Source organism: Terrapene carolina, unplaced genomic scaffold (assembly GCF_002925995.2).
Source record: "Terrapene carolina triunguis isolate 2854851 unplaced genomic scaffold, T_m_triunguis-2.0 Scaffold33891, whole genome shotgun sequence".
Taxonomy (NCBI): domain Eukaryota; kingdom Metazoa; phylum Chordata; order Testudines; family Emydidae; genus Terrapene; species Terrapene triunguis.
Window position 1 is genome coordinate 10,884,031 of NW_020698242.1, and position 55,316 is coordinate 10,939,346.

A 55,316-nucleotide genomic window follows, 5' to 3' on the forward strand; every position below is an offset into this window, starting at 1 on the left:
CCCTGCCCCACCCCAGGAGCTCCCCCCGCCCTCATCTCAGCCCCACGGGCTCCCCCCATCGCAGCGCCGCAGGGTCTCCCTCCACCCCCATCTCAGCCCTACCCTGCCCTATCCCAGGAGCTCCTCCCATGCCCATCTCAGCACCCCACAGGTTGCCCCCGTTCCCATCTCAGCTAAGGTGACCAGACAGCAAGTGTGAAAAATCCGGATGGGGTGGGGGGGTAATAGGAGCCTATCTAAGAAAAAGCCCCAAATATCGGGACTGTCCCTATAAAATTGGGACATCTGGTCATCCTAATCTCAGCCCTGCCACACCCCAAGGCTCCCCACATACCCCCATCTCAGCCCTGCAGCACCCCAGGGACTCCCCCCCATCCCCATCTCAGCCCTGCAGCACCCCAGGGGCTCCCCTACTGCCCCGCCACTACAGGAGTTCCCTGCTTCTTCCCTCTCTCCCTGTCTGCCCCCACTTCAGACCCACACTGATTACAAATGCTGGTCTCCCCCCTCAGCTCTCTGCTGCAGCTTTATCCACACCCCCTTCCCCTGTCTCACTGGTTTGGGCCTGTGCTGCAATGTTACAGGCCTTACCCTGCTCAGTTACAGAGTTTAGCTTCACTGGTTTATTGAAAATCTGGATTTAGATGAAGTAAGATCAACATGCCAGCACTACCTCCTCTTTTCTGTAATTCAGTACACCTTGGTGTAGCTTTTAAAGTGAGATAAGAAAAGGCCATTGGCACTGGAGAACTAGGACCAGTTGTTCTGAGCTTTATTTAATTTATTAAGGATTCCTTTAGCTGATTCTGTTCAGAAAAGCGCTTCTTGCTTTTCCAAACACAACCAAGCCTTTCGAGTTGGTCCCAGTGCTTAGAGAGAGCATTCTGAGAGTTCAGCCTGACAGCTTGTTCATTAGCAGATCTCAGATGCAGTCCCTAGAATTATTTCTTCCCACTGCAGCAAACTTTTTTCTAAATGTGCACGATTGTAATTCAGGAATCGCTGGCTGATTAAAAAGCATAGAACTAAAGTTCCTTACCCATCATTAATAATACCTGAGATGATTAGATTTTTATTGAAACAATTTTTTGGGTAGATTGCAAAGTTGGCACTTTTTTTTGGTAAAGCAGGATGCCTGCCTATAGGGCACTATATAAATAAATATCTAATTTACCATTGATACTGGGGGTGGGGCAGTACTCTCTGTACGGCATTCATCTTGGACACTAAAAATAGATGTCAGTTTCAGCTCTTCTTTTTAGTCAGTTTCACCTTCTGGGTTTCATGCACTAATAACTCGGTGTAATGTTTGGGTTGCAAGCACACCTGGGGAATGTTTAAATCCAAACCACCAAAAAATATTTCATGGAAACATTTTTGGTAATTAGATTTTGCAAGAGCTCTTATGTCAGCTATATTTTAGAGCTAAATTACCTTCCAATGTCCATTTAAGTATTGAAAATAGCATGATATGTTTGTTAGTTCAATTTTACTCTGTGAAAGCTATTCGGGTTTAGTCAGCTTGCTCTCTCTATGCACCTGGATGCACTTGATTATCTAATTTCTCCTTGAAATTGGTAAAGTTTGCAAAAGATCTGTACAGCAGTGCTCAACCTGCCCCATTTTCTGAATCCTCTACATTGGCAGTTTGTAGAGAGAGCTAAAGGCAGATTTCTCACACCTCCTGTTTTGATTTACGAATGTGGGTTTTGACACTTATAAGCCAACAGAAATGGCGATGAAGCAATTCAGCATACAGCCCTAGGCACATTCGTCTCACTTAAGGTCTCTACTGCACAGTGTTCTCTGTATCTTAGGAGTGCAATAATAAATATATTGCATATGTAGGAAGGATTACATTAAGTCTTTGTCTATAATACTGTAATTCCATCCTGCTGCTCAGAGTCTGACACTCATTTTCTGGCCGTGAAATGGAAAGCTGTAAAATGGAATTGCCCAAGAATTGGTGACTACTACCCCACCCATGGCATTAAAAAAAAATATCCACCCCAGTAACTGGCCTGTGTACCAACCCAGGTGTGACACTTCTTGGAATACCCAGAAGTGTGAGTCACCTTATTACCACCTGCCTTCAACACGAGGGAGGCCAGCCTGTGCCAGCTGAGTGTTAGTTCCCTAATTCAACCAGCCCATCCACCTCTCCAAACACTGGCCTCTGGGCTATGCCATCCCTGCCTGGCAGGTTGACAATAGATGCACCCCAGCTCCCAAGTCCCTTCAAAAAGAATCCCCCTGTGGCATCCAACTCCTGATCACTGGATACCCACTGAAATCCCACATCCTCTTGTTCCCAAAGGAGCAGTGTCCCATAGTTTACCAGTTTTACCTTAGCCCTGCATCGCACACAGCGCCCAAGTTCAATGATAGTAAAACAAAACGAAATTTATTTAAGAGCAGAGATTCAAATCAGAACAAGTGTGAGTGACGGAAACAAATGGTTACATTCCATACAAAGTAATTAAATGCAAATTAGGGCCTACACTTAATAATAGTTACATTTCTGAGCTAATAAAGTAGAATTCAGTCTTTGCAGCACTTGGTAACCCCAAGGAGCCAGGACACCAGTCTTCCATGAAGCAACCCCCTCATCCAGGTACCTCCTCAGTGAATGGATGCAGAGTGTCTTTCTTCATGCTGTGATATACTGAATCAGTCTCGTGTCTTTATTCACGGACCTGGCGCTCCCCTCGATGTCCTATCTCTCCGTTCCACTTCTAAATGGTTTCAACATTTATAGTTTGTCTTTGCTGGTTTTTCATTGACTGTTCTGGATGGGTGCAAAGGTGGACAACTGAGCAAGACATTACATCATTGGCTAGCCAGGGAGGGGCTGGCACAGAGACATACAATGGGTCAGCATCCAGACATACAATTCCCCGATGACTCCAAGCCATAAGGCATAATTTTCAATTTAGTTACATTATTCCTTAAATATTACCCATACACACCTCACAATGATTATGAGTATTGATAAGTTACAAGCTTTCAGTAGTGACTTCGCATGCTACCCTTCATGGATGAATACCACAAAAACAGTGTATTCGTTGTAGTGAGTTTGTCAGGTCTGAGACAGGCATTGTTTGTAAAGAACCTCAAGCTCTTTGCCAGTTGACACCAATGGATTCTACAAATGTATACAGTAGAACTTCAATTTTACACGCAAACAGGTAAGTGAACCGTTTTTCCAGAGGGGGAGGAGAGATCACCTAACAAAAGTGATGTGCATGAAGAACAAGTCGACATCTCTTCACATTCCAATGCTTGCACTGCATTGGAACTCACTTTGCAGTGGGTTGAAGGAAGGACAAGAAGAAAGCGATGCAGTGCAACATATGCACCGCCACTACTGTCATTCTGAGATATTCAATGGTAATGGTATGAACGCCTCACTCTGCAATTAGCTCATAAAGTGAGGTTCTTATGGTATAAGAAACACTCCCTGCCCAGGGGCACTTATAATCTAACTAGAGGAGACAAAGGGTGAGGGGAAACTGAGGCACGGAGCTGAAGCACCTTTCTTGCTCATGGTTTTACAGCAGGTCATTGAGAGAACAGGAATAGGATGCACATCTCCAGAGCCCCAAGCCAGCTATCCATTGACTGCACTGCCTTTCTAAATTGTAAGTCAACCACCTTCCCTGAGTCTCTCTGCGTCTTATCTGCGTCTGTCTTTTACACCATAAGCTCTTCAGGGCAGGTGCTTGCTCTCTTTCATTTATTCTGTGCAGGACCAGTTCCTAACAAATAATGCATTGCACAAATCTTTTCCATCTACGTGGCACATACACATTGCAGCATTTTCCAGTGGGTGTGTGGGGGGGGGGGGGGGGGAACAGCATTATGGATTTAATGTTTACATTCAGCTGCCATGTGATGTGTGATAGGAAACAGGACCAACTTGGCACTTCTGCCCACGACTAAAACAATATGATCCAAGATACGATGCCTGTGGGGAACGAATGTGTTATCTGGGCTTGAGCCCTTGGAACTAGACTCTTAGGAGACTAGTCGCTTCTGTTCTTGCCCCCAAAGGAAACAACAGGGACCCTCAGAAATATATAGAAATAATGACAAAGATCTCTCCCTCCATAACCACAGGAAATTAAATCTCAGGCTACGTCCTCACTACGGGGGGGGGGGGGTGTCGATTTAAGATACGCAAATTCAGCTACGCGAATAGGGTAGCTGAATTCGACAAATCGGAGCCGACTTACCCCGCTGTGAGGACGACGGCAAATCGACCTCCGCGGCTCCCCCGTCGACGGCGCTTACTCCTACCTCCGCTGGTGGAGTACAAGCATCGATTCGGGGATCGAATGTCGCGTCCCGACGAGACGCGATAATTCGATCCCCGAGAGATCGATTTCTACCTGCCGATTCAGTCGGGTAGTGTAGACGTAGCCTCAGTGCCATTCGTTCAAGTGGTTTCCTGAGCCCTTAAATCAAGCCTCTCAACCATGCCGGCACTCTAGAGCTTCACTTGTCCTCAGTCCCCCACTAATTTGTTTTAAATTCGCACCAGCAGGAAGGGAGCTGAGCAGCACAGCTCTAAAGAACAGAGATTTGCTCCTACATCAAGGATTAAATGAGCCTAAGAGAGACAAAGATGAAGACATTGCAAAGTAGCCCTAATACCTTAGGAAGTGGGGTTGGGTAAATTACCTGAGGCAGGTAAACAGGCTGATGCAAGAGAAAGTTTTGTGCATAACTAGGGTATTAAGGGGAAAGGATCAGATTGAAAGGTCATGCTGAGTCACTAGGAAAGGGTGTGTTTGCATGCAGTGGGGAGAGGTGCAAACTTGCCCAACCGTGAGCGGTCAAGACTGTCTCCACTCCCTGGACTATGGGTGGTAGTGCAGGGAAGTGGTGCAGAACAGATGAGGAGGTGGGGGTGGGTGAAGGAGAGGCCAAGCAAGCCACAAAGAAAAATTATATGGAGAGGAGGAGGAGGAGGAAAAGGAAAAAGAGGGGAAGGCCAGAGGAAGAGAAAGAGTTCAGGAGGAGAGGAATTTAGAAAGAAAATCTAAACCAGATTGCCCTGCCTAGCTTGGGAGAAATAGGGAAGAACATTGGACCACAGGCTTAGTGTGATCTTGGTTACCTCCTGGGAGAAGCCCAGAGACTACGGTGACAGTGACAGGCACTGTTATAAAACCCTAGGACTCCTGTCCATCATCTTGCATTAAGGTCTCTGCAGCAGGATTTCCTCCCCTCAGAAGATGGCAACATTCATTAAAGGATTTCCCCAAACTGGCATGGATGGTTGGTTCCCCCATGATTGGATCCAGGTTAACAGGAACTCTCTGCACGGAGAAGACTAGGGCTGCCCACGGGGTGGGGGGGAAGGGGCAGTTTGCCCCACACAGCCCCCGTTTGAGAAGGCCCCCAAGCCTGAGTGGTGTTGCAACCCCACCAACCAGGTGACAATCTCTAGAGCTAGGCCCAGCCCCACGGGACAGAAGCCATCGCTGCGGAATGAGTGTGGGGTGGGCTTGCTCTCCAAACCCCACCCACCCCCAGGGCCTCGCCTCAGTGGTTTTCATCCTTGGTTGCATGCTATGTGTGAGCATTCTTAAACTCATCTCCATGGTAATATTTTTGGAACGGGGTGGGGGGGCTCAGTTCCAGATTTTGCTCCAAGCCTGCCAAAACCTCTGTGCAACCTTGGAGAAAACACACATGCAGAGTATTAAAAATGGTAAAACTGCAACACTAATAGCAGCAGATGTCTTTGTAGCTTGATTCATCATCAGTCAGGAGGCAGGTTGGTTGGGGAGAAGGCGCAGATTAAGCACCCAGCTCAGGCGGAGTCTGCTTAGGATCCTAGAAATATCTAGTTTACACGCCGCATGCTCAGCTGCTTATTGCAATCTAGTGTTTTGTAACACATTAGCTAATAAGCAACACGCTCAATTCATAGGCATTGGCAGAGTCCTTATTGCATTGTCTCATAAGCCTCATCACAAGTCGTGACCCAGTACAGCGCCTCACACTATTATTTATATCACAGTAGCACGCAGGAACCACAGTCAAGGATCAGGGCCTTGTCGTGCGTGGCGCTGTACAGAGACAATCACACGGGTCCTTCCCCGGATTGCTCACCATCCACATCAGGCAAGAGGCAACAAGCACTGATAGAACAAGCGGACAAAACAGTCAGGGAAGCACTGGGACAAAAACTGATCAGAGTGTAGCGGAGAAGCAGAAGTCACAGCTCCCCACTTGTCTAGCCAAAGCTAACTTGAAGCTTGAGGAGAAAGCCCATCAGCTCGATTTAGCACATGATTCAGAAGCTACTGTTTGGTAGAACCAGGCTCCAAATAGTCTCAGGAAAGTTAATCTTCAAAAATACAGTCTCTTTGCAAGATCAGCGTTGATCGGCATGAAGCATAAGATGCAATAAATGTCAGCCAAATAGCTCCCTAGGTGTGTCAATACCAGTCGCTAGCAATCACCACCCTTGATTTCTGGTGTGTAGAAAGTATTGTCCCTACTCTCCTTCAGTAACAGGTTCAAGGCACCTGCGTGGTGCCTCCGACAGGGACCGTAATGTGGGCTCTCTCGTAGGTGGAAAGCTCTAGGTCCCTGTGGCACGGCTTCCTGCACAAGACCAGCATGCTATGCTCCCAGAAGCATGAATTCATGCTGAGAGTCTCAGTCTTGGAGCGCCTGTTGATGCAGCCGGAGCACAGGCAGTCTGGAAAAGCCAATTTTTGAGGATATCTGTCTTTGTCAGGGTTGATTCTGGAACGACGTTCAGCAAGGCAGGTCTGAAATCAGGGCTTTGAGACAGACTGGAGTAGCCTGGGGAACAGCACAGCTGCCACGTGGGTCAACTTGGGCTCAGAAGCCAACTCAAGATCCCTGCCTACCCTACCAAGAACCTGAAGATTATTGCTGTGAGAAGGGAGCTGGCTGTCCTGATCTCAGAGCGCCCCCTGCTGGTTTATCTGCACAATTATTGCAACAGCTGCCTCTGGAAGTGTTCCCAGGCCAAATTCTTACTCTGTTACACCAGATTAAATTTGAACTAACTGCATTAACATCAATGAAGTCACTCTGGATTTACACCAGTGTAACAAAAAGGCAGTTGTTCCTCACACCCTAGTAGAGCCATTGGCAGGCCAGCGAACAAGGGCTTTTTATATTATAATTTAGATTTATGTTTTTCAACTGGCTTTTTAATGCCAGGGCGTAGTCAATAGGTGGCCCGAGGGCCAAATCCAGCCCACCCAGATGCTTTTGAATGGACCCCAAAATCTTATTTACTTCTCATTTTTGTTTTTTTATAATTATTTTCTCTGAAGTCTGGACCTTAACTTTACCTTGACAAATAAATTTGGGGCTTGACAAAAAAAACAATTGACTACCCCTGCCTAAAAGAGAGTTAATTATTGGGTTGAAATGCCATGAGATCTGATTTGCTCATTGTACTTTAGTCCCTGCATGGTGGAAATACCCTGGGAAGATCATATTTCATATTATTTTTTCCCTAAGACAAAACAAAAAGCCCATGAAAACCAAATACAGTAGAACCCAGCGGTGCTGAAACTCGGGATGCTGCTGCACCCCCGGCTTGACGTACTAATAACAAACAACAAATACATGGTTTCCATCATCAGCACCCCCACTATAAAAATTGTTCCCGCATCCCTGGTAGAACACAAGAGCAGTGGAAGCGCCATAAAAGTGGGCGGGGGGCCCCCACAGGCACCCGAACCGTGGCCATATCCCCACCCCCAAGGCCCCACCCCTTCTCCGAGCTCCCGCCCCACTCGCGTGCCACCTCTTCCCCCCCAAGACTCCGCCCCAGCTCGCTCCTCTCCGCCCCTCCCCCTCGTCGCTTGCCCTTACGGCCGATAAAAAGTGGGAGGGCATAGGAGGCCACGGCCCCTTCTCCCCACCCCCATTCCGGCACCTCTGGTAGAACCCCCTTTATCTGAACAAGCAGCATCCGGGGCCAGAAGGGACTACTGTGGCTACTAGATGGCCCATTCTCCAGATTATCGGAATTTCTGATTATCCAGTCTGGCCCACAGTCCCAGTTAGACAGGATAAACAGGGTTCTGCTGTACACAGATAGAAGCAGATTTGTAGGGGTTTTCTGAACAGTCAGAACACGCAGCCCTAAGGCCTGATCTTGTTATAGAGAGGGACTCTTGGTCATGCTCAGGAAGGGACAGACTCCCAAAGAATGCAATACTGCCGGTCAGGATTGAGGTGCAAAAGCAATTCTGTTCGGGGGAGCCCAGAACTGCACTATCCGGGGGTGCCGTCGGTCAGGATTACGGTGCATTGACAAAGCTGTAGGGGAGGGACAGGTCTGCGGTAGCAGGGGGATGGTCCTGCAGGTTAGAACGGCAGCGCATCAGCAGCGCTGTATGGAGGGGCCCCCGACTGGATTAGCAGGGGTTGCTGTAGATCAGGAATGAGACAGCAGCAGAGCTGTGTGGGGAGCCCCGGGCTGGAATGGCAGGGTTCTGAGAGTTGGGACCGAGCGGTGTAGGGAGCACTTGTACCACACCTGTTGGCACTGTATTTGATTACAGACAGCACGAGCTGTGCCTTATTTTCACAACCACCATGTTCACACACAATTGCTTTTTCATTCCTTAAGGAATTAGACCCTTTTCAAGGCACAGCTGAACCTGGGAACTGCGACCTGTTTCCACCTGTATCTCCAAGGAGAAGTTGAGCGCAAGTTGCATTCTGCTGAAGAGGATGACGACACGTAACCAAGGCAGTTCTCCTTCTGAGGCCCCTTCTTCTGCCTCCGCTCTGCCAGCCTCTCCACCTCTTCCACTACGTCCACGCAAAGAGTTTGCTTCCAGGGAACGCTCCATCTCAGGAGCTAGGTCAAGAGCTTTGCTTGGGCTTCTGTGGCTCTGGGTTGAAAACATCCCTCAGGCTACACGTGGCTTTTCTTCCCCTGAGGTAGCCCATCACTAACGCAGAGGAAAGGCGCTAACAACCCTTGGGGCAGAAAAAACATGAAGATCATGGACCTCAATTCCTGGTCTTTAAAGCTCTTCACGAGCCCCTGTGGAAGTCATTAAAACCCATGAGGGGAACAGCTCAGTGTGCGCCATTCCCTGAGGGGCAGCGAATCCTCAGGCTTCACTGCCATTTTCATTGAGGTTTTTTTATATGTTCCCCCCATTTTCTAACCTGCTCTAGCGGATTCTGGTGCTTTCACCAGATCCGCTGTGCTTACATCCAGAACCAACCCACTGCAAAGCCGAGGGGGCTTTTTGCACCATGTGGACAAAATCTCCCCACGGCCCGTAAGACAGGTCGGAGAAGACGTGTCATGTCTCAGAACAGGAACAAATTCCCCATTTTGAGTCTTGTTCTGGTAAAAATCTCTGGGAGAGGAAACGCCGCCGCTGCCGCCTGTATCGGCCCTAGGTACCTGCATCACTCATCATGGACAGAATTCTGGGTAGCTCACACTGGGACTTATAAATGGTATATTCATAAGACAAAGAGCCCCACTCCTGCCAGCCTTATTCAGATGCTCCGACTGATGCCTCTGGGCCTGCTCCATGAAGAAGCAATCCAGGCTCAGGCTCAGAGTTCATAGATCCCAAGGCTAGAAGGGACCATCCAGCCTGACCCCCTGTTTAGCACAGGCCGGAGAATTCCCCAAAAACAATTCCCAGAGCAGATCTTTTAGAAAAAAAATCCCATCTTGATTTAAAAAATGGTCAGTGATGGAGAATCCACCACAACCCTTGATAAAAATGTTCCAATGGTTAATTACCCTCACTGGTAAAAAATTACACCTTATTTCCAATCTGAATTTATCTTGCTTCAATTTCCAGCCATTGGATGTGTTAGACCTTTCTCTGCTAGATTGAAGAGCCCATTATTAAATACTTGTTCCCCATGTTGATACTTAAAGACTGATCAAATCACCCTTTACTCTTCTCTTTGTTAGGCTCAAAGAGCTCAACAGATTTAGGTGATCACTAGAAGGCATGTTTTCTAATCCTTTAATTCTAGTGGCTCTTCTCTGAACCCTCTCCAATCAATCAACATCCTTCTTGAATTGTGGGCTCTAGAAAGCAACAAAGAATTTGCATGACAGAGATGAGACAAATAGAAAGAACCAGCCCAAACAAAACAATGCGGCTGGCTGCCCATAAGACATGGAGGTCTAATGCTTAGGGAGGAAACCATTGAGAAACAACAGCAGCAAAAGCAGCCACCAAGCCAATGTGGAATGCTTTTGTGTTGATAGCAACCACCTTCTCACAGAAAAACCTGAACCCTTTGGCTCCCTCCCTACAGTTACTGCATTTACAACTGTACACATGGGGGCCTTTTTCTTTCATGGTAATGGCCAGTAATAAATCACATCTCCAAGAGCTTTTATACTTTTGACAGGCAGGAAAAAAAAATACGTCACAGAAATGTAGGCCTGGAAGGGACCTTGAGGGGTTGCCAGGTCTGACCAAAGGAACCTGTCTGTGCTGGAAGTTCATGTCTGGACCCAAGCCACAGTCTCCATTCTTGGGCAGCTGGTTCAGGGGGCAGGCCGTGTGCGTCTCTGTCTGTAGACCACCCAGCACCATCCCCAACCTCTGAGCAGCGTGAGCTGGTCCATCGTCTCAAAGTGGCAGCAAATCAGATGCCCAGTGAGGATCATTTAAATGTCGACATCACTAGTTCATTCCTCGTGGCAAGGAAGGAGAAGGGAGGGGCACAGCAAGGGATGGCTCATTTTGGTGTCACAAGTGGCCGGAGTTTGGGAGATACCACCACTTACTTCTATTACTCAACTGGAAAGGCCGCAGGCCAGTGGAGTCCAGCCTGGCCCAAGGTCCCCCTGAGCAGGGTCTCTCTAGAAGGAGGCCAATTAAGCTCAAAGAACCGCCCAATGAAATCTGGAATATCTGCACTAGCCCCTGTGAGAAGTGTCTCCTTTCGGCAATTCACATAGATGGAACTTCGACAAGTCCCACCCACTTCACTCCCCACCCCACCTTGGGGGTTATCATACTTTCTGGGGCCGGGAGAGCAGGAGCCACATGGCAGCCTAGACTTTGCAACCGTTCAGAAAACATTTCAGGGGTAGAGAACTGATTGATCATGGCCAGGACTCATCCTGGCTAAATATCAGGGACAGCACTGCCCAGGACAGGATGTGGGGGATGGCATTGGGAGTGCACACCATTCACCGTTTCCGAGAGACTTCCATGGCGGCCCTAGACACCAAGAGAAAGGCTCATCTCTAGAGGAGAGAATCTGAACTCATGGCCCTTCTATTCAAGGGCAGTGCTTGTTCCTTTAAGATTCACTGAGGTGTGTATTCACATGGTGTCAGTCACCAAGGACTATGAGAAAACAACAGCTTTTAGAGGAGAACTGTCTAAACAGAGGTGCTAAACTTCTTAGAGTGGCATAACTTGAAATACTTCCAAACTACTCAATCAGTGGGTGATTGCAGGGGCAGTTCATGACAATTTCATGAGGACCAGAGGATCAGATTTTCCATAGCTCTGCACCAAAAATAGTTTAAGAATCAGAAAATGTAACAAGCAACTCATTGTTGGGAGACTGTCTTGAAGTCACCCCTTGACGAAATGACCCCACATTTTTGCCACAAACTCTGTCCTACCCTTGTTGTTGAATACCAGTTTTCAAGACAATTTCCCCTATGCACATGGATTTTAGAGCCATTTGAAAATTAAACACAGTTCCCTATTGGGCACCCTGTATCTGAGGAACCCCTGGATCAAATGACCGCAGACTTGCATCACTACTAGATATTCTTTGAATTATCATCCCTTAAACCAGAAGCTTTGTTCTTGTGGCAAAACTCCCCAAAGAACAGGGTGCCAGATGTCCTGATTTTATAGGGACAGTCCTGATTTGGGGGGCTTTTTCTTATATAGGCACCTATTACTCCCCACTCCCTGTCCCGATTCTTTACACTGGCTATCTGGTCACCCTACCAAAGAAGGCCCTGCAGAATGTAACCTGTGTGCACAACACGCTCTCAGAAAGCTGCCCCAGGCGGGACTTGAACCGTATGTGAGCATGACTCAGGTTCAAGGGCCACAGCCTGTCACCTTAAGCCACCCACTTACTCTGACATCAAGCTACCTGCCAACATTCTGGCTTGCGGTGTCCCGCTGCAGACAAGCGCATGATTAATACGTCAGCTTAGCTTGAGCCCCACTGGAGAGTCCAGTTTTGTCCTGAATAACTTTGAAATGTTGCTTCCCCAAAATAACGTTAGGATCTGGAAACCAGCTGAGATCTGTGGCAAGGATCCCAAGCCCCAGTAGGTGCAAAAAGATATAAGAATGGTAAAATGTTGATGTCGTGCAATTTAGGGGGATGGTAACTTTGGCACTCTACTCAAATGAGCCCAAAGTTGAATCACAAATCCCACCATGAGTCCCAATGAGGCACAGCAAATTTCAAGATAATTGGAGTATGCATGTGGATTTTAGAGCACTTGGGGGGGAAAAGTCAGCAGTTAAATAGTATGCTAGTCTTAAGCTTTATATAGTAGTGCTACTGCCCCCACAGTATTCCCTTGGCAAGGCAGAGGTCCATGTTTACACTCCTATAAGTCTTACCATTTTAAAGCTCTTTCTAAAGAGCAACTTTTAATACCAAACCAAAATACATATTGTAGACATTTTCAAGAGTTTTGAATGCTTAAGGCACCTTTTGAAAATCAGGCCCCATTCAAAGCTCTGATAACCTATCCTCTGAAAAACAGGTGCCTTTAAAAAGGTGTCTCAAACGAGGCACCTAAAAAATCAGTAGTCACTCTTGAAAGTTTAGGCATTAAACAACAAATTTTACAGATCCCCGTGCATCAACTCCTTCATCCCTCATCTGAGCCCAGGGGAAATTCACATGTTGGGGGTAACACGCATTCTGCACATTTAAAGGTCTGAAAGTTAACAGCCACATTTCTATGGAAAAAACAGACACGACTAAGTTCACAAAACTTTCGTTTTTATTATTTTAAATTGGAAAAGGCTCCTTGGGTAATCATGATAGGTGTAAAAGTCACACACACACTTTGTTCACACAGCTTGCTACCCGACACCTGGGATGCAGTGGGCAAGTGCTGCAAAATCATTGCTGTCTTTTGCAGAACAACCCGTTCCTCCCCAAACCAAGTACAAGCAGAGGCAAAAAAATCCCCCTCCGCCCCCACAAAAGGACACAAACTGGGACAGCTGCATTGTTTAAATGACAGTTCTGATTTTCCATGTTAATGTTTGTAGCATAAGAGGTTTAAGTGCCAGAAATGGAGGATCAAGCGGCATTTCAGAAAGAAAGTTCACCTTTCCTCTCTCTGCTACCATTTGTAGAAGGCAGATAGCTGGCGTGTTATTTATATGGTGTCATAGGATGCACATGGCACTTTACAAACACTTAAGATGACAATGGTATTGACACCAGATACAAACCTCTCTCTGAAAGGCCAGGTGGAGACTGTAGTCTGTGCCATATGAAATTGTTAATGAAGGATACACATAGGAATAGGGGGAAAACTATTTAGCGGAAGGAAGGGGAAAAAGCAACCAACAAAGGGCATATTGCTTTGATAAAGCAAATGAACACAACTAACTTAAGTGCTTTTTTCTTTGTCAAGATTGAAAATTAGAGTGCAACCCAAACAAAAAAACCATACATAATTACACGTTTTAATTTAGCATACACACACAAAAATCAGTTGCACTCACATTTACATAAGTTACCTCATTCTTCCATTCCACAGACTGATCTCAAGTATCTTGTACGTTACACTGTTTGTCTGCCCTGAACCACAAAGACCAACATGCAATCCTGTGGCAGCTGGACACAACGAAAGAAGTTTGGCCATGTGAGTAGCCGTCGATACACACAAAATTATATATTATCTTCTAAGCTAGCAATCTGAGATCAAACGGCCCCGTTTCAACACGTGAAGCCAGCACTTGCATTATGCTCAGTGATTAGTTTTAAATAAAAAAAAGCTACTTAAATTAAAAGAGTCATCCGGTAAAAGTAAACATTGAGCCTGTTTAATTTTTCTCCAGCTGTTTGCTTCTCCACAGCAAGTCTTCTATAAAGTTACCTTCTTTCCCCATTATCGTTTCTTAATGAGCTGCATCCCTTCCCTTAATACCTCGTGCCAGAATTGCTGCAGCCACACTGTTAGAAACATACAGCAACCGCAGGGGAAAGTGGATACCCAAAGCTACACATTTGCATTCTCCCCAAGTAAACAGAATTTTACAAGTCTATCTGGACTGCCAAAAACCTTCTGTACCAGTGGAGAGTCCTGTCAGGTCACAGCAGTTTACAGCTAAAAAAAATCCAGCCCAACACATGAACATCCTACTGGTTGTTACAGGCTCTATGAAGTTTGCTGGATGTGACATTGAGCTAGAAATAAACCCACATTCAGGAAAGTCTCCAAGGATGTGACAGTTTCCAGTTGCCTCATGGGCATCTCTGTTTCCTAATGTTCACCCACTGTCCTGAGTGTGCTTGTATGGAAACACCTGTTAGAGGATGCTGAGCATGGTCTCTCCGGTAGCTGCTAGGTTAGGTTGCAGTGCAGATTGCAGGGGTTTGGTTTATGTATTCCTCGGCACTATTGCCAGCAGAGCATTCCTAGACCGACCAGCCGGAGTCTATTTCCTGTCCGCGTACAGGGCACTTTCCCCAAGGCTATCCATTGTTACAGAGAAGACACAGGGTGCCTTAAGTCTCCATCTCAGGGTATGTCTACACCACCCACTGGATTGGTAGCCAGCAATCGATCCAGCGGGGGTCGATTTATGGCGTCTAGTCTAGACGCATAGACGCGATCAATCGACCCCCGAGCGCTCTCCCGTCGACTCCTGTACTCCTGTAGCTGAAGCTGCGTAACTTTGGGTATGTCTACACTACAGGATTAATTCGAATTTGGGAAACAGGTTGTATAAATTCGATTGTGCACGACCACACTAAGCACATTAATTCGGTTTTTAACCACATTAATTCGGTGGTGTGCGGCCACACTACCCCATTTATTTTAATCACATTAATTCGGTGGTGTGTGGCCACACTAACCCTAATTCGAATTAACAAAATCGATTTTGACGCTACTCCGTTCGTCGAGGTGGAGTACAGAAATCGATTTAAAGCGCCCTTTAATTCGAATTAACTGGCTCTGTAGTGTGGACGGGTGAAGGGTTAATTCGGATTAACGCAGCTAAATCCGAATTAAAGTCGTAGTGTAGACCAGGCCTTAGATCGATCCCCCCCCCCCCCCCCCCAGTGTAGACCAGGGCTCAGCCTCCTCTAACAGGTGTTTCCATGCAAGCACCACTCGTAGGACAGTGCACGAACACTGGCAAACGGAGATGCCCCCAAAGAGGTGGGAACTCTGTCGCACCCTAGAAGATGCAAACAACACCAAAAGGCTCATCCTGGGCCAGCTCAGACCTCTCCCTGGTAAGTAATTGCTCCTCTGAAGGACAAACGCCTTCACCCCAGAGGAACACAGAGCCTGGAAACATGGTACCACCACCCCCAATGACAATTCTTCAACTAACCCACAAGAGGGGCCCATCAACCTCCCGATGCCAAGAGACAGGATTCCACACACTTGAAATGGACTTATGCTACACATCATTGCTAATTAGAGAAAACCCCTTCCCACAACCACACGCTTCCACACTCCAGCTTTCACTATGCCTCTGTAGCACAGATGGTTATTGGGATTATCACAGTATCTAGGAGCCCCAGTCACGGAGCAGGACCCCACCGTGCTAGGCACTGTACAAACACGGAACACGCTCACTTCCCCCGCCGCAGATTCAGACACCCCTGAGAAGGTCTCCTGTGCTACCAGCCACAACAGCCGACCCGGCTTTTATACAAGCTCCCCGCGGGTGAAGCAGAGGGTTGGCGGAGGCATTTGGAGCCACTCAGAGAGGGCCCAATCCTGCAAGCATTCTGGGCATGAGCCAAAACCCACTGAAGTCGATGGGGGTCTTTCCATCAACTCCAATGGGCTTTGGATCGGTCCCCCATGCAACAGCAGCCCTTAGCTTTTGGTAAAATACTTGGAGATCATTGGCTTGGAGGGACTAGACTGGTGCAGAGTCCTGTTAATGCTGGGTAAAATATCACCTTGATCTGAACTAAAAGCAAGGGGTCTACTGAACAGGAGGAGAGCATGAAGTAAGACTATCTATTCCCCCACCCAGTGATCAGTTCAGGTGGAGAGACCAGTAAGTTTTTCAAGCCGATCTACAGTACAAAGCGGTTATGCCATCATTTAAATACTTTTAAACAGGGGTTTCACATCCCAGTTTTCAGGGGCACAACAGACCATACTCCATCTGCAAGTGATGGGTCTACCCAAACGTCACCACTTCAGTCCCGCTGCTTCGCTATGATGCAGGCACTGTAACACTCGGGAGATGGTCCTAGCGAGAAGCTTCCCCCATCAGGAGTGACGCTGTTTTCCTATTGTTGTAAAAACTGTTGTCAGGGATCAACCCTACCCGCAGCTTTAAGATTTCACAGTGATACAAACACCTCCATCGCTCAGCCACCCCGGCCTCATGAGTGGCATTCACTTTCGGGCGGACCAGAAGTGTACATTACAAAAGGGGTCAGTTCTCATTCTGAAGAGCGTTACAGTAGCTCTGTATTGATGTCTATCCTCAAATGCATCAGCACTACAAACTGCTGTACATTGGCGCTGGATGCATCGTTACAGTGGCGTACGGTAAAAAAAGTGGGTAAATAACCTAAACTAAACTCCATATTCCCCAAACGAGAAGGGGGGTAAAGTCCATTTACTCGTGACTACGCCAGCGGTCACACGTCAGTTTTGCCAACCCAGATGTCATCTGCCTCCGCTGAAAGTTGGAGGGGGGGGGACCCCACTGCTTAAAGCTCTCACTAGAGAAACTCAGGCTGACAGGTGCAACAGCCATGTTCTGTGGTGGCTTCCCACACTCAGCTTTCACACAAGCAGAGGGTCTCGCTGGGCCCCTTTTGCAGTAAGTGGCATTCTCCCGGGGCGGGGGGGGGGGGAGAAATCTTGATTTGTCATTGGCTACGTTGCCAGTAGGGCTCAGGAAGCTAGCAGGGCACATGATATAAAATCTCGCCCTCCAGGGCATGTCACAGCCTGCATGAATTAGTACAGCCAGACTAGACCTCGGACACTATTACTTGTGCACGCTGTCATGGGAGCAGGCACTAACTGTGGCCAGACCCCTCCATGACTGGCAAGACACTGCTTAAAATTACCACTCCACCAATGAGACTATACCGCTGAACTGTATTTTTTTTTTTTTTATAGCTTACACCTGCCAAGTGCCACTCCTCTCTCTCACTCTGCCCTTCTGCAGCCTGACTCTGAAAGCTGTTGGGTCAAACTCTTCACAGCAGCTTTTCTTTATTCTACCTTTCCCTGCAAAACATGGATACACCTTGGTCCAAAGGGCCCTATACAGACTGTAGCATGGAAGGCCACTGCTCCCCAGAGGTGAAGTACCAGTTTCCATGGCTTCAGACCTCTGCCAACTTTCCATTCACACAGGGCCAGATCAAAGGGAATTCGCTTCTGAAATGTCACAAGCTTGAAGGGCTTTTTTTTGGCATTAGCCCAGATTCCAGTCACTGTCTATTCTCCAGCAAGAGAATAAAAACCATGATGTACCAGCAGTTCGGCCTGGTACGTTCTGACACTGAAGTTAGTCGGGCACCCTATAAATGAGAGGAGGTTCTGAAAGTCTCTGAAAAGCAGCTGCAGCACATGCAGATCTCTGCACAGCCCTCTCACTGGGTGAGGAGCTGGCCACCCTGCCAAGCACATCTCGAGTTCAAAGGGCATCCACAGAAGAACTCGAAAGCTGCCATTAAAATATTATGGAGCGACACGCTCCAAGTGGGGGCATTGTGCCAGTCTGGAGATCAGACACTGCTGGGCATGCGCTGAGCCTAACAAGAGGACTCGAACACAAGCATCGAGACTATATTTGTGAAAAGTTCCCCCTCCCCCGTCTTCCACTGCATGATGTCTGGGGGCCACAGGTAACAAACGCAGGGTTACCCCACCACCCCACTCCGCAGCCAGACTCAGAAATATAGGGGAATCTAAGCGGCAATCACGACCCATAACATCATTTTAATAAATCTTAGTGTACACGTTATCTTTACACATTCCCCAAACTGGGTAAGAATGCACGAGTGATTTGATCTACTCTGAGATCGGCTACCGAGTCAATGTAAGGGTCTGTTTGTATTTACATGATTGATGGAACAACTCCAAAGGAGTCATGAATCTCTCAAGTCAAGTGTCCATATTGTATTAAATGCAGGTTCATTTTTAAGTGCTACTGTAGAAACAATTCAGGAGAGTCTGTCAAAACTATAAGGGCCAGATTTTTGATTTGCATATGTAAATTAGGGCACTTATGGACACATTGCCTTAGAAATTAGACCTGAAACTGGCTGCTCAAATGCCTACCAGGCAACTCACACCCACAGACACCTATTAGCCTGCACAATTGCACCTGCACTAGCCAGTGCTCCTTTTTGCTTGTGCATTTGCACAGGTGCAGCTCTGAGCGTCTGGTGTGAAGGACAAAAAGGAAATTCAGAGCTAAGGTTGAGAAGCTGGTTTTAGCCTGTGCCCACGCCCCAATGACCAGAGAAATAAACACCTTGCCAGCATTCCACAGCCTTAGCAATGGTGTGAGACCAAAGCTAATTCTCCCTCCTGATGGGGTAGAAAGAGGCACAGCCCCTCATCCACATGTAAAGAGCTACATTGGCTAAGCTATACAAACGAGGCAGGCTCAAATGAATGCTACTAACATTCCAGAGGCCCTCTCACTCTGATGTATACCTCGGTATGGTGCATGCTAGGGCCGATTGGGTAGGAAGGGAAGGAGAAGTGCCCAGAACTGCTTTCTGATCCACACAGATTCATGCAACTTGATATGATAGGGATTAGTCCCATGAGTGACACAACCTGCTGCTCTGAGCCACTGAGGGACACCACTGTTCACATGCAGCTCAGGAAGGGAATGACGGGAAGGCTGAAGTCGGAGCAGCAGCAACAAAACTGCAACAGGAGGAAATAAGTTTCCTGTTATCAGTGAAATCAGCCAAGAAGTGAGTCTTTCCCACGAAAGCAGCACAAAATCATCCCACTCCACTGTCAAAGGTGGAAAGGGGGAGAACCCGCGAGACAAGGAGTCGTCCCACCAATGGAGGCGCCCTGATGGGGGTTGAAAGACGCAATCTTTAACAGTCTTCCTCCTCCCCAAAAGGGATTGGGACAAAGGACGCAGATTTCACTTGGAGTCAAGCCTTTCCTTATACCCCCCTCCCCTACAATCTACCCCCAAAAGAAGCTGTTGGGGAGATCGCTTCTCTAATAGCTGACAAGTGATAAATAGCAGGAGAGATGTTAGAAAGGCACAGAGTTATCCATCAGCTGCCTCGTGGCTGCGGTTCTTCCAGCCCCTGATCCCAGGCTCAGGGCAAAGAGATGGAGGAAACTGGAAAAGGAAGGCAGTTCTCTTGATATGTTTCACCTCGACTCCTTCTTCGTTCAGTTGGGGATTCCAGGGTCTCTTCCTACCCAAGACTAATGAGAACAAAAGTGTCTGGAAAACTTGTGCGGTGGATAAGAGATATAGAGCTCGAACCATAATCCTTCTGCTGCACAGTTACCTACTGCCTGACCTACAGTCACCTACCGGGTCTCTGAGGCTCCTTTGCTTTTGAAGCAGAACACTGCCAGGGAGGAGATGGCGGTTGCAATTCTGGACTCCTTCCCATCTACCTGCACCTTCCAGTAGAGCTCAGATAGCTATGTTAAGAGTAGCTATGGGAAATTAAGAGCAAAAGCTTTCTGAGATGGTGTCACTAGAAGAGAAATCTGTGTTAGGTAGGGGAAAGAATACAAGAACACTGCAGTACAGGAACAGGGGAAGCCATCAGAGACAGAAGTCTACAGGGGCACTGAAAAATAAACAAAACGTTCCCCGGGGAAGTGTCAGAAAAGCTGCTGAGAGGCATCAGAATGAACCACAGCACCATGGAATTCCTAACTGCTTCATTTACGCTGCACAGGGGGAAATACCAGATCACAGGCACTGGCCTAGCCAGAAATTACATTTCACAGCGGCTGCCATCCAGCAAGCGTGCGGAGGTGAAGGTCAGAAGTTCACCATATTTAGAGGATTTTTAGTTCTTTAAAAGGAGAACTTTAAAAAAGTCTTTAAAAAGATCCACTTAAAATGAGCTAAAACTGCATAAGAGTCTCCTCCAATCTGAACTGGTTTTGTCTGGAGTTCCATACTGGGGCCCTATAAAGGGAGCCATGATTCCCCCTTGGCTTCTAGTCAGATTCGGACTAGAGTCCAAGAAGGTCATGGGAGCAGCGAGCTTTGGGAGACAGCACGAGGGTACCTGTGGAGCTGTTTGCAGTGGAAATCCCCTCTTACTGTTGAATCCCACTTTGCTTCCCAAACCAAGGGCAGAGCTACCTCGGGTCTGTTTTTCCATCAAGGCTGCATTATGAGGAAGGGCCCTGGAGGGGGGCAAAACACACATTATTAGTCACTTTTGAGCCACGCAATAAATTGGCAGCAAATTTGCAGGTGAGGGTGTTGGGTTTTTGGGGGTGATCAAGTCTTCAAATTATTAGATTGGGCCGGTTGCAGGAAAGATTGAACATGACACTTCACTGAAGGATTTGCCTTCTGTAGGGATGCGCCTATGGCTAGAGCAGAGAGCATGTATATATTATATCTGCCATGTCGATTATTTACATGTTCCTCAACGTTGGCTTCTAAGAAATTTTGCTCTGATACATTCTTTTAAAAATGCGAGCATGCTCATTTCCCTCCTGTGTAGGTTCCCTCCCACTATGCAGAGCTGTGTCGCAGACTATATAGAAAGTACTGCCAGGGAGCAGTGTGGGGATTCTGTTTATATTCTAACAGGGATGTGTAGATTTTGGCAAAAAGGCCTTATTGAAAAGTGCATGCTTTTGTTCAGAGGTACCAGAGGCCGGGGTTCTGTCCTTGGCAGGAGAGAGCAGAAGCCTTCTTTACAATCCCTCCTCTGTCCACCAGGGGCCGCCTGTCAAGTAGTCATCGACTGAATGTTTTTGAGCATTTCATCGAAGGCCTCTCGGGACGGCGCCTCGGCGTTCTGGAAAGAGACCTTGATCCGGCTGTAGAGGCTGAAGGATTTCAGCTCCAGCCAGATGAACCCGAAACGATCGTCATCGAAGAGAATGAAGATGCCCGGCGTTCGTTCAGGGCTGGTGAAGCCATGTCCAGCAATGAGCCCCGTGCCATAAAAACTACAGAGAGGGAAAGAAGCAGGGAAAAAAACAACATGAAAAAGCCTCTGGCTGCACCATTGTGGCAGCTTAAGATGAATTTACTGTATCAGAGCAAACCTGAGGTCCATCTAGACCAGCCACCAGTGGCTAGGATCTGATGGTTCAGAGGAAAATCAAACGACCCCAGAAAGCACCTGAGTAGATAGGCCATGCTGCACAAAGGGGGGAGTTTTACCTGCTGACTTTGAAGCAATCAATCAGCTCGCGCCCCGCAGCGTGAAGTGCGATTGCCTCCATCTTCACAAGCATGAGAACAATGCTACAAACACGCACCTGCTCCTTTAAGTGCAGCTACAGTATCTGATTACGCTAAGGATCGGTACATGGGAGCTAACCTAACATCCCTGCACACGAGGATTTAACTTCCGTTTCAAGGATCAAACCAGACTATACAAAGGCTGATCGGCCTGGGACATGAGACCCGTGTAACCAGGCCACATCCTGGCTGTGGAGGAAAGGTGGGTAAAGTTCAGTGCAAAGCCCTTAGCACGCAGTGGGAAGGGCACATCTGAACAGTGTGTTGCTTCTAGTTTGGAATTGGGCCTTTGTGGATTCCTGGAATGACCCGCTGCGATAGTTAGCACAGATGTTTGGCTGAGGGTCGTTTCTGTTTAGATCCAGACTCTTCCCACCAGCCCTTTATTTAGCAAGGTGCCTCACTGAAGACAGCACCCCCACGATCTGAAAAGAAAGGGCTCAATCATGCTGCAAGGTGCTCTGCATCCCCACAGCTCCCATTCATTGAGGGTGCTGAGCACCTTGCAGGATTGGGCCCAAAGCGCACAAGCCCTGAAGCTGGGTCAGCGGGAAAGGGCAGCACATTCCCATGGTCTCGGGAGACAAGTGTGATGCACGGGTAGGACCCAGCTAGGGAGGATCCTGAGAAACAGGGAGAAAAGGAGCAAGTGGCTCATGGAGAAACAGAGCAATAAAGGGAAAATACAGGAGGGATTATGCCCCAAGGCACGATTGGGGCAGGATCTGCAGGGGAGGTGAGATAGGGACACAAGCCCCCCCACCGCTCGCTATCTGCCAGGAGATAAAAGGAGCAAAGGAGATTGCACTAGATGGAGCCGTAGAGGACACAGTACTGATAAGAGATGGTAAGCTCAGACTGAGCGCTGGGGCAGGGGGGTGAAGATCACAACACATGCTTTGGGTGTCAGTGCAGAAAGGCTCTGGGGGGTTTTCACCCCTATATTTTCCCCTTGGGTTCAGGTTGGATGTCCCGTCTGGGCAGGGGCGATGAGGGAGCAGTGCTAATAACGGGGCCTCTTTCCCGAGCAGGTCTCAGCTGCTTGCGTGGGGCAGGGCGCGTAGGAAAGGCTGATTAACCACATTCATTTACCACATCCGGCAGGTCCGGGGATAATCCTCGTTCCTTGATATGACTCCCACGGGCAGCACGAAAGGCTGTGAGGTTGGCGCCGACTCCTGGGCTGCTGCTGCCCCCGCCGCCTCAGTCCCCTCAGCCCCAGCATCGTCCTTCTGCGCAGGCTGCTCTGCTTGCTGCGAGTCACCCTGTCGGGAGCGGCCCTCCTCTTCGTCCTGCCCTTCCTCCTCCTCCTCCTGCTGCTCCCGGCGCACCTGCTCCTGCACCTCCAGGACGATGCGGGAGAGCTCATTGAAGTTGCGCAGGTTCTCGATGTCAGGGAGCTGGATGGGGTGCGCCAGGTCGATCTCCACCGTCTGCTGGCCAGCTGGGATATTGGGATCTCCCTGCAGCAAGGAACAGAAACCATGCTTCAGGACACTGCGGAACAGAGCTCATGCCAAAAGCTCAGACATCTGTACCGCTGCAGCTGGCTAACAAGTTTCCTCCACCCTGGCAATGCCCAGTTCCACAACAGCACCCCCCCGCTTGTCAATTAAAAGGTCCCACCCAAATCCCAGCAGCACAAGCCCCTGGAGCTGCCTGCATCACCCCCTTGCACCTGGGATACGCCACCAAGGCCCAACCAGTATGTGGAGACTTGTTCAGAACAGATGGGACAAACTGAGTGGCTGGTGACGTGGCAGGGTAGCCCTGCAAAGTTGAAGGGGATAGTCAATTTCAGAATGGCTTTCAATCACGACCACTCCCTGCAGGGGGAAGGAAGGAGAGTTTATCAGCCTGGTCTCAGTGCATGGCTGCTAGTGTTTGGGAGGGCGGGGGGGGGAAATGAGAATCTCAAATACAGGTAACCTGCTCATAACCAGATGTTCCCACAGAATGGACTGGGGGTGGGGGGAAGATAGTCTGGATTGAAAAGCATTTCACAGGCCAGCAGAAGCTCTGCACGGTAGGATTTCGCTGCTGTGCAGGCAGAAGACAAGACAGATCGTAGCTCAGCATTCTGGAAAATCCTGGCACTGGACTATTTGCCTAGATGGCATTTCCCCAAAGGCTGAGAACAGCCAGGCTAACGAGTGTCCTCACCCCAGGAAATTGTACGTGCTCCTACAGAACAATGAATTTGTTCCCACCAATCCCCCAGGTAAGTTGGCTCTGCTGTGACAAAGTTATTATACCCTTCTCTAAGTTACTTATCTGACCCCAATCACCATAGTGTCTGAGCGCCTTATTCTCACAGCATCCCAGTGCTATTATCCCCATTTTACAGATAGGAAACTGAGGAACAAGTCAGTGTAATACCCAGGCCCCTAAACCCCAGCAAAATCAATGGAAGCTAGGAGCCCAAATACCTTTGAGAATCTGGGCCTTAGCGACTTGCCCAAGGTCACACAGGCCGTCTGGCTGAGCAGGTAATGGAACCAGGTCTCCCAGATCCTAGGCTTGTGCCCTAACCACTGCATCCTCCTTTCCCTACCCCCGGCGATCACCTCTCACACAGATCCCCGACGCAAGGGAGAGCGAGAAGGGCTGCAGTTTACTACCCTGATTCCACGGCAGCTGGAACCTGTCGGGGAGCTCGGGAGAGAGAAAAAACCACTCACGGTTATTTTAGTCCCTTTGGCTTTCTTCCCATGAAAACTCAGCATGACAATCTCCAAGCCGTGGCTCCCGTAAGTTCCCTTGAAGAGACCTGGCTTTAAGAGGTCGTCAGGGCTGCTAGGAGGGAGGTAGATGCGTCGGTACGTCAAGCAGTTGCTGTGGAACAGAAACTGGTCAGGCAGTTTACAAGAGAACAACGCGATATTGATTCTTCGCCAAGAACTTAGGCTGCCCTCCACTCCCCTTGCCGGCCTTGGATCTTCTAAAGAGATTCTTTAACAAAAGGGGCAAGATCGTCACTTTCTGGCATTTTAAAAAGCACTCCAAATGTTGTATAGCACACCTCCCCCTACCCCACCTCTCCCAACCCCCCTTTACCACCTCCAAAGAGTCCGTTTGGCTAAGAGATCTGTCAAATCGGCAAAGGCTGCACTTGTACCTAAGCTACAGCATGTCCACCCACCCCTATTTCCGGCGGCACTGGAGAACCCAAGATGAGTGGAGCCTATTTAAAGATCTGTTAAAGCAATTAACTTCTGATAGCTCTGAAAATGACATTTACTGCTAGTTGGTACGTTCCCAGAAGCTGGGACTGTGTAATTTGTATAGTGCGGTATAAAGCATATTTCCTGCTAAAAAATATAATCAGCAGATGGCCTGTAGGGATGGTTGATATTCACACCATTTTAAAATTCAGTAAGATACATTTATTCATGTCTGAACATTGGTGACATCAGAGCAGACCTTTTGGAAGCCTTCTCAAACCATTGCTAGCTTTGAACACTCAGCAGCTGTTGCACATCCTCTTTATCTCCTCGCTGGTTGTCCCCTATGACGACGACCCATCATCATTCCTTCCATAATCATTTTTTCAGGGTTATTTTAATCTCCATGCCTGACGTAACCCAAGTACACAAGTTTGCGCCTGTTGATTTCCAAGAGGAGGGGCGGCTTCTCGCCAATAGTATTTCTAGAACAAACATTTGTTTTCTCCATCCAGAAGATATGCAAGAGTCTTCGCCAGAACCATATCTCAAAAGCTTCCGTTTTCTTTTTGTCAGCAACGTTAGTTTCCCACGATTCACATCCCTAGGTCGCTATTGAGAAAATTAAGCTTTTCACCAGTTAAACCTTCGTATATTGAGACACCATGGTTTTTCCAAACTTTTGTAAGGGAGGCCATTGCTGATGAGCTGTTCCTCGTTGTCTTCTGATTTCTTTGGAACAGCCTTCTTGATTGGATATGTGTGATCCCAGATATGTATATAGATGAATTCATCGAGTGCCTCTACAACTTGACTTAATCGTGCTGTCCTCGTGCATTCCATTTTTGTCAATCATGTCGATGTGCATGCATTTCCTTTTCACCTCATTCAGGGATAGTCTATATTAAAAACAGACTCCAACATTCCTTGCATTCCCTCAGTGGTTGTAGCAAAGAGCACTGTGTCATCACCTCAGTGGGAGATTATACTTCCTGCACTTTTCAATGATGCGACAGATGTTCACGATTTGATCATGCGTGCCTCATCCCTCTCTGAAACCATCCTGTTGTGATGGAAGTTCTGCTTTTATTCTTTGCTTTGTGCAATCCTGGATTATCTAGAGCAAAACTTGGCTTGTGTAGGATAACAAGATGATACTATTCTTATTACGCTGTTATGTAATCTTTCTTTGGTAAGGGCAGAAAGATTGATTCCCTTTGTCCAGCTGTCCGGCCAATTTCTAGTCATCCACACAGCATTGCAAATTTATCACGAGATCAATACCGAGCACTCTGTCAGGCTTTCCATGGAAAGGATCCAGTATCTCTGTTTACAAGCTCCCTGTGATCTGTACAAGTCTGGTTCATAATAATTTTCTTAAATTTATCAACAAACTCAAAGTGTCTTAACTTTCTAAAAGAAAAAAAAATAAAGAAAAAAAATACAACCCCCCGCAGTCACCAATCACTTCAACAGTTCTGCTGGTATGCTATCTACCACGGGAGCTTTCCCTGGCTTCACTTTCACATTAGCATGCATAATTTGTTCTTCCAGGATCGATGGCTCCACCTCTATACTCCTTTCTGTTGTCCTGTATTACGAGTGGCTCTGAGGAGGGATACAGATTGGCACAATAATCTCTTCACTGGCATTTGATAACATCACCTTCAGTGAGGGTTCCACCATCATGATCTCTTATTGGGTCTGATGACAGGGAAAATTTTTTGGTAAGTCTAACCACCGTAAACATCTCTTTTGTATTCCTCTTTGTGACTCTCAACCTCTGTGCATTTTGCTCTTCTGTATTTGCTCTTGTCTCATCTAACCTGCTTTTGGAGGCATCTGCTCAGTTCTTTGTACTTGCACCTTCATTTTTCAGTCTCTAAGCCAGGGGTAGGCAACCCATAGCATGCGTGCCAAAGGCGGCACGCAAGCTGATTTTCAGTGGCACTCACACTGCTCGAGTCCTGGCAACTGGTCCAGGGGGCTCTGCATTTTAATTTAATTTTAAATTAAACTTCTTAAACATTTTAAAAACCTTATTTACTTTACACACAACAACAATTTAGTTATATATTATAGACTTATAGAAAGAGACCTTCTAAAAATGTTAAAATGTATTACTGGCACGCGAAACCTTAAATTAGAGTGAATAGATGAAGTCTCGGCACACCACTTCTGAAAGGTTGCCGACTCCTGCTCTAAGCCATTCTTTTTCACTCTACATTGTTATTCTGCCAGCTCAAACATCATCTCAGTCAGCCATGCTACGATCCAATGCTGATTTTTCAGAATATGTGCTTTGGCAACTTTGAGCATGAGTTTTCATTTTATTCCAAAGTGCGTTTGGGGTGTTCTCTTTCTCCTGTGCCAATGCCACAAACCTGTTCTAGACAGAAGTCCCGTAGTTTTCGTTGATTTTGGACAGATCCAAACGTAGTGGATCTGCCAAACGTCTGATCTTTCAAGTTTTCATTTTATGATTGAAGCTAACAACTGACTGCCTGACCCACATGGTCTGCACTCGGGAAAGTCTTTATCCATTAGACCGTGACGCTTCCCAGGGGTTTCCAGGGCTGAGGCACCTTGCTACCACCTGCCCTTGTCTGTGCCTGCTGTGGGTCAGTTCCAACACCATCAGCCTCAGACAACACAAGCACTGCCCTCCAGCCCTCCATAGGCACTACCCTCTCTTCACAGGTCAACGAGAGACATCCACCAACCGTGAGTCCCCCAGGCATCTCCGTGTAGTGCCCCACCCTTGATGCACTGGACACTTACAGAATTCTCAGATCCTCTGTTCCCAAAAGGAACAGGACACCTCAGCTTACCAGATACACTGCAGAACTCAGCTCTGCTTCGCACATAGCACTTAGATTTGTTGGTAGCGAAAGCAAGTTTAACAAAGAACAGAGATTCAAATGTACCGGAAACAAAGGGTTACGTATAAAATACAATCATAACTTGCATACTAGAGCCTAAACTTAACTCACAAGATGCCCTGCTGTCTAACTGTGACCCTAAAGAATTGGGTTTGTTTAGTTTGGAAAAGAGAAGACTGAGAGGGGACATGATAGCAGTTTTCAGGTATCTAAAAGGGAGTCATAAGGAGGAGGGAGAAAACTTGTTCACCTTAGCCTCTGAGGATAGAACAAGAAGCAATGGGCTTAAACTGCAGCAAGGGAGGTCTAGGTTGGACATTAGGAAAAAGTTCCTAACTGTCAGGGTGGTTAAACACTGGAATAAATTGCCTAGGGAGGTTGTGGAATCTCCATCTCTGGAGATATTTAAGAGTAGGTTAGATAAATGTCTATCAGGGATGGTCTAGACAGTATTTGGTCCTGCCATGCGGGCAGGGTACTGGACTCTATGACCTCTCGAGGTCCCTTCCAGTCCTAGAATCTATGAATCTAAGAGCCACTGGCAGAGGGCCCATTGTAGTGCAACTCATATCAGGCCTGACACACTCATTACCCTCAACACATTGAAGTCATAACCAGGGCCGGCTCTGGCTTTTTTGCCGCCCCAGGCAAAAAAGCTTCCCGCCGCCCCCTGCTGGGGAGTGCGGCAGGGGAGGGCGCCGAGCCCAGCCACGGCCCAGCTCTCCCTGGCCGGCCGGAGCGCCGGGAGGAGGGCGGAGAGCCCGGCCGCGGGCCCGCTCTCCCCGGCAGCAGGAGCACCGGGGGGAGGGCGGCCCCGCTCTCCCAGGCCGGCCGGAGTGCCGGGGGAGGGCGGCGAGCCCGCTGCGGCTCTGCTCTCCCCGACGGCAGGAGTGCCGGGGGAGGGCGGCGAGCCCGCTGCGGCTCCGCTCTCCCCGGCGGCTGGAGCGCCGCGGGGAGGGTGGAGAGCCCAGTTGCGGCCCGCTCTCGGGCCTGAGTGCCGCCCCCCTCCAGGTGCCGCCCCAAGCACATGCTTGGTAGGCTGGTGCCTGGAGCCGGCCCTGGTTGTAACGTGTCTAAAAGGTGTCATGTAAGATACCACACATACACTGGTGACACGCTGGTCACAGAAAGCTTTGTGTCATGCATGTATGGGTAGTGCATGAAGAGTAATGTGAGAGAGCTGGAAATAGGTTCTTAAAATGCCTTTGGGAGGCAGTGCATACATGGAGCCTATCTAGACAAAGGAATGTGGATTCTCCTGTCTGACTGGAGGCAAAGGACAATGGAAGTTTCTTTACATATACGGTAAACAAAGCCAACAAGCGGCAGTTTAATAAGAACACCAGGGGACAAAGTCTGCACCCCAGGACAACTTCCTGGCTCTTGAGGCACAGACAATGGACTTTGGGTAATATAAAGGGAGCAATTAGACATTTGAGTTCTCTATCACTTGGGGAACAGCACCATTTTATTCTGTGAACATTGGTTCCCCTGTCCTGGAGGGCTGGAGATGCAGGTAACTTGATGTGAGTAAGAAAACTGCTTAGGCCAAGACTGAAACTTGCTAGAATTAAGCTTTAGTCACTAGAAAGCGTGCTTTATTTTGTTTTGTCTGTAACCATACCTCTCTTTTGCTCTTGCTTAGTATCACTTAAATCTCTGTCCTTTGTTAATAAACTTATTCTTGTTTTATTACAAAACCATCTCAGTGCTGTGTATTAAAGCGAAGTGTGAATCTTCAGGCGAACCTAACAGGCTGATGTGTGCTCTCTCTCTTTGGAAGCAACAAATCTAATAATTGCCATGTGTCCAGTGAGAGGGTCTGGACACTGCAGAGACACATCTCTGGGGGAACTCAGATTGTTACCTGCAAGGCAAGCAGCATCTTGAAGAGTTTGCTGGCAAGGCAGACAGGCTGGTGTGTCAGGGAGCCGATACAGCTTAGTGGCAGAAAGCTCTCACTTGCTGAGGCAGAGGGGTAACAAGTGGTTCACAGTCCTGGATGAAATCTCTCTTACCCAAATTCTCCTGGCTGTGATCCTTTTTTAATGAAACAACTTACCTTCTAGGTGAAAGATGCAGATTGAGTCTCTTTAGCTGCAGTTATAGTCCAAAAAATCCATTGTATTCACTTGCAAACAGGATAAACCTGTTTGTGTTTTCCTGTTTGTAATTTCCCCTGGAGACTTTGCAATCACTTGATTAGCATTTTGCTCAGAGCGTAAATATCCCCTGTAAATACTTCACAATGAAGTATACAATACTCAATGTACATGTAGACAGACTGACAGATAAACTTCTGCCTGAAAGAAACTTGTTTACCACTTCTGGGGCTGGCCCCAACTCACAGACCTTATAAAGCTGATTTCCAGCGTATGTGTACACACACCCCTTACATATTATCTGTACATACATTTCACAATGACAATGATGACCAGTGTGACACAGGCTTTCAGTAGAGACCTTACACAACACTGTGGCGAACTAGTACATAGATCCCAGACCCAGGGGATCTCTGGAAGCCTTATGCACCCAGTGTCCTCTGGTAGTCAGCACCAAGAGTTCCCTGACACAGACACTCAATCCCCTTCATTGCTGCATCGTTACCTAGTCAATTTGGTTGCTGGCCATACCGTCAGGTGACATCCATGTGCATAAGCATCTAGTGTGTTGGGTGAAGATGGTGTTTGTAAGGACCAGCTGATTACAGCAGCAGAATTCAACTAAACCCCTTCCTCTCTCCTTTTGTAAACCCAGACCATTGTTTCTCACTACTACTTTATGAGAGCTTACAGCTCCAACTTTCACATTCAGGTCCCCGATCACAAGGGACATCTCTTTGCTTGGTGTTTTAATGAGTGTCTTTCAAAGCCGTTCACAGAATCCTGCGCTGGGGACTACCTTGCTGTGGTGGGAAGGCTTGTACAATTTGAAGGTTACACAAAATCAAATGACCCAAAGCCATCTACTGGGCACACAGCTATTCCGAGTAACCGTATGGCCTATCACTGTGTTCCCCTGCTGCATCTTACCTTTCACTACGCTTACAGGAAGGGATTGTCTTACCACGTGTTTGTACACTGCTCAGTGAAACAGGGCCCAATCCAAATTAAGGTCCTGGGGCACTATCATAATCCTGGTAATGGACCTGATGAGGACCATTACATATGTTCATTTTCTGTGCAGAAAATACCACCCTCTCTACAAACACAGCAGAGGCCCCTAAAACAGGAATCTGTGGAAGGAAAAAGATCCATTCACTTGTGTTGCAGCAAGGTTATCAGCTAACCAGGAAGACTGAACCAACAAAACAGCGGTGTACTGGGCCAAGTTCAGATGCCCCTAACCCCAACGTTTAGGAAAGAGCTGGTCCCCTTACTCGTATTGGCTGGTGTAGATGAACTTCATCAAGATGAGCTCTTGCATGTGCTCATGGAAGATATCCTCCAGAGTCCGGCCCCATTCTTCCCTCAGCCACGTCCGGAATTCCTGCAGTGCACACAGAGGAGATACACGTAAAACCAACGAGCCACTCACAGACACTTTATAATTATGATGGTGCCTTAGCTGCACAGCTTCACTCTTGGCCATGCAACAGAATTCACGTAGACAGTGAGCAAGGGAAAAGCACATGTGCCCAGCTAGTTACAGAAACAAAAATACCTATTACTTTATACAGCCCTTCCCATCCCCTGCCCTCACGGCCCTTCATGAAAGGGGAGCAGGACCACTACCCCCATGTTAATGACAAAGAAACTAGGGCACAGAGTGGAAGCGACTTGTCAGACTGGGAATGGGACCCAAGTCCTTGTTGTCTCGGTCCTGCACCCCATCTCCTGGATCATGCTACATGGCGTATTGATCATCAGAAAGGAGGAAGAGTCAAAAACACTAAAAGATTGAGGAAAATAAATTCCATTGACTTGTAATATTTGTGCTCCTAAATCCTTCATGTGCTCTGAGAAACCTCCCGAAAGTGTCTCAACAGCAGCTCTGAGCAATCCCTGAAAAGCTACTACTCTAAGGTGAGTTACAATTTCATGACAACAGCATCCCCACTAAAGATATCTGCCTCTCAAATGATCTTCTGAACCTGCATTCTTTACCTTCTAAATACAGAACCTCCCGTTACCACACTCTCTCTCACACTTACCCAACACACTGTTTCCAAAGGACTGTGCACACATTATTCATCTGCTACGGAACTGACCAAAAACTTACCTCAACAATAGATCAGCCCTCTACCGGGAAACCCCTGGGGTAAAGGGTTGATTTTTTAGCTTCACAGATGGAACAGTTTGAAGTATGAAAACTCAGAGTCAGATTTTAACTAGATGGACTCCCTAACTGAACTTCTCAGAAATGAGCATCCCTACACCCTTGGGGCGACCCTAAACATCTGACTGCCAGAAGCCATGAGTGAGAGACGGGGTGGATCACTCTGTAACTGTCCTCCCCCCGTACACTCCCCGTGGAGCTCTGGTACGGTCACACTGCTGCAGCCAAATGCCCTTAATATCAGGCTCTGGAACACGGTACAGCAGTGAACAGAGAAACTCTCTCATGATACATCTGCTTTTTCCTCTTGACAGGCAGAGCTGCTGTATTTAATTCTATTACTCCTGCACTGCTAACTAAGGTTTTAATCCCTCGTCTCAGCAGACAGGCAGTAAAAGGAACCCCTCTTGCCATAATTACAAGAAAACGAGGCACGCAAGCATGGCTGATATTTAATATCGTGCCTGTTTGTGACAGGCCCAACTTCACACGGGTCTCAGCACCCTGGGAAAGCTGTGAAGAACGTGAAGGCTGCTTGCTTTATTCCAGACTTGGCTGTCAAAACGCAACCTGAGGGGTCAGACATGGCATAGGAAGAACAAGGACACAGTGACCCAAATCTTGCCACGTGCTAAGGAGTGGGGAGCTGAGGGTTGTTGTCTCGTAACCTTGGCACACAGACAGAAATGGTCCTTCACGCACTCCATTGTGTTTGGCTATTGCAGCACATATGGTGCAGCAAAGCAACCAATAATGCTCCAGTATTACAGAGGTCTCCCAACAAGGTGGTTGTAAAGTCTGAGTACTGAGCCGGTCCAGTGAACTGGAGTCTGAAGCCAGGCCTTACCCAGTGGCCGAAGAGGTTCCTTTGGATTGTGCGATGCACAACACAAATCTGCGTGTGATGATTTTCAAGGGGCAGCCCAAGGGCCAAGTGCAGCCCGTACCCGACAGTCTCCCTGCATCAGCAGGAGGAGGATAAATTTGGTCCACTACAAGTTTTACCACGGGCAAATTCAAACCACTAGTTATTTCTATCCATTAGAAAACCCTCAAGGACAGAAATTGCCACTGATCAGCCAGCTTTGTTTTTCCCAATACCTGTAAAATTATACACAAGTGGGCGCCTTAGGGGTCATATCCCAGCTCCCATCATGACCACACAGATCACAAAGATTTGGGACCTGACAGTAACGCCACACCCTGCTGTGCCTCACGTGCATTTAGATGGACATGCAAGTGACAGACTCTTTCCAGCCAGGCTGGAAGGGACGCTGTTACCTCCTGCCTTCCTCCTGACATTCGATGGTGATCTGTCTGGTTGCACTTCGTGGAGAATTCGTCCTTCTTTACGATCTGCAGTTATTGGGGAGAGTCGGTGAGCTGAAGTTAGCAGCAGGCTGATGTAACAGCGTAACAAAGGCTGCCTCAAACAGAATCCTAACACGACACGCTGGACGGCAAGGTTTACGCAGTTTGCCAGCCCCTCCTGGCTGCAATGACAAGGCAGCGGGACTCGATAGGTGACCGCTAAATATAACGGAGGCCAAGTGCTTCAGCCTCTTAATGCAGCAGCTCCATGCTCTGAGGAAAGGGAGCGAGTGGGCGTCATTCCAAAGGAGAATCCCAATGTCAAGCTGCCTTCTGCAATTGAGCCTCGTTTCAAGAAGCAGGATCTCCCTCGAGTTTGTTCCTTATACATCCCACCTACCCCATGGCTTATCCCAAGTACCCTCCCCAAGGCCCCTACAGGGGATGACTGGTCACAGTGCATACTTGGACACGTCAGTGCATGGGACCATTTTTATACACCCCTTCCCTTGACTGCCCGATGCTGGCTGATCCATCCTCACCAATGCAGGGGCACCAGCTGAAAGCAAGGCCTCAATGTGCGACCAGCCTAAAGATCAGAACTGACCAGGAGATGGCCTAAACCAGTGGCTCTCAACTTTTCCAGACTACTGTTCCCCTTTCAGGCGTCTGATTTGTCTTGCATACCCCCAAGTTTCACCTCACTTAAAAACCTCCTTGCTTACAAAATCAGTCATAAAAATGCAAAAAAAAGTCTCACAGCACACTATTGCGGACTTTCTCATTTTTACCATAGAATTAGAAATCAATTGGAATGTAAATATTGTAGTTACATTTCAGTGTATAGTATATAGAGCAGTATAAAAAAAGTCATCGTCGATCTGAAATTTTAGTTTGTGCTGACTTTGCTAGCGTTTTTTATGTAGCTTTTTGTAAGACTAGATGAGTTGAAGTATCCCCTGGGGTACGCGTACCCCCGGTTGAGAACCACTGGCCTAAACGATCCCTTGCGGTCACTAAAGGAAAGCCGATTGAGAGATGGACAGAGAAAAGCCTTGCGCGTGACCCATCACGGTAGTGATGTCACATTCTCTACCACTGGGTACTTTTGTTTACAGGCCCGTGGAATACAAACTCTTCCTCAGCGTGCGGTGCCCAGGTTAAGCAGCCAGACTCACCTGTGTGTGGGGAGGGGAGAGAGGCACAGGCTGGAGCTCACCTGGATATGGCCATTGTGGGGCCCCTTGTGGCCGTACATACACTCGACAGTCGCACTTTTCCTCTCCATTAAGTGAATCCGGAAAAGGGGCTTGAACCTCATTGGGTCATCCACGTGAGGGTCATGAGGGGGCAAGTACATCCAGCCAATGATAAACAAGCCATCTACCTGTGAAGAGGTGGGAGAAGCAAATGGAGTCAATGCTCCCCCGTCTTCATTCATTGGGCAGCAGCTGTTGCCTCAGCCCCAGAACCTCTCCAGTTAGGGAGTAAGGTGGCTCTCCCCCAAGGCACTGAGGAGCTGTTCTCAACAATCAGATGCATTTCCAGTGCTAGATAGCTGCTTTCCGGTGCCCAGATCCCAGCCCAAATAGACACAGTGCAGCCTCTGTGAGGGGGAAGAACCACCCTTTATAGGGCTTTGTTTCATGGGATAAGTGTTCACGTCTATTACTGCAAGCAGCTTGGTGCCAGATACGCATTGGGCTCTGGAGAGCGAGATTATGCTGAGGCTAGTCAAGCGCTAATTGGTTTGTGACGAGCTCATGCTGCCAGTGATTCTCTTACAGGGAGGACTTCTAGTCTCCATAATTATGTCTGGCTTTTGGATGATGAATTGTTGTGCGCTATTACTCACTGCCAGTAAGGAAAGCAATGATCCCCTTCACTTGCTAAGACGCGTGAAAGAGCCAGCCTTTCTTCCCCCCTCTCTTCCTGCAAACCTCATCGAATCCTCACCCCACAAAGGGAAAGCGGCTTTGAAGAGCAAGTATTCTGTAATGGAGATTTCTCCCGAAGACATAAGGAGAGATCGGCACTGCGGTCTCTCTTCACAAGCTAGCCGTAGTGAACAACTAAACCGGTGGAACTCCTTGCCAGGGAATGTTGTGATGGCAAAAAACCATAACTGGGTTCAAAAAAAAGAACCAGATAAGTTCATGGAGGATTGGTCCATTGAGGACTATTAGCCAAGATGGTCAGGGATGCAACCCCATGCTTGGGGCGACCCTAAACATCTGACTGCCAGAAGCCATGAGTGAGAGACGGGGTGGATCACTCCGTAACTGCCCTCCCCCTGTACACTCCCCGTGGAGCTCTGGTACGGTCACACTGCTGCAGCCAGATGCCCTTGATATCAGGCTCTGGAACACACATTTCTACAAGAGAGACTTAGGCTCAAAGCTTAACAAATTCAATGGGTTTAGTATGTTAAGCCGGCCAACCCATGCTCCTTGGTGCAGAGGTGCCGGAGGATATCAGAGGGCATCAGGCAAGCCTCTCTCCTCTGCCTCTCAGAGTAATCCCAATAACCCTAAATCCAGAGAGGCAAAGGACATTCAGCAGCTCTTCTGCTTCTCTAGACTTGGTCTCACTGTGGTCCTAACCCAAAGCTCATTGAAGTCAGTGGCTTTGGATCAGCCCCGCTGTCAGTATCATGTCTGACGTACTGCTCTTCAGGGACTAGTCACTATGCAGGTAAACGTATCAAATACTGTGGCAACGAGGCTATGAGGCAGCCAAGTGACCTGCATATGCAGCGTCTTTACCAAACTCTTCCTAATGCAACGCAGTGAATGCCAACTTATGCCAAAAGGCAGAAACATAAAAGTTTTAAAGGAGCTTGTATGAAATTGTTGCCAGAAGCTGATGCAAACAAACCTCTGGGACATCTCTGTACTCACCACCACGTTCAGCAGTCCCCCGTACGGCCCAATGTCTGGCTGCCACAGTCCCAAGATGTGTCGGTATCGGTGCAGCACTAGGGAATAGGAGACAAAGCAAGACATTTCACAATGAACGCAGCAAGAGGGATTTGAGGGGAGATGAGGAGGCTGCCATAAAAACTACACAGATTGTTGACCGACACCCCCTCAAACAGGGTCCTTACTGGGGTTGGGAGAGAGAATCCCAGTTCTCCCAAACCCAGTGAGAGGGGCCAATTCTGAAGACTTTCAAAAAGCCGTTACATGAAGCCGACTGCAAACGCACACTATTCTCCTGCACGGCTTCACGCCCGGCCGGGAGCAGTGGCAAGAGCTAGCTTTTCAAGGATTTACGAAGGCAGAGATCCAAGGACCAACTAGCAAATAACTTTCCATCAGAAAATCCTCTCATTGAGATCTGTCGATAGGCATCACATGCTCTGCTTGGAGCCTACGAGTGCAGGCTATCCACCTCCCTGACCACAAGTAAGATGTTCTCGACACCAGAAACCTCCGATTTCATAGAGGCGTGAATGCGGGGGGGATCTGAAACTTATAAGTAGGGGAGAGCAGGGAAAGCAAACAGCGTTTGCTTTAAGAGACCATCCCCTTCTTGTCCTACCAGACAGACGCACTCCCCTGCCTCCACTTAAGCACCTGATCCTTGTCGGATTCAGCCATTAAGATGGCAGCACACATGCCCCATAGTTCCTGAGCACGGCATCCAGAAGACTGGGTGTCATTACAGATTCAACACAGACAGAGGACCTTGGAGAAATCTCAATAGGTTACTGCATTTCAACATTTCCTCAAAGCTGCTCCCAAGCATCGTGTACTGGAGCATATCTTGTACTTTGGATCCTCATCTCAGAGCTAGTTAAGATTTAAAGCCTACCGAAAAAGGGGGCAGAAGTAGGAAAGTTTTCCACAAACTGCAAACACAAGTGATTCTTTGAAAACTGATACATACAGCCTGCTGCAGACAGGAGTCATAAGGAACTATGGTATAAGGTATCCACTACATCATATGCCTGCCTTCCGTGGAGAATACAGATCTGTTCATCTCAGATTCTAAAGATAAGCAACAGCTGACCCATAATATGAGAGTATATTTAATGGCCTGACGTGAACAAAGCCCTCTCCATCGCAGGCAGTGGTGCCATCGTAGGAGTAGAGAGGTTCTTTTACCTCTGTATTTGGCACTGGTATGGCCACAGCTGGAATCCTGCATCAAGTTCTGGTGTTCACAATTGAAGGATGTTGATAAACTGGAGAGGGTTCAGAGAAGAGCCATGAGAATGATTAAGGGATTAGAAAACCTGCCTGATAGCGATAAACTCAAGGAGCTCAACCTGTGTGGCTTAACAAAGAGAAGGTTAAGGGGTGACTTGATCTGTAAGTATCTACATGGGAAACAAATATTTTATAATGGGCTCTTCAGCCTAGCAGAGGAAGGTCTAACACGATCCAATGGCTGGAAGTTGAAGCTAGACAAATTCAGACTGGCAGTTTTTAATTTACCTAGGCCAGGCTGAGCTGGAGTGAATCCTGTTACTGGAAGAGTTTAAGCCCAAAGTGGACGTGTTAAAAAGTAACTGTATAGAACTAAACAAGAATATTTTCATTATTTAAATGCCAAAGCAAAGAGCCATATCTGGGATCAAGGACACTGCCGAGGGCTGTTTAAATCCCAAACAGCCCCATGGCTAGGGAAGAACTGGAAAGTGACACAGGAGAAACGAGAAATAGGAATGATTGGCCCAATGTCACTCAGCCCATGGAGTCAAGCGCAAATAGCAAACTGCATGAAGGATACAAAGTGGATCCGATTTAAAATAGTCTAAGGGAAGTTACTATGCACATACCATTTAATACACAAGAAACCCCACTCACTGATACCTGCCTCCTCCACCCTGTTTGTGTACCCAGCTGATAAATGCCAGTGGCTTTTAAGATTAGAATTGAAAACCTGACAGCTGCTGAACGCAGGCAGCACTGAACTGGAGGAAGAAAAGCTCTTCCATTAGAACCATCTTCCGGGCTAATGCTACAAATAACAGTCTTGTCTTAATGCCAGACTTTTAAATACAAGAAAGTGCCTGTCCGAAAGAGGAGAGACTTGTACTGAACAGGGTTCATAAACTCAGTTTCTGGGTAATCAGCCAGCTACAGATTAGTTCAAGGAAGGCCATGTTTGCTTAGGGAAAGTGGCTGAGTCATAGCAACATCCAGATCAGTGAGTCTGACACAATCACCCTTGGACTTGGATTAAAATCTGTTCAGCCTTCCAACGGCAGGCCAATCTAAGCGAGCAGTCAGAGGCTTAGATGCCCTTCTCTCGCCAATAACGTGAAGAGCTTTTTAACAGCTGTTCAGAGCCAGAAAACTCCCTCATCAGCTGAATGGGAATAGACTGTTCCCAGACAGAACCTGCAACCTGAGCAGCATTGAAAGTTAACTGCAGTCTCCACACCCTCTCCCTGGAACTTTCCAACAACCCCCTTTGGAGGTAGGCAAAGTGTCTCAGGTGGAGAGCGGATGGTCTGCATGGGGGGGGGGGGGGGGGGCTTTGTATTTTTTAAAAGGAAGTCTCCAGGAAAATGCTAACCTTTGGGCTTCCTACCGTGATGGCTTCATTTCAGATTCTGAGCAGCGCTGCAATGCCTGAGCCTGTCAGCTCAGCAGGTGCATTCCCTGCAGTCAAGACCTGGTTAGTTACAGCTCTGACTCCGACAAATGAGGGAGATTAGGGATAAGCCTGCCAGCTCTCTCCCAATTCTGATGGAAGAACCATACCTCTCTCCTTTCCAATGGGCTCCCCTCCTTTCTTTGTGCCTCCGAAGAGGTGGGGGAGATAGAGATGCTCCCTAAGAAGGGGTCCCTTTGGGATATAGGCCCCTCTCCCCATCAACGGGCTCTGTGTAAGGATTTCCTTCTGGTTGTCCTGGGCCAGGGTCAGCTTTTCTGGCTCCAACGCATGCTGCCCCTGGTCAGGAGAGGTTACCTCCAGTAGGCTGATGGATGTGTCCAGTCTCAGCAGCTCATTCAGGTAGCCAACAATGGATGGCCAATTAGCATCAACTGTGGCAATGTCTGCAACAGAGGGCTTGTCCACACAGGGACACTATTGTGAAGTGAGCTGGAGTGAGAGTTTAAAGCAGGATAGCTATTCCCTCATGTAGACAAACCCAAGGATGCATCTGCTGGAAACTGACCATGACCCACCATTCACAGGACGTCAGGCAGCCATCAGATAGGAGGCCATTTGAAAAAGGGATTGTATTCAGTCAGGGAAGGGGCAGGAGGAGGTACAGTCCCCCAACTCCCTTAGGAGGGAGTTTGCTTTGGCAAGCTCCAATATCAGTGTTATCCAGCTATTATGAGATAAGAGAAATATAGAGAACGCTACTGAGTCCATCCCATGCAATTCAACCAAGCGAGATCTACGCAGCTGGGACATGCCCCAGAGAACAGCACAGCGATGCTGTTATAGCCCTGGAGATATTCTTCAGAAGGGGATGGGGACCACTTCAGATGCCATGAACGCTAACTAAATATTCTCTCATCGCCAGCATCTGGCTTCTACCACCTGGTGACTTTAAACACAAATACTAGGTCCTGGAGTTTTCTGTGAAATCTGCAATCTCCAGAGCCAGGGGAGTTGGGAATGAATGAAAGGAAGCTAAATCAATGACCCGTCACAGCTGTGTCTGCAGTTCTTTAAGGCTCACCTACAGAGGAAACCGGCATCAGACGTCGGTCATTTGGGAGGGTGGGGGAACAACCAAGAAGTTCACCATTGGAGAAACAGCCTGAAATGCAACTTCAGAGCTGCTGAAAACACACTCACTAGATCAATTATTCACTAAATCAGTAAAGCAATTCGGATTCCTGCTGGGCAGCTTGGTGTCCCCGTTTCACTTCATTCCAGGTGGAGACCTGGGCTGGTGGGTGCATGAGAGGGTCCAACTCAGACATGATGACCACAGGTTCCCGTTATGAAACAGTCACTGCTTGCCAGGCTACTTCACTCATCCTAGCTCACGCTGAAGTCGTCAGCTCCAGGGCTGCTTCAAACCCTCGTAGGCTGAAACCCAATGGCTGCCTTTAAGGCTTTAGTGCAGGTGAGTCCATAGCATCCACACCACATGTTAGCACATGCCATGAAACCGCACTCCCAAGCGCCAGTGAGTTAGTAACTCCATCCTGCATTACCCTCCTCTGCAAAATAACCATGCTATCACCCCCCCACTGATAGCAGAGGTGGCTTTAGACATACCCCCCAGGACAAAGCAAAACTGGTTTCTCTCACTCGATTTCATTCATTAGATCAAAGTCCCACCATGTTCCAGACCCAGAGCATTAGACCCTCAGGCCTTGCTATTCTTCCCTTAACCATGATAAGAGTTATGTATGCTCATGGAGAAAGGACTCTTTGTTGCGCGTAGCTGCTCCATTGGAGATGTACATCACAGGCTCTGAAATACTATGGAGACCTGCTCTCTTTAGAGCTGTTTGCAGCGCAGGGCACAGAACGGTATTCTGGCATACTGGGAAGTGTGCTAACAGAGCAGATAGTACTGGGACTCTCAAATTTTGCAACAATAAAGGCAGAATTGGTAGTTTTCCGATAGCACAAGGATGGCACTTGATTTGGATAAAGTGACATAGATCACATCATTCAGAGCAAGTCTGAGTGTGGTAAGCAGGACTCTACAATCTCTGTAGATCTATTCAGGTTCTTATACTGCATCCCTCACCATGGTATCGGAACACTCTCTCCATTGAAAGCAAAGGTGGCCATGGACTAACTAGGCTTAGCAAAATACCGGGGGGTGGGTTCGTTTTGTTTTTTTGTCTTTTTTTTACAGTTTTGACTGTTATCAATATTTTTAAGCTTCTTTTTATTTGTATCTGTTTAAATTTTCACAACCGTGCAAAATTTTGGGTTTTAAGCATTTTTCATCAAGTTAAATTTTCACAGTCACAGGAAATTATGGGGAGGGTTGGACAATCTTTATTTAATGACAACAGATGTTGAGATTCAAAAAGCTACACTGCAAGTTAACACACAAAATGTCAACATCACATGTCAAAATATACAGAGTAAATACCCTTCAGTCAAACTCTAAGAAATTCTCAAGCAGCCTTTTGTCTTACTTTGCCTATCTGTAAATTTCTATCAGCATCATTGGAAATATTTTTTCACTGGTTTGCATGCGGCTGGTAGATCATTTACTGATAAAACACCAACCTTTCCAAGCCTAACTACAGCACAGAACTTGGGGTTATGTTTGGACTGCAGGTTGCACTAGAAGGCGCCAAGGTAAAGGTGATCCCTAATGTACTGCCTGTGAGCCAACCACAGCTGATTACTACAGGGTCACTCGGTATTTTCAGGTTTCAGAGGGGTAGCCGTGTTAGTCTGTATCAGCAAAAACAACGAGGAGTCCTTGTGGCACCTTAGAGGCTAACAAATTTATCTGGGCATAAGCTTTCGTGGGCTAAAACCCACTTCATCAGATGCATGGAGTGGAAGATACAGTAGGAAGATATATATACACAGTACATGAAAAGATGGGAGTTGCCTTACCAAGTGGGGGGTCCGTTCTAACGAGACAATTCAATTAAAGTGGAAGTGGGCTATTATCAACAGGAGGAAAAATCACTTTTATAGTGGTAATCAGGGTGGCCCATTTCAAACAGTTGACAAGAAAGTGAGAGTAACAGTAGGGGGAAATTAGCATGGGGAAATTAGTATTTAGTTTCTGTAGTGACCCATCCATTCCCAATGCCTACTGTATTTTCCACTCCGTGCATCTGATGAAGTGGGTTTTAGCCCACGAAAGCTTATGCCCAAATAAATTTGTTAGTCTCTAAGGTGCCACAAGGACTCCTCGTTTTTTCAGTATTTTCACTAAGCTACATGCACCCAAGGAAACTTGAGTTTAAAGGTCCCATGAGCAGCGGGATCATGGGGCTTTCTAGCATAATTTTGATTCCTAAACAGGTTCAGATTTTCAGGGTGTACATAAGCGGAGACCCCCAGCGCTCATTCACACACCGGCAGAGTTCACATTCTATCAAGGTTACATTTCAGGATCTCTCCCTACAGAAGGAGGATAGGTTGATCAATGGCTATTAGGCAAGTTGGTCTGGGATGCAAACCCACGCTCTGAGTCCCTAAACCTCTGATTGCCAGAAGCTGGGACTGGATGACAGAGGATGGATCACTCAATTGCCCTGTTCCATTCATTCCCTCTGAAGCATTTGGCACTGGGCACTGTCCAAAGACAGGACACTGGGCTAGATAGTGTCATTGTATGACCCAGTATAGCCGTTCTTATGAAACTTCCCTTTGTTAGGATTAAATAAAAATCCTGAAGTCCAGAGTGCTTTTTATTTTATTGGGGGGAGGGAGCAAGAAGGAATTCCCCTCTGTAAATGACATGCCTCCAGCAGTGATTCCTGGGCTGCTGAAGTCCAGTGATCTCCCCCTTAGATATCAGAGAGAGGGGACTACAGTTCAGAGAAATCTATGGGAAACTTTCAGAACTGACAACACTTAGACTCAGCCAGAGGGACAAATAAAGGGGACGTCTCTGCCCACACCCAAGAAAAGGCTAACTGATAACACTCACATTCCTAGTTTTGTCTATCTAGGGAAGTGGTTCTCAGCTTGCGGACCAGTCAGCACACAGCTGTGGCCCATGTGACATCCTCAGGGCCATATAGGTAGTATTGGATGCGGCCCACAATGGTAAATAGGTTGAGAACCGTGGATCTAGAGCCTATTAGGGTCATTTCTGGAGCTGGATGGAGTTGGTCCCAAGAGCAATGCAAGCAGCTCTCCTCCTTCCCCTAATGGCAAGCTGGAATGTGTTACCTCCACAGTACACTCAAGCCCACTGCCCTGGAAAGCATTTGCTACCTGTGCCTAGTTAGTTTCCACCAGTGCCAATCCTGGATAGGATGCTCTCCTAACTCCAAGCACTTCACCAGAGGGGTGAGTACTATTATCCCTATAAAAAGAACAGGAGTACTTGTGGCACCTTAGAGACTAACAAATTTATTAGAGCATAAGCTTTTGTGGGCTACAACCCACTTCTTCGGATGCATATAGAGCACTCCTGTTCTTTTTGCGGATACAGACTAACACGGCTGCTACTCTGAAACCTGTTATTATCCCTATGTTACAACTACCTAAGGTGTCACCTTAGAGGGTCAGAACAAAGTGCATGAGAACCAAGTCATGGGAAAGCCTGGATGACAGCTCTCCTTATTCTGCCCCCGAGGTAGTTGCTCGCAGTAACTTCACACGCCATGCAGCGCCTTGTGCGTGCTCAGTGCAGAAAGCATTAACTAATGGGAGGTACGTACGGCAGGTGTAAACATCTCTGTACTCCATGTGTTCGTAGTCGGGAAGGATTTTCATAAAACGCCCCGACTTCACTCGTGGATTTATACCTGGACAGACACAGCAGGGTAAGTACCAGAGAAGTTGATTCCCCTCTGACCATCACATAACGTTAATCTGAACCAACCAGACAGGAAGGTCAAGTCCCTTGTTGACTTAAGGCGCACTTCTTCAGCCCCCAGCCCAAATCAGCCACTCAGAAGAATTCGGCACATTTTATGATTCCCTCATAAGTTATCGATGTCACCGAACAAATTCCGAGTGAAGTCTGAGCTTATCGTAGGGTAGGTCTATACTTACCTCCGGGTCCGGCGGTAAGCAATTGATCTTCTGGGATCGATCCCAGAAGTGCTCGCCGTTGACGCCGGTACTCCAGCTCGGTGAGAGGAGTACGCGGCATCGACGGGGGAGCCTGCCTGCCGCGTCTGGACCCGCGGTAAGTTCGAACTAAGGTACTTCGACTTCAGCTACGTTATTAACGTAGCTGAAGTTGCATACCTTAGTTCGAAGTGGGGGGTTAGTGTGGACCAGGCCTCAGTCTATGCAAGACAAGAGCAACCAAAGGCTTTTTGCTCTTTTCAATCTTCAATCCAGCTAATTGTTTTCAAAACACCATCTAGCATCGGTTTCGTTATGCCCTCTAAGATCTTGGGTTTGGCTTTATTCCCCATTGTCTTAGTGTAGCATGTAGAATAGAACAAACATTCATTGTTTGCACCTTCAAGCCTGAATTCTGCCAAGAGTTCCAAATAAATGTTGCTGAAACTAAAGAGTCCTGCATGACACTAGAGACCGAGGACACACCGCCGGGCAAGCCTTTCAGGAAAGCTGAGCAGGAAAGTACCAGTAGGTTTGTAAACAGAGATGTTTGTTGAATCTAAACTGATGGCAAGCCAAGGATTTCATATCCCTGCAAACCAGGGTAAGGTTCAGGAAAGGAGGAATGAGCTGACAAATGTTCTGACTCTGCAGAAGTCTGGAGAAATGCACAGGTCAGGATTCAGATGTGTGGTAAGAGATTCTTTATTTACAAATGGAATAGAGTTTATGGCATGCTTTCTACAGGGAAAACACTATGTTCTACGGTGCTAAATGCTCACCAAGGACCTATTGCAGTGGAAGGAGACTAAAGATGTTAAACATATTAAGAGGCACTTTGAAGTGTAAAGAAGCAGTGGGAAAAGTTGCAAAAACAGGACCATATCAGGTACATGATCAATAGATAATTTGTAACTATACCACCATTCTGGCTATGATGAAAGCCGCACTGCACAGCAAAGAAGGGTCTGACGTGACTGAGGTTTCCTTACAGACATTTTCAAAGCATTGCATACACTCGAGTTCCCCTGTATGGTCTCCCAGGGAGGTAAGTGGTACCATTCCCATTTTACAGATAGGGTAACTGAAGCATGGGAAGGTGAAGTTACTTGGGTCAAGGCCACACAGCAATGGTCTCAGAGCTGGGATCAGAATTCAGGATTCCGGGCTCCCAACACGAGGTTCAATGCACCAGTCCACCACCGCCTCTGACAGTCAGATAAAGCACAAGGTCCATTTGCAAGGAGCCAGACATCCTGGGGCCAGCAAAGCGCACTCAGGACTCTCACTCTGGTGACCTACGAAGACAAACGCTTTCATTTTTAACAAGCTGAGCCCTGCTTCTTGTAAAGGGCCGCGGGACCGTAGACCAACCACTGGAGCCAATGGTTTGTCACTGCTGATTTCCTAAAGATCCTGGGTTGTTCCATCCCCTGCTAGACCGATTCAGCATCAGCCTTTGGGACCCAGGAAACGCCTGGGTCCCAAGGACAGATCAATTCACTACTGCGGGGCTTGTGTCATCCAGGCTGCTGCCGAGGCTGTTGCAAGTGCTCTCCCAGCTGGTACCTGCAGCTGAACCAGCTCCTGTGATAAACAGCCAATGTAGCCTCTGACCCGTTAGCACGAGAAGCAGCTTGATCTTGCTAAGCAGGGGACTCCTATATTCAAATGCCAGTTTGGGGTCAACTAATCTGCCTGTTCTCCCCCACCCCCCGTAAAATGGGGATGAAACTCCCCTACCTCCCAGGGGGCTTGTGCTGACCAAGCAATTTGTGTTTGTAAAGCACACACATGCAAGTGGCAACATTCATCATAACGCATGGGCTGCGGCTGCTTATTTGGAGAGGTGTCCTGGAGACGAGTTGTGACGCTGTATGGAATCTGGGGGACACTCGAGGATATTATGAATATCATTATAAAAGTGTAATGAGTTAGGCCATGTAAGGTATCTGCAAAAATGTTATAATTTGCCAAATATGATCATCTCATGTACGTGTTTGTATTATGAGTTATAGATAAATACGTCTGTCTGTTTTTCAACCTTGTGCTACGCTTTGGGTGACACCCCCAGACAGTTTGGCATCAGCACTGCCTAGCCTGCTTGATGGCCCATTAAGGACCATCGGCTATACAACTGACCCATTGAGAGAAGGCAGATACACCTTATGACTCAGCAAGGCGCACAGGGACATGCCTATGGACAGAACTCTAAAGCTTTTAAGCCATGTGCTGGGCAGCTTGTGTTTGAAACAAAGAAAGCACAGGCCGCATGGCAAAAGACTATAAAGGGCAGCTGCATCTTCTCCATGTCTTCAATCGTGTTTCTTACCTCTGGAGGAACTTTGCTACAAACTGACGCTCTGAACAAAGGACTGAATGACCCATCCAAGCTGTGGATGTGTTCCAGAGGGACTTGCAAGCCAGCAAAGTCACCAATACTGCTAGGAACCTGATATATGGACTTTGAAGTCTTTAGATGTATGTGACTGTTTTACCATTTAACATCTCTCTTCTTTCTTTTTTCTTTATAATAAACCTTTAGTTTTAGACACTAAAGAATTGGCTGGCAGAGTGGCATTTTGGGTAAGATCCAAACCTATACTGACCTGGTAACATGGCTGACCCTTTGGGGTGAGAAGAACATTCTGTATATGTGACCAGAGTTATTTTAAATAACTTCTCACTGAACCGGACCTAGGTGGTGATTGGGAGCCAGAGAACTGGAATGCAATAAAGGGGGCGGTGCGATTTCTTTTTTGCTTCTTGATAACCAGTGTGGAGGATGAGAAGCACAGTTTGAGACTGGTTGGGGAGTTTAACTTCAGTGTTACCCACCAGTCTTGGGAATATCTGCTCTCCCTTTTGCAGCCTGCTCTGACCTTGGCATTTCCAGTGAGGGCTGCCCCAGGCACCACGGATCACACAAGTGTTGGCACTTCTGCATAGACCCAGGACAGTCGGGTCCCCTTTCTCCTGCATGAGGTGGTTTGGAATGTAGGGGGCAGGGTGACGAGAGTAAAGGAACAGATAACCTCCCCATCCCCCTCTGTGTGTGTCAAGTTGCAATAGGTGTTCCACAGAGAATCACTGCCCTGACCTTCCCCTAAGGGGAAGCCCAGGCACAGTAGAGTGATGGTGGACAGAAGCTGCTTACACTGGGGGAAAGGAGTGGAACATTGTTTCAGAGGACCATACAAAGATAAAGCCTGCTCTGATGAATACAAGTTACCCACTGGCCAGAAAGGGGCAAACCAAACAGTTGAGGATACTTTTAAAATCCTACTGACAGATTAAAAACTGTCCTCAGATTTGGGTGAGCGGTTACCAGTTGCTAAACACGCTAGCCACAAACTAATAGCTATTTCCAGAAACCCTCAGACTCTGTGGTTTCTTCCAATCAAAGGGGTATTGAGAGGCAACAGCGATTCTTGATATCTGTCTGGCATTAAAGCGCTGTGGTAGTCAAACTCATTACAGCTTTAGAGATGAAATCTCTGCCACGAAATACAGAGTCTGTTTCAAATGCCCAGGATAAAGATTCAGTGCAAATTCACTTTTAAAAATGGAACTAAACAAGAACAGGAGCATACAGACCTGCACTGACTTCACTACTTACGTTTGGCATAGACATCTCGACAGGACACTCCTGTGATCTCCAGTTTCCGTAAGTTCTCGCAGACACCATACTCTGCAGTGACAGACAGAAAGGGGTTAAGAGGTAATAAAATGAGTGATTGTGTGAAAAGGTTTTGGGCTGTCCACAGAGCTCCAGGTTACCTACAACTGCAGCAAGAATTTAGGCAGCTTTAAATTCAATCCAATCTATTTTATTTAAAGAACAATCTTGCAAATTGCTGTATTTGTTAGCAAATATTTTTGTTGCTGTTCCCCAGAAGCACTAGAGGAAAGTTGGATGGCATTTCTTTCCAGACTAGATTCTCAGATTCCCTAGTACATTTTACAAGTGATGGCTGCTGGCAATATATTGTGACAATTCCTTGCTGATAAATTACAGACACTTACACATAGAATAGGTGGTGGCATGAAGTGGGGAAAATGACCCATCCAAACTGGGAATCTTTGTCAGTAGAGCAAACTATCATTGCAACTAGGACTTATTTACTCCCACTAATTTGTCCAACAAGCAAAAGGGTTTATTAAGACTCACGGAAAATGGCCACATTTCAGAGTCCTGAAAGATCTACAGCTAAGATTATTTTAAAAGAATAAGTCTGTTTCATAGCCCCAAATTGTTAAGAGAATGTAACGTGTCTGCATGTACAAATACACTTGCAAATAAATCAGACTGAAATTGGTCCATTCTTTGCAGATGCCTTTGACTATTTTGTTTTCAATACATTCTGTTAGTGATACAGGGATCATAAAAGCCTTTTCAAAATTTTAAAAGTAACTTTAAAGCAGGAAATGAGAGACTTCAGTGCAGGTTCAGAAGGCAAGCATTAAACTTGAATTCCTAAAAATATAGCAGACAAGTACTAGCAAACAATTCAATGAAAGAAATCCTGTAACACCAAGGGAAGAGGAGAAAACATATCAAACAGCAACAAAAACAGAGTTTAGTGCCAAAAGCAAATCAGCTGCAGAGACCCTCATAGTCCTCAGCAGGGAAAATCCACACTCTGAAAACCTCAAATGCACCTGCCAAAAATCAGACACCAGATTCCTTTAGCAGAAGATTAAAGCACCTGATAGGTCCCCGCACCTGCTAGATATCTGATACCGAGTATGTCCTTAAAGAACCCCAGGGAAGCCATCTGATCTGAAACCCACCCTCACACCAGGGATTGTGTCGATCAAGCTTCCTTGAATTTATGATTAACTACTGCTGCCTGTTATCGGTATCTATTCCTAAGAACTTGCTCTGTACTCTGATTTCAATTATAGGCCAAATGAGAGAAAGCAGACATCTGCCTGGCTCAACTCAATTATGTTCTTACTATACATATGATCTATGTACATACATGTTTTACTAGGGTATGCAATGTAGCTTGACAGAGCACACACAAGACCACATGTGTTTTGGAAGGCTGACTTGGGTTACTGCAGGAATGAATGTGAACAGTCTCTTGCTATGAGAAGCGAGTTGAATAAAGACAGGAAGGGGACAAGAGGGAAAACAGATTCCCCTCCCTAAAAACTTCTATTGATGTGAGTGGAAGCTTGCCACTGACATCAGCACGAGCAGGATGAAGCCCTAGTTGTTTAGGATGGGAGATGAGAGGGAGTACAATTAGCTAGTGAGCAGACAGCAAAGCTTCCAGGAATGCACTTCCAGCCTAGCACAAAACAAGCTATTTTAGTGCTGGGCAAGAGCCAACTGAATGTATGCAGCAATTCTGCAGATTTGTGAACTCAAAGCTGGAAATGTGGACCCACCCCACAAATGATCCAATGTCCCTCCCACCAGTCTATCAGACATTATACTGCTTTTAATGCTACCCTGTGTCTCGTTTGATAATATCATCAGGGACATGTTAAAAGCAATAGGCTTTTGCAGCTGATCTGTGATTCAGGAAATTACAGGCCTTCAGGGGAGGCAAGAAGCAATGTTGTCACAGCCTGTAGTTTGGAGAACAGCTGGTTCTTATACTAAAGAACTTCACCTGCCTACAAAGCCAGCCAGGGGGCCGCTAATGTCAGGCCACACACTTTCTGCAGCAAGCAATGCAGCTAGATTAAACTGGATACTGTCATCTGAAGTCAGAGACTGCATTGGGGGGGGGGGGGAAACACGCAGGGATGTCACAGGTCCAGCTGAGCACCTCTTTTGGCCACTCACCAGACTGCTATGTGGGGATGCCACCATCGAATCCTGCAGGTGTTTTAAGCCCCTACAGTCTGAACAAAGTCCAGGTACTGCCACTGTCTTAAGGTCTCTAGGTGCACTCTTAGAGTGTGGATCTTCTCTTTGGCACCCTCCCCCCAACAACTGTAATCACATGGCCCCCTGCCCAGCCCTCAGAACCAGTGCTGACCCCTCAGACTATCCCTGTAGCTTAAACGCGCCCTTCCCGTGAACCCCAGTAGTAACTTCATAGAATCTATCAGAATTCCTAAGTTCTACATAGGTTCCCCAAATCATCAAGACAATTCTGCCCAAATGACATTTTTTCTGTTTTGTTCTTTATTAGTCAGGATATTTGTGGGATAACATTCTCTCTTCCTCCAGGTCACCTGCTCCTGATGCCCCAAAATTCTCAAATGCTCATCACTGTAGTATCTAAGAGGTGACAATTCAGTCTGAACTCGTGGAAACACGGATCGTCATACACAGAAATCACGACGTAAGTTGGAAAAAATCATCCAATGGAACAAAGATCCTGGTTTCCAACAAGTGGCCTTGTTAACTAGTAGGAGACAGAGAGACTACCTAAAAGCAGAACTATCACTAGGTCTGGTGTATTTTACAAGTTTCACAGTTTGGGTTTACTGGATCTTTCCCAAAAGAGTCAGCGTCTTCTCAAACATTAGCAACTTCCTAAAAACAATTCCAGTGCAATTTTCATTGCCATCTGACATGAGCCATGCAAGTCCTGCAAGAATCTCATCTTGTTTGCTAGCAAGAATGTAAACTTAGCTGGTGAAATTCCTACAAGTCATAATCCTGGTCTACTCAGTGATCTAAACTACAACCAAAAGCCCATACTGGCTTTGCTTAACAGTGGATGGATAGAACACTTCAGTTTTTTCTTGAAGGGCTGTCATGGTGGTGAAAGGTACGAAATTACAGATTGTGAAGACCGAACTCCCCTACCACTCCCACATCCAAATCCCAACTATTATTAATGGCAAGAAAGCTCGCCAGTACATGGACAGCACTATTTATTCTTGATGCTGGAAAGGATAAAGGGGAGGTTAAGAGCTATGTAATGCTGCAATTCAGCTACAGAAAAAAAAATACTGTTTTGCTTTCCCTGACAATCAAATGGGAGGTTTCCAGTAAATCCTGCTTCACTGCAATTAAGGCTCTTTTAAGGGAAATTCTCAATGCGCCAGTTCACCAAGGAAATTAAATATCAAAAATGTTCTAACTCGTTAATATGGATGAAAATTCACAACCACAGTGAGAGTGGCTGCTCATAATCCTACTTCAAAAGGAAAGATAGAACTTGGTTATGAAATTCTCATTCTACTAGCTGGGAAGGTTGTTCTCTTAGGTTAACAGGCAGGACTTTGAAGATTTACTCAACACATGGTAAATATACCAGCGTTGCCATGCCCTGTGGAATTTAAAGTATTAAACAGTGCACTGTTTATTATGGCCTGCACTTAAGCGTAACATTGTCAGCTTCCTAGTTTACACATTTGTAAGTGCAGTGTACTATATCTTTTGCTTTTATATAATGCTCTTCCCTTCCTGGTTTCACTCTACCTTCTCTTCTATAATAGATCATAGCACATCTTATTCTGCAATTTTCTGTTTGCATTTCTCCTCCCCCCTTTCTGCACCTTATGTTCTCTACCCTCCCCACAACAACTAAATTTTTCCTACAGTAAAGAATTGGAATTGCAGCAGGTATTGCCACTACCCTCCTGAAAAGTCATAAAGACTTTGGAAGTGCTTTTCAAGCAAGTCTTTAGTAGCGAGCAAGGAAACAGACACTGGAGCAGGTAAGGTAATGTCTTTACACAAAAAACATATTTGTGAACCTAAAGAACCAAGTATCAGAGGGGTAGCCATGTTAGTCTGGATCTGTAAAAAGCGACAGAGTCCTGTGGCACCTTATAGACTAACAGAAGTACTGGAGCATAAGCTTTCGTGGGTGAATACCCATTTCGTCAGACGCAAGAACCAAGAACACCAAACTTCATTCTCCACTTTTATGCCACACTAAGGCTAACTGTAACTGACAACTAAGTCTTTTAATTCTATGCCTACATAAGCACAAGATTAGCAGCCCGAAAGACTGTATACGATAAGGTGCTGAGAAGTGACTGTAGGCCTAGCATGGATGCACAGACCACGGCCAGGCCAGACACGTCGTTCAGCACGCAATCAGAGGGGTCAGTGAAAAGCGTTTTGCACTGGGAATGGGGAGACCTGGCTTCTATTCACAGCTCTAGATCACTCCCCCACTCTTCCCCGCCCCCCCCCATGCGACTCAGCTTCCACATCTGTAGAACAGATGCCCACCCTTGTAAAGTGTTCTGAGATCTACAAAAGACTAATCTACAGGTGCTAAATGTAACACAAAGACTGCCCCATGATGACTATTTAACAATTGATATTTTCTCCCCAACCCCGTTTAAACAAAAACATTAGGGTGTTTTAAATTTGTGAATTCTAGATCTGGTTACTATGAACCATCAGTGAAATTTCCTAGACAGGTGACCTGATGTGGTGTGTTATTTCAATATAAAACTGGTGACCACTTAAACTACAAGCATATTTGATCATGGGTTAATCAAGGTAAGTCAAGTCAAAAGCCAGAGTGCGTAGGAAAGTGATTGCAACACTCCTCTTGTCAAACAAGCAGGTCAGAGAAACAGTTTATCCCAAACAGTCACAATGATAAAAGGGCATCATCCCAAAAGTATCTGGCTACAAATGTTACATAACTAGCTAATGTTTCTCCACATTCATTCTCCAATTTCAAAGCCACAGCCAAAGGCAACTGCGTGAGGCCTGAAGGGGGGATCCCCTCTACTCAAAATACTGCTCCAGGGACTGCAATAAAATTGAGTCTGCCTGCAATCACACTAAACCAAGGTGTCAAAACTTATTTGTTTGAGTGGGCTGATTTACATTTTTAATTATAGTCTATGGCTACAAAGTTAGGGCCGTTTATAACCCTTGATCCACAGCAGTGATCTCATGACAAAAGCAGGTATGCACGAAAATCAAAGGTAAAAAAAGACAATTAAGTAGCACTGCACTCTTAGCAGAGAAAGTGTTGTTTAAAGCACTTGCACAACCATCTGTCCCTTGTTTAAGTGGCTGTTTGTGCATGCACAAGTAATAACCACACAAGCAACCAAGAAGGCAGACTTGCATAACTGTAATCAGGAAGTACAGATCTGTGATGCGCTCAGAGTTAATATGTTATTGTTAGGAATAGGAGCATGTTATTGAATTGAATTCACCCCTTTGCTCTATTTCTAGGCCCTTATAATTTCACAAAAATGATACTTTTCTGCCTAAATTGTCATATGCTAGCTCTCAGCCCAAACTGATGCTTATTTTTATATATCACACCTACCTAGGACTCTGTCTTCCCTTATAGATGTTTGAAAGTCATGCAACCTTATACTCACTACTACATGGAGACAACATACAAAGATGCAGAGCTCCAGATATACACATATATGAACATGAGTCCGACATGGCTACAACACTGCATGGAACTCCACACATTTCCAAGCAGCTGATTTATTCCTATGATCAGGAATTCAATTAAACCCAGAGCGTGTATTTATTTGAATGTACATTCTCATATACAAGGAGAGCATTATTTGAATATATGCAATGGTACTACTAAGAAGAGACCAGGAGATGGTGAAGTAATTACCCTAACAAAGTTATCAATGAGATTTTATACTTGTGCAGTCTGAAAATTCAAGATTACGGTTCCCACACTATTGGTAATAGCCACATTACATCTACAAAGGTGAAATAATTGACATTATATACAGCACCACAAAATGCTATATACAGCATATGAACAAGGCCAAATTACAGTTTCTGGGGAAACCATAACTGGATTTCCTGAATGAAGAGTTTAAAGTCTAATTCCTAAGGTCACAGTGACAGTGCTGTGAGAACTTCACGAACTCCTCAGGAGGAGACGGACTCTGATCTGTCTAAAGCACCGTGCATGCTTTTGGTATAGGAAGTGCTCCAGTGGATCAGACCAGGGGTCGATCTAATTCAGCATCCTATCTCTGACAGTGGCCGGAACCAGATGCTTAAGAGAAAACAAGGAACTGTAATGGACAGTTACGTAATGTGTCAGTAGAAGTAGTTTCTTTCTACATCTTGCCAGATACTGTTTGGTTTATGCCCTGAAGGGAGGGGTTGTTATATACAATAGTTTTCAATCCTATCTAATGCAACTGTGGATGCTCTTATCATACATAGTAGCGTTCAAAGGAAAATGAGACTAGTTCTTGGTCTCAATGATACATCGTGACAGTGAGATACACAGGTCATTTATGAGTTGTCTAAAGAGATATACTTCCTTGTATCAGTTTTAAATCTGGTTTCTTTTAATATTATTGAGTGTCTCTTTGTAGTATAAGAAAGAGCAAATGGCATTGTATAAAATGAATACCAGTTATACTCATATGTGAGAACTTTGCCAAGGCCACAACCCACAAAAACCAAACCCTTATGACCTAGAAGCAATTTGTGTGTGAAATTTACCAATACAGGTATAGATTCTTCTTGCCCACTCTTCTAACAACTAAAAAGTGGATACTACATTTTTGCCCCCCTTCTCCTCCCAAAAATTATATCCCTGGGCAAGAAGGATCATGCTAGGCTGAGAAAAGAGCATACAACTTCTTGGGAACAGTCTTCACTGCTTTGTGCGATCCATGGGTTCCCATCAGTTCTGACAAGCACCCTCAGCTGCCCTCAAGTGCAGATAAGGAACCATCCATCCCCTGCAGCCATTGATGCTATCCTTAATGCATCTGAGCACTTCCTGTTTGATGGCACAGAGGGCAGCTGCTTAGCGTGCTCAGACACTCCAACTAGATGCGCTCGCTGGCAGGTCCAAAATGTTAATATATATATATATATATATATATATATATAAATAACACATCATAGCTGGCCACAAATGCACCACACAGCAAGAGATGTGATGGGTACCATGCTGGGAGAAGCAGAAAAAAGTTAGGCAACTTGGAGGGTGTCAGGGCAGCTGGGTTAGCAGACAGGGGACAGAGGCAGTAGAGTGCCTACAAAGCAAAGGGCAAGGAGTAAAAAGCATGCATTACATTTTGGTAGGAGAGGACTGGGGCTCTGATGATGGACAAGTCACTGAATATGCGGCAGGGTGTCTCTACAGGGGAAGTGGTAGGGAGATGCCCTAGGAAGATCAGAGGGCTGGCACCCGGGCTGTGACCCACTCAACAGCACCAACCAGAACCTGGTACCATTCCCCTTGCTACAGGGCTGGCAACCAACCCAGCCCAATCCCAGCAGCTAGTGTCAACACTCCACCGCTCCCTACACACCACATCCCAGCATGCCCCTACTTTACCCCCAGCCCCCTACCCTCCTCAGCTGTCCACCCCCAGAGGCTACCTTCCACCCATGCTTCCTGTCCTGGTGGACCTTTCGAGAGCCTCACACCTGCAGAGTCAGCCCCATGCTGTGTCCC

At 46.8% G+C, this 55,316-nt stretch overlaps 2 protein-coding genes across 3 annotated transcripts in view; one reads left to right on the top strand and one right to left on the bottom strand.

Moving 5' to 3' along the window:
- Nucleotides 1-21,133: 21,133 nt before the first annotated feature.
- Nucleotides 21,134-47,649, bottom strand: FBXO31 (F-box protein 31). Of its 2 annotated transcripts, XM_026663660.1 has the most exons (9): nt 47,582-47,649; nt 43,608-43,694; nt 36,207-36,283; nt 34,526-34,693; nt 33,277-33,351; nt 31,097-31,206; nt 24,353-24,506; nt 22,764-23,134; nt 21,134-21,373 (listed from the first exon to the last, which is right to left on the bottom strand). In XM_026663660.1, exons 2-9 carry the CDS (start codon nt 43,660-43,662, stop codon nt 21,151-21,153), a joined length of 1,233 nt encoding a protein of 410 aa, XP_026519445.1. In that variant the 5' UTR covers nt 43,663-43,694; nt 47,582-47,649; the 3' UTR covers nt 21,134-21,150. The 2 variants fall into 2 exon arrangements, with proteins under 2 accessions (XP_026519445.1, XP_026519447.1); XM_026663662.1 differs by lacking the exon at nt 43,608-43,694.
- Nucleotides 47,650-49,725: 2,076 nt separating this feature from the next.
- LOC113409561 (microtubule-associated proteins 1A/1B light chain 3B-like) overlaps nt 49,726-55,316 on the top strand; it is a 39,594-nt gene continuing 34,003 nt past the window's right edge. Inside the window, exon 1 of the mRNA XM_029914236.1 lies at nt 49,726-49,839. Coding sequence (XP_029770096.1) covers nt 49,726-49,839 — 114 coding nt within the window. The remainder of the gene's footprint in view (nt 49,840-55,316) is intronic.

What these genes read in the sequence shown, in the direction of transcription:
- FBXO31 (XM_026663660.1), bottom strand. Translation starts at nt 43,662, where the DNA reads ATGAAAATCCTTCCCGACTACGAACACATGGAGTACAGAGATGTTTAC. An exon ending in GGGGACTGCTGAACGTGGTG is followed by an intron (nt 34,694 to 36,206) that starts GTGAGTACAGAG and finishes ACCTCTTCACAG; the next exon opens with GTAGATGGCTTGTTTATCAT. An exon ending in CCAAAGGGACTAAAATAACC is followed by an intron (nt 23,135 to 24,352) that starts GTGAGTGGTTTT and finishes TCCTTGCTGCAG; the next exon opens with GGAGATCCCAATATCCCAGC.